General features: G+C 42.0%; 2 protein-coding genes and 4 non-coding genes across 6 annotated transcripts; 4 read left to right on the top strand and 2 right to left on the bottom strand.

The window, feature by feature from the left end:
* Positions 1-26,105: 26,105 nt before the first annotated feature.
* Positions 26,106-50,361, bottom strand: ralba (v-ral simian leukemia viral oncogene homolog Ba (ras related)). The gene is made up of 5 exons (XM_030081030.1): positions 50,207-50,361; positions 32,713-32,953; positions 30,100-30,308; positions 28,839-29,016; positions 26,106-28,033 (listed from the first exon to the last, which is right to left on the bottom strand). The coding sequence occupies exons 2-5, from the start codon at positions 32,824-32,826 to the stop codon at positions 27,911-27,913; spliced, it is 624 nt and encodes a 207-aa protein (XP_029936890.1). The 5' UTR covers positions 32,827-32,953; positions 50,207-50,361; the 3' UTR covers positions 26,106-27,910.
* Positions 50,362-56,810: 6,449 nt separating this feature from the next.
* rmp64 (ribonuclease MRP subunit p64) lies at positions 56,811-64,303 on the bottom strand. The gene is made up of 9 exons (XM_030081666.1): positions 64,170-64,303; positions 63,762-63,916; positions 62,299-62,387; positions 61,808-61,936; positions 60,561-60,638; positions 59,116-59,411; positions 58,543-58,601; positions 58,220-58,443; positions 56,811-58,103 (listed from the first exon to the last, which is right to left on the bottom strand). Exons 1-9 carry the CDS (start codon positions 64,252-64,254, stop codon positions 57,776-57,778), a joined length of 1,443 nt encoding a protein of 480 aa, XP_029937526.1. The 5' UTR covers positions 64,255-64,303; the 3' UTR covers positions 56,811-57,775.
* A 476-nt stretch (positions 64,304-64,779) lies between these two features.
* Positions 64,780-64,898, top strand: LOC115380514 (5S ribosomal RNA). Its single transcript, XR_003930341.1, has one exon. It is a non-coding gene; the product is annotated as a 5S ribosomal RNA (ribosomal RNA).
* A 586-nt stretch (positions 64,899-65,484) lies between these two features.
* Positions 65,485-65,603, top strand: LOC115380517 (5S ribosomal RNA). Its single transcript, XR_003930344.1, has one exon. It is a non-coding gene; the product is annotated as a 5S ribosomal RNA (ribosomal RNA).
* Positions 65,604-66,128: 525 nt separating this feature from the next.
* Positions 66,129-66,247, top strand: LOC115380516 (5S ribosomal RNA). Its single transcript, XR_003930343.1, has one exon. It is a non-coding gene; the product is annotated as a 5S ribosomal RNA (ribosomal RNA).
* A 1,666-nt stretch (positions 66,248-67,913) lies between these two features.
* LOC115380515 (5S ribosomal RNA) lies at positions 67,914-68,032 on the top strand. Its single transcript, XR_003930342.1, has one exon. It is a non-coding gene; the product is annotated as a 5S ribosomal RNA (ribosomal RNA).
* The last annotated feature ends 4,057 nt before the right edge of the window (positions 68,033-72,089 follow it).

Here is a 72,089-nt window from a genome sequence, read left to right as displayed (position 1 = left end):
ATCCTTCTAACGATGTGTTGTCAGTAATGAATGTCAGTGGCCAGACGCCTGCACACAGCCTGGAAATGAAATTGGCACTTTTTCTAGCGGCATCCCTGCCAGTCCCGGGGACTCGCTGCCTGCTATTAAATCTGTCACACACCGCCATTATATGCAACAGTGACGATTATGAAAAAAGATCTGCATCCTTCCGAGGCACCCTGTGTACTCTGCTGTTGATTAAAAACAAATCCAACGAAGTCATTGGAATCCATTAGAATCACTTCTAGGCTGTCATCCGCCTGACATGTGGTAACCCCCATTGGCTTCAACCCCAGATTCACTGGCTTCTACTGTGGTGATAGAATCATCTCTTTAGGGTGAGAATATTGCTGATTTAAAAAAAAAAAAAGAAGAAGAAGAAGAAGAAGAAGAAGAAAAAAGACTAACGGGAGTCATTCTTGGTCCACCCTGTTATAAAGTGCCCATTATTCGGTCGGGGTATTAGAGATGACAGCAGCTAAATGATATTGCATTTTCCATCTAACCTTTACCTCTGACAAATGTGGCAAGAGGCTATATCCCCTAAGAGAAACTGCACTGACTGATTTGTTCTGTGGTTATAAAAAACCTTTGATGAGCGCGTACTATCAGAGTTAAATTTCAGCAGACTGAGCGATAATGAATGCAAATAATATAGCAGTCATGTAAGCATGAATTAAGCAAACAATACAGCAATTTGAGAATGTAAATGTAATGCCGCCGCAATACTAATTAGGACAGGGAAACTGTTCATGAAACCGTTCTCATTTAAGAGATTTATTAGCAAGGGTGGGCACTGTGAGTGACACAAAATATTGCTCAGCACCCATTAACAGTGACCTCTCATTTGGTGCCTGGCTTTTATGGTCGCCATTATTGCGATGTTGTGATGATCGGTGCTTTCACGGACGGAATTCGCTGCAGGTTATTTGAAGAGATGAATGTCATTTCGAAGACAAATCGTACACCATTCAGTTTCACCTGCTAATTTTTATGTGGGCCCATATAAAACAGAAGGCGATAAATCTTCAGCATAAGTAGCACTGTCACGGCGAGCGTGTAATTAAAGATTTTCTGACCTGTTGTGATTAACTTCTGCACCCGAGCTTACGCTGCACCTTTGGACTGTTGCGGAAACACTTGACGTTCCAGAGCAGTTTCGGCGTGCCTTCCTCTCTCGTTTCTCTGGACAAAAAGGTGCTGGAATCATGAATATGCAGGAGGAAGAGCAGGAGAGGAGCCCCTCCAGGCCTCATAAAAGGCAGCAATAAGCTCCTCTAATTAAACTGAACTCTCCCCTTTCAAACAGCGAGCGTGGCTTTGGGGATGTGATAGAGCCTCTTCAGGTCCTCCTCCAGTCTCAGGCCGGCCTCCTGCACCAACCACTCCAGGCTACAATAATCAATAAGCAGCATCATCACAAAGAGGGGATATCTTTGCCATATAAAGTCTTATTACTCACTGTTTTCAGCAGGCAGGCCGTGGTAGAATGACTTGATTTAAATGCATTGAATACTGAATGACACCACAGCTTCCAGTTGGTCATGGTAATCCTTAATCCTCAGTAATGGCCCCAGGAGACCGTGTCACACCGATTACCTGATAAATCACACAAATACCCCGGTGTATAAAATAATAGCCAGCATGTTGCACCTGAGAGGGAGGGGAGTGTGAGGCTGAAATGTGGCATTTTCATTAGTTTCGTTAAATTGAAGACAAACACTTCAGCAACAAGTAAACAAAGACTATTGCAAATAGTGTCGACATTTCTAAGCCATTTTGTTATTGTCATTTCTGAATAATGACATTTAGCTGCAGTCACACATTTAGCCTGAGGGGGGAAAAACACCACCAGAATTTTTAGGGATTTCTGAAACTAATTTAGCACCAAGTTACCTCCCGCACCAACTTTTCGGGACCGGTACAGATGTCAGAGATGGATGTCAGAACAGCTACGACATGTGTTTTTCACCCGATCTGCTGAAGTCAGGTGGGACCTCTTCACCGGGGGCAGATATTGGAAATAAGTGGGGGAAAAAAAAAAAAAAAAAAAGAGTCAAAGAATCCAGGGGAACTCCTGTATCAACATTTTTTTCTCAGTGACATCCTTGTCATATCATGATCTGGCAGTTTTGTAGCACAGACAGGAGGCTGCAAGAGATTGTTGGTTGTTGTTGTTGTTGTTGTTTTTCCTCTGGCGATAATGACCTAAGAAATGATCCCAATCCTTAATCATCCATTCACCAATAAATTAAATTCAAGACTTTGCTAGCATGGCAGATAAGACCGATTGTTCTGTGACGTTTGCAAAGTAATGCGATGGATGTAATGTTATGGATTATCCTGAACAGACTGAAGCGGCAGCCCGAGGAAATTCTTTCAGGCAGGATTCAAGCAGAAAAGTAGTACCATTGAACAGATTTTCAGTATCAGACTGTTGTTTGAGAAGCACCTCCATCACCAGCGTGTCCCGCACCACAACTTCACTGACTTCAGACAAGCCTTTGACCGGGTTCGCCATTACACTTCATGGCAGCTTTTCAGAAACTTTGACAATATCATTATACAAGATTCACAAGATTCAAGCTGTGCAGTCCTCATGAATAAACCACCTCGGCGATCTTTTCAGGACGACCACTGGAGTTCGCCCAGGGTGCCTCCTCTCCCCGGTTCTATTTAATGTCATCCTGGAATATATCATACAGGAGACACTGCAAGATTTCCATATCCAGCAGAGGAGCATCCATATGCAACCCTCGTTTTGCTGAGGACACTGACCTTACGGGAAACAGCGAAATACAACTCCAGGAACTTACCACCATGCTGGAGAAGGTACCTGGGGCGAATGGAATGGAAATCAGTGCTGGAAAAAAGCAAGATTCAGCCACAGTCAACAAACCCCAACCAACATCAGGATGAATTGTCCAAAACCTGGAAGAGGTGAAGGATTACAAATACCTCGGGTCTTTTGTGAGTAACAACGGGGGCTCTACAAAATAAGTTAGAGCAAGAATTTGCATTTCAGTCTCAGCTATGACAAGATGTACCAACATCTGGAGAAGCAACACCATCAGCTTCCCTGTGAGGATCAAGCTCTACAAGTCACTGGTGGTGTCTACTCTTGTTTATCGATGTGAGGCATTTGAGATCAAGTGCTACAGAAGGATGCCCTGCATTTTGCACATGGCACATAGGACAAAAGAGTATCTAAGACAGCTAATCACCACCAGGAACCGCTACTCATGACTGTTAAAATATCGCAAACTTATCTTCTTGTCAGAGACCGTCCTACAGGAGACAGTAGAAGGCAAATGAAGAAGAGGCAGACAGAGAAAATGCTGGCTAGTTAACATCAAAGAATGGACTGGCTGCTGATTCTCACCAGAAGGTCGAAGGCTGTGGAGATCCCTGACTGCCCAAGTATCCATCAGGACACCCTTACTGTTAAGCCGTAGCTTCGAACGAACTGAACCCACAATGCGGAACTGTCACTCATTTCTAGACATTTTCATTTTTCTCCTCCTTCAAGCCATCTGTGTCTTTTTCTTCCTGTTACACAAACAAAGTCTTTTATTAACACAGCAGGTGGGAAAAAACAACGGAGGGAAAAACGGAGAACCACCGGAGAGGCTGGATGTGGCAGGCAAGGTTCGGAGGGACAGGCAGGACCAGGAAAAAAGTCAGGAGTCAAAAACATGAATCTCAAGGCAATAGCAAAAACGCATGGAAAAACGTATGGAAACACGACAAACTGGCGAAGAGCAGAAGTCTGAATCAGGGTTATAAAGCGCTGTAGCAGAGTGGAAATGATCAGGTGGATGAGAACCAGGTGTGTGTCAGGAGACAGGTGAAGGAGATGAAGCCAGTGATCCAGCCACGCCCAGCCTACAGACAAGGAAGACAAACCAAACAAAAAGAACACAAGGGGAGGGGAAAACAAAGGAAAACATGGAACAGAGACAGGAGGGAGGCGGCACCAAACACTTACAGCCCCCAAAATCATGGAAGTATGAGTGAGTGAGTCTCTGGTAATGGTTTGAGGGGAGAAAAATAAACATCCATGGCAAGTGAAAAACTTCAAAAAGCCAACACTGGCATTCCTAGCAGAGGCGATTCAAGAGTCTGATGAAATCCCATCGGACCCTTCTGACCGACTTTTGCTGCGATTATGTAAATTTCAAATGATTTCGTATTAGTTATATGAATTCTTGAAATCAGTTTTTTGAATATTCCTTTAATTTTGTTTCAATGTTAAATTGATCACAGACTGGCTTCACACACTTAGCTCAAACTGTTTGCATTAGATTTTAATTAATCTCACAACAGCTCAAGGATCACATGTTTAGCTTTGGGGGTGAAGGCAGCTGACAGCCAACTGGCACTTTGTGAGGCTCAAGAAAACAAGAAAACCTCTCTATCCTCCAAGCCACAAGCCAGCTGGGATGACTGCTTCCAAAAAAACATATTTCACAAACAATTTTCACAAACAAAAGCAATACTTCATAAATTATATCATGGCGTCTAAAACTTCCATGAGGCTGATGTCAAGACAGAGACTGCAGAAAATTAAAAAGGTCTAAAAGGTGACATGACAAACCAGGCATCAAATTAAAATTAGGATATTTGTGCATATAGGTGCAATATGGCTTCTGGACGTTAGCAGCAGCAGTGCGTGTGAGGCTTCCCAGCAGCACTCTGTTTGCTAAGAGAAGGAGAACATGAACGCCACATTGGATTTTAAATCAGTGTATTGAGCTGGATGGAAATTGACTCGACTCCATCGGAATAAGTTGTGGCTTTTTATTTTTAATGTGCCTGATAATGATACACTCACCTGAAATACAGAGGACAAGAATGTCTAGTGAAGAGGTGATGTGTCATCATACAAACTGCATGATGATACATGATGATTTTTTTTTTTTTCCCAGCAAGATTTTGCAGGGAGTTTTTGTTCAAAAACAGGGTGCTGGCCCCAGAAAGATATGAATGCCAGCAATCTCACCGAGCCAAGTAATCTTTGACTCATTGGTACTGATCAATAACCCCTGCAACCCCATAAATCTGTGCTACAGGATAGTAAAAAAAAAAAAAAAAAAAGAACTATTGCCCCACACATTTCAATCCCATGGCCTTTGTCAAACTGATTCATCTCCCTTATCTTTGAGAAACCTGTTGCGCTGCTTGATTAATCTGGAAACCTGCCGCTTTCATGTTCGTTATGTTTTCAGACAATTAAGCAGATACATCATTGCTAAGGTTTCTAAGGTAAAGTAGTGAGATACAGTGTGTCCCAGGTAGGGAGCTCACTCCTATCTGACTGCTGTCTCCATGATGTCTCCATCTCTGCTGCTATCAGTTAATGAAGCCCAGTCTGGAGCGCACAGCAGCTCTGAACCAATCTGGAGGACACACATGAGAAGCAGAGGGGATTTGTGCACAGGAACACACTCAGCCAACCATCGTGGAGGCATCAAGCTTCTGTTTATGATCTGATAGTTCATCTGTGACTCTGCATGCCAAAATTGGAAAACCTAAATATGGTAGTAGCATACAACCCCTCAAGATTTACTGTATATGCGATAAGCACGGGTGCCGAGGGTGCATGTTGCTAGAGTGCAAAAGTCATCTCTAATCAACTCAGCGACAGGACTTCTAAATGAAAAAAGTGAAAAACGTCCGAGATGTTGGGGGAAATATTCCCCTAAGGTGCCTTAGTTGCACCAATAAGGACGAGGCCGAGCCCCGTGGGTTGAAGGTGCCGTCACGTTCATTGAATTTTACACACACAAGCCTGTCGGTCCGAATAAGATTTCTCCAGAGAGAGTGGATCCCCCACGTTCAGCTGTCTGCAGCGAGCTGTTTTTCTCTCTGGGGGTAATTTGTGGCACAGCATAGCAAGACATCAATTTTTACTGACGTGTGGAGAAAATGGGAACATTTAAAGGCCTTTGTTTGTCATCATTTTTCCTCAGACAAACATGTTACCATAGAGGTCACACGCCTTGAGACACCCACGGTGAAGTGGTTGTATATCTTTTTCATGCTGGATATGACTAGGCTCGGCTTTCTTTGGTGCTGATTGGACTTCGGACTCGTAAATACACATTGTGTTTGTGTGAACTGTGCAAAACTTATTAGAGAAACCAAGTTGATGCGCATTTATAAATGTTCAGCCTATTAAACTTGTTGACATCAATTCTGCACTCAATTCCAGATTTTATTGTTATGCAGATATGCTGATGACATGGATAATCGCAGCACTCAGCTCTCCTGATAATTATGTGAAAACACTTAGGAGCACAACAAATCTGTGTTTGCACATAAAGATGGGAAGAACTTTTAATACGCTAAATGGGCTGCATGACAAATATCATTAAGTGCAAATATCACTGAGTGCAAATCACTCAGTGATACTGCAGAAATGTAGTAAATGTATGATATCCAATTTATTCACAGTACCAGTTTGCTGCAGCTTCTGAACAGTTGGCAGCAAAGTTAAGATTGAATACATGGTGCAATCAGCTTCCATGTCAATTTGACTTGGTTTCTCAAACTTACCGCTTGAGTAAATACTCCATCTGTCTGATCTTATCGCATCAGCAACATCGCATAATCCTCCTTCTTACACATCAAACTATTCTTGCCGATGATAGTTCTCCAAGTGGAATGACATTCTGGCTCTCAGCGGGGGATTCAAACCTCGCCCAGCTTTGAACAGCTTCCAAGGTGACATTTTCAACCGGAACCTCACCTCACAGTTGATTTCTCTTTCCCCCATTCTGCTCCCTACTTTTGTTAAAAGCATCGGTGCACAAATCCAGCCTCCTGAGATGTAATCTATTCTTGAAACGTGCGCATGCGAGAGAGGCATGTACACAAAGCTCTGCGCATGTGCATACACAATATACATGCACGCAAGACACATAACACAGACTAGCACGGCCACACGTGCGTACCTGCAGGCACGAACGGAGACACATACACCGACATACACGCACACACACCTGAAGTTTCAGGCTCACAGAGGAACACAAACACACACAGACATTTTCCATAGCCTCCATAGAGAGCCAATAACTGTAAGGGGTGGAGGATGCTCACAAGGGGAGTAATCTAACACCAGGGAAAATGCCAAGTGTCTTATTAGTGGCTCAGTTGAGATGGCTGGGAATCGATGAGTGACCCCCCTGGTCACAACATAGCACTCCCAGAGACACATATCATGGCGCTCGGTCTGCACTATCCATCATAACAAAAACACACTCCTCCACAGCTAAAGCAAAATGCCTCCTCTGCCTCTTATCCCCCCTTCTGTTCTGTGCTTTGGGAGAGACGTGAGAGCGCTGCCAAGTAAAGGGACGTGCACACAAGGAAGCCCCTTATTCTCCACTTTGGTCCTTGGAGATGGCACGGCTCTACCCCGCCTCAGTACTGCAGACAAGTTTTCTCAACTCAAGTTTTTTTTTTTTTTATGTTGCTCTACAAACATTTTTGATCAAGTAAAACTTTATTTATGCCTTCAGTAACAGCAGATCAAAGAGCAACTTGTGTACGTTTTAACCATGTATGAAGTGATGCACGTCCACGTCCCTATGGGATGCAGTTCACAAGCCAGTGATGCAAGCAGTGCAAAGTCTCCTAGTGTTGCCAACTGAGAGATTCCTGTGAAAGTCAGTTTTATATTTTGCATGTTACAGTAGTAACAACAAAACAATCTCATCAATCAATCAGTTTGTCAATCAATCATCAAGGAAATTATAGCCAGGTTTCGCGAAGCTTGTGAGCTCAAGGTCATTAGTTTGGGAACCCAGACCAACTGGGAAATGTGGTTGCAGAAAATGAATGAGTAACTGTCTCCCCTTCCTTAACAACTTATGCCAAAGCACCACAGAACAGCACATATATGTATTGCTTTCCATAATAATGTAATAGGAACATGTACTGAATGACTCCTTAGCATTATTCAACAGAAAAATAAGATATGTAGGGCCCTATGATTTCCACGATTCAGAAAACACAAAAGGAATCACGGAATTTGATCATGAACATGGAATTAAAAGTAAAACATGGAATATCACGGAATTGGCCAAAATGCCAATACAACATTATAGGCATTTCTATTTATATTTGTGTCTGTGTTTCACCGAGGGCAGGGCTCCACACACACACACACACACACACACACACAGAGGGAGAGAGAGAGAGAGAGAGGCACCGAGCTAGAAAGAAGAGTTCATCACTTCAACAAACAACAACAACATGGGCAGTTTTATAACTATTGAAGCTCTTTCTTTGATTAAAAAAAAAATAGTGCAATGTTGTGTTACAAATTCATTGATACTCATTAAATATGGGGAGGCATGGCTCTGTTTTGGTGCCGCTGCAGATGAAGCACGCTGACCTCACACCAGCCGAGCGCTAATCTCATTGGGAGCCATTGGATTTGTTTCCCACCTGCACCTGCTCAGTAATTATGTGGCTCATTGTGAAATTGCTCGTGCCTGCACCTTGATTCTGAATATTGCTATTAACATAAAGTTGTTCTTCAAATGAACACCAGTGGATATGGTGAAAACGATGCCATCTGTTTAAGGAGGAATACTCATTTATGTTCGTTAACGCCGATCTTCAGCCAGTCAGAAGCGCCACAATACTGACAGAGCTGATCCCCTGCAACACAACACAATACAATCCTGTAATTACTGCGATTATAATATCATATATACAATATCACAGCTAAATTGTACTTCCAAAGACAATTATCATAAGGTCATCTGTCAAATTTACTTTGAGCTTTTAGAACTGATTGTAGGCCTTAAGATGGAGACCACACAGAAGTGTACAGTTTTTGTTTTGTTTTGTTTTTTTGTTTGTTTGTTTGTTTGTTTTTTATACTTGAGTCTTCATATGCTCATGTATATCTCATATTTACCTTCTAAATGATTAAGGTCTGAAAGAACTTTTGAGTTTAAGTGCAGAGGTGCAGCATGAATTTCAATTTTTTTTTCTTTCAGAGTGATATGTGAAATTTCCACCCAGAAGTAAAAGTTTGTTTGAAAAATTAGCAACCAAAAAAAAAAAAGAGCGATCTCAAAGCGAATCCGTTTTATTTCCCCATCCCTATCCCAAATCATCCTGTTCCAGAGAAGAGTAAGCTAGCTGAGGAAAGGGCTGCACTGAGCCAGGTGAATCTGAATTCAGCCTATTTGTGCCCCTGAACCGTGACCTACATGACATTTTTGACATTTACAGAGGAGTTGTCATGACTGCATGAAGAGCCAGGAGGGTTTAAAAAAAAAAAAAAAAAAATCAAGACACAAACAAAAGCAAGCCGGTCTTTATTGTCCAGACAGATGGCAAAGCTGAACGTGAGGATTTTAAAAGTAACAAGCACAAGTCAGTTAACATCTTCGTGTGATCACATGACATTCATACATAAGCGATCTTGAAATTCTTCATATTTGCCGTCCACAACACATGAACTGCACAGGGCTGGATGATATGGCCACAAATGTTATTGTGATATGTTTTTATGTGGATCGATTTCATGCACTTCCATACAAAGACATAACCAGTGCAATTAAAGCACCTAAGTACACAGGTTATGCATTTATTGCTATGATTTCTTTTCATATGGGGAAATGGATGAAAAAGGAGACATACAGTAAAGGCCAAAAGTTTGGACACACCTTCTCATTCAATGCGTTTTCTTTATTTTCATGACTATTTACATTGTAGATTCTAACTGAAGGAATCAAAACTATGAATGAACACATGTGGAGTTATGTACTTAACAAAAAAAGGTGAAATAACTGAAAACATGTTTTATATTCTAGTTTCTTCAAAATAGCCACCCTTTGCTCTGATTACTGCTTTGCACACTCTTGGCATTCTCTCCATGAGCTTCAAGAGGTAGTCACCTGAAATGGTTTTCACTTCACAGGCGTGCCTTATCAGGGTTTAACTCCTTAGCAGTGCTTTCCTAGCAGCTATTTGACCATGAAGGCCTGATTGGCGCAGTCTCCTCTTAACAGTTGTTCTAGAGATGGGTCTGCTGCTAGAACTCTGTGTGGCATTTATCTGGTCTCTGATCTGAGCTGCTGTTAACTTGCGATTTCTGAGGCTGGTGACTCGGATGAACTTGTCCTCAGAAGCAGAGGTGACTCTTGGTCCTCCTTTCCTGGGTCGGTCCTCATGTGTGCCAGTTTCATTGTAGCGCTTGATGGTTTTTGCGACTCCACTTGGGGACACATTGAAAGTTTTTGCAATTTTCCGGACTGACTGACCTTCATTTCTTAAAGTAATGATGGCCACTGGTTTTTCTTTAGTTAGCTGATTGGTTCTTGCCATAATATGAATTTTAACAGTTGTCCAATAGGGCTGTCGGCTGTGTAGTAACCTGACTTCTGCACAACACAACTGATGGTCCCAACCCCATTGATAAAGCAAGAAATTCCACTAATTAACCCTGATAAGGCACACCTGTGAAGTGAAAACCATTTCAGGTGACGACCTCTTGAAGCTCATGGAGAGAATGCCAAGAGTGTGCAAAGCAGTAAACAGAGCAAAGGGTGGCTATTTTGAAGAAACTAGAATATAAACCATGTTTTCAGTTATTTCACCTTTTTTTGTTAAGTACATAACTCCACATGTGTTCATTCATAGTTTTGATGCCTTCAGTGAGAATCTACAATGTAAATAGTCATGAAAATAAAGAAAACGCATTGAATGAGAAGGTGTGTCCAAACTTTTGGCCTGTACTGTAAATGTTGGTTGTCAGACTTGGGAAGTTTGACCGGTGGTATCATTTGCACCTAATGCTGCTCTGTGATTGGTCAGACTCCAGGTAGCCGAATCATTTCCAAATAATCAAAGTGTTATGTCCTGTCTTTGGTACAATTTCCTCATCTTTGGCGACAGTTTCTCTGGACTCGCTTTTGCTCATTTTTTTTTTTTTTATACAGTTCTCGTCCCGCGTTGTTGTGAGTCGGGGACGGGCTGGAAACCTGCCTCGACCGCTCGTATCACATGTTGGTTTCTCTGCCGTGCGATTGGCTGGGGGAAACGGGCTCAAAAATAGCTATCTCGGAAATAAATCTCATAAGCATATCATCGTTATCGCGGAAGATTTTATCATGAAAATTATCAAAATCGTTTTATCTCTCAGCCAGCATATTAACATCTATTCGCTTCATTCTCCAATTTACCGCGCTCAGTGTTCACATCGCCTAATTAGATCATAAATCAACCAAAATGTCCAGGTTTTTGCCAGCTGCTCGTTCGTTCGTGGCGCCGGCCTCCGTCGGTAAACAGCTGCAAATGCAAGAAGGCGGGGAGGAAACGGAGTGTCGTGAAACTCCGACGGGATGGGAGTTTTAGTTTCAGAACAGACTACAGGATGGAAAATGAGTTTTGAAAGGCAGGAATCTCAACATCTGGTCCTGTAATTGCTGAGTCACTGGTCTTGATCAACAACTCTGTATATTGATTCAGATATAGGCCTAGATATAGATATAGTTATTCAGTGCGACAGGTGCAGTAAATGTGGTGGCATAGGTGTGGATTCCTGCCCTAATCCTCAGCCATACCAGACTATTGACCCATTTTTAGTTATGAAGAATGTTGCTTTATGAATCGATGAAAAAAAACATAGGATGAATAAGGTTATTCTACATGATATGTGTGCAGAGTGCGTGGCGATGGTGTAACAGACAGGGAAACAGTTGGAGGCTAATGAGGTTTCCAAAGGAGAGCTGCTGTGATGCTGACCATCACACACACACACACACACACTCACACACACACTGCTCATCACACACACACTCTGTTTTTCGCTAATGCTTTGACAAGGCTTGGCCTCATCATGACTTCCTGATTTACCTCTGTCCATACCTGCACTCAGCCAGAAAATGAGCTCTAAAATGCCGAGGTGGCTCTGGAGGCCAATTTTAAGTGTTGCCTAGTAAAGCACAGCCTGTGAAATAGCTGCTTGTCAAAAAAAAAAAAAAAAAAAAAAAAACACTAGCAGGCGCTCCTCTGGCTGCTCTTAAGGCCCTATTCACAAGGGAGCTTCATTACCTGGGAGCGTGAAGTGATTTGTAATAATTGCAGAGATTGCTGGTGATTTCAGTACCATGTGGATTTGCCATGTCTGTGATTTGTGAAAAAAAAAAATCTGCCACAAATTACCACCTGGATTGTGGTGAAGACTGATACTACTAATCACACCGAAAAAAAAAAATCAAACCTTCAAATCAGTATGAAATTTCAAATGGAATCTGTTTTTACCAAGCAATTTGTTTTTCTCCCTCTTTGATTTTCACGCCCATCCTGTCACGACAAAGGGACGCTTTCGAGCACATTTGCAATCTTCGGCTTTTGCTTCGCTAGATTACAAAGAGGCAAACTGTAAAATCTTGAATGTATAATTTAATTTATCTGGGGCGGCGGTGATTTCGGCGGTTTTCATTATCCCGCGTGGATGCATTTTTAGAAAACAGAGGTTGGGGTTGGGGGTAATTCATTAATTACATGCGCTCCCCACATAATACTAGCCCTGCGCGGAAAGGGCTGGAGAAAACCTGCAGGGCAGCATTGCGGCGCTCTATCTCCTCCTCCATCAATTAATGATCCTGGCTCAGGAGCCACCTGAGGAAATGATTAACAAAGAGCCATCAATTTCATTCTTGGTGCCGTGCATTTTGTTCGACTGTAAGCGATATGTCCCGTAATGAGAATATGTGTCACCGCTCTCTCCCTGCCAAGCTGACAATGCTCTATTCTTTATTCCTCACCTCTTGCTTATCAGAAATCCATCTGTCACGGTTAATGGTGGGACAAGATGGGGAGAGCGCTGCAAGATCAACAGGAGAATACGAGCTTCCCACCGAGCCTGCAGGGTTCCTGTGTCGCTGTATTCAGCTTCTGGAGTTTCTTTGTTTTCTGCTGCCAGCGATGGACGTCACCCACCGGTCACTTGTTGGTTTTGAACTGATCTCCTCCCCTATCCTCTCACGGATGTGTGTTTTCCAGCAGTTAAAGCCACTTCCCATGTCCAAAGGGCCAGCAAGTGTGCGCGCACAAAGGACGGACTCTGAGTTAAATCCGGCCATAAATCCAACTTAATTCCACTGTTTAATCAATATTCTGCAAAGAGCCTCTTTTGCACAGATTCACTCCTCTGTTCTGGTAATCTCTCAGTGTGTATGAACGCATCTCAAAGAGAAACGCCTGTGTTCTCTCCCGTGTTGATGAAAGGGAAATCGTAGTCCACGTTACGAGGCCATGAAAAAACCGACCTTGTGCTAATTAATGCGTTTTCCAGTGAAAACAGCTCTTCATGAGTAGATAATGGACTTGTGATAAAGGAATGCCGTAGGAATTACATAACCAGCACCCCAGTGGAAGGGTGTACCAGGGGTCATACTTACATACATACACCATTCAAGTCTTATAAGTGAGCAAAAAAAAACAACAACAACAACAACAACAGCAACAAAAACACATCTAGTGGCAGTGACCACAGAAATCCCTCTTCATCTAAATTAAATCAAGACAGTTTTACAGTGCATTTTACACAGAAATGTCACGATCCACTTTACACAGACCTTGGGAGCAATAAAGAAAGCAAGCAAACAGGTGAAAGTAAGAGGTTAAAGTGTGCATTAACGAAAGAAAAAGTAAACTAACAACAACAACGACAACAACAACAAAAATCCCATAATAGAGCTGGCACAGTGTAGTTTTTGCAGTTTTTGTCCTGCCTTGCCGTGCGCTGCTGTTATGATGATTTACCTTCCTCCCGCCTGTGCCTGTCATCTCCATCCTGATCGGACGAGACGTAACCTATCTGCCGGCGCCATTATCCTGCATATTATGTTTCAGATTTTGCAAACTTTCATTCATGAGCTTTCAGTTTGCATTAGTCATTGTTGGAGCGGTGCTTTTGTCATGGGACTCACATTTGTCAAGCAGATACATTAGCTGAGAGACAAGTGACACTTTCCGTTTTATTTATTTATTTTTTTTTTAATTTCCATTTTGTTTTGGCCGAGTAAATTGGAACCAAACATCGCAATAGTGACACATGTCCCCGAATGCAGCGCAAGCTATATAATAACAGTAATCATGAAACCCAATAGCAGACTTATGCTTTTCTAACTCCACAGCGTTTGTGAAATGAATTGAGACATTCTGATATTCCTGAAGGAGTCAAGAGCCTCCGGAGCTCCGGGAAGCCGCAGGTTTGCTCCGGTAAACCTCGAGCCTGATGGAGCAGCTTCGCCCTCATTCACAATATAATCCAAGGCTAATCCACGAGATTGAACCTTTTACGTGATCTTGAAGTGGATCATAGGGTTGAAAAATTATCCAAATACATATGAGCGTGTGTGTGTGTGTGTGTGTGTGGCGGCTGCATCTCAAGACCCCACAATAAGTTGCATCACACTACATTCATTCAATTTTTTCATATCATTTAGTAGATTCACATACAAATAACAAGACATAGGTTTGGTTTTTACAACATTTTTTTTTTTAATTTGTAGAGCTTTACTTGTATAACGTTCTATGGTAAATTCTCTTTACTTGCATTTATTTTGATTAATTTCTCTGTTTTTTGTGCTACTTTCTGCCTTCCATTGCCACTTGAGCAACACCTGGGACAGCTGGTGGCACATCCAGAGGGATGCGTCCGTTACCTGTTGATTTAAATTACCGTTTAACTTGGTATAAGCACCCACTCCGCCACAGGAAACATAATTTACCGACTGCATTGTCAGATATGGCAGTATGGACGGGATTCAGCAGGTTTTACGTTGTTTTGTTTGTTGTCTTTTATTGTTTGTTGTATTGTTTGTTGCATATGTGAGTTCACTTTTCTTCTGTTCAGTCAATCCTAAAACTAAATCAAACTCTGAACCACTGATCAAGAGAAAATGCTGATTATGCTTCTGTCTTGCATGTGTCTGCTATGAATTGTATGTATAGTACATGCGTGTCTGCTTTATGTGCTGCATGTGCTTGGCACTTTTTGTGCTCTATGTTGCTTTCTGCTGCTTTATGTGGTTATGTCTGCATACAGGTGCTGTGTCGTACAACCAATTTCAGTACCACTGACAATAAAGTTATATTGTATCATATCGTATCGCATCGTATCGTATCGTATCGTATCGTATGTTGAGTTGTCTCTTCTGCTGGCCTCATTTATTTATTGTAAATATGGTCTCGTTACTGGTTTTGTTCAGCTACCTTTGAACCTTTTTTTTTGAGGGGGTGAATAAAACCCTTAATTTTCTCACTCTACCTGTGACTTCCTGTGTAACAGTGTACAGCACTTTTTGTTTCATCTTTTCAAACCAAACAAAATCAAGAACAACTGGTCACCATCATGCAGCCACTCCACGCTGCCGGTCTGATCGTCTCCCAAGGCCAGACCCCGAGGTGAGATGTGCTCGAGGTGGCAGCATTTTGATTGGCTGGACTGGCCGTCAATCACTGGCACTCTCAAATCTTGAGTTAAACATGCTTACTGGAATGAGGCGGGTATTAAATCCCTAAATCAGTGAAAAGACAGAGGAGAGGTGCATGCTGCATTTCACCCCGGAGGCGCATAACAAACACATCCGTGGTGCGCTCACGTGATGAAAGCGAGCCGCTCCTCGCTCGGCAAAAAAAGCAGCCTTGACGAGCAGAAGAGGAAAGGAGCGACTTGAAAAGCCTTCGCCTATCAGAAAGTGAAGTTTTCTCCAACTCATGCAATTTGTATCAAAAGTCACACACCATGTTTTAAGTCTAACAGATCAGTGGCAGACATGCACACACACAGCCATGACGAGATCTCAGCGAACCTGATCAAATGATGTCACAGGGTGAGGAGGCAGAGGCAGCAGAAGGGATGAGGAGAAATTGAGTGTATTGCTTTCTCTGACAAATCATAAATGACGAAACTTGCAAATAAAAGAGAGGCAATCAGGCAGAACATATTTATCATCATGTGAAGAAAAATACAAAAAATATAGATGGCATGCCTGGCTACAAAACTAGAATTATCCAATAAACAACTGATGGTTTTGTGAGCCATTTTACCCCTACTTGTTGTAGATTCCTCATCCATTTTCATTAATTCACGTCGATTTTCCTCAGTAAGATGAACATCCTGTCTATCAGCGAAGTCCTTGTTCGTGTAACCTGTTCGAACTTAGAGACTGAAAGCTGAAGGCTGCCTTGGACTTCGCACATCACTCGTTGGTTGCTTTTACAGTATCTGGCTGGAAAATACAGTCAGCCTGCGACAATATCCTCACAAGTGCCTCAAGTTTCGCTCTTGACGCCGTGCGAGCGATGAATAGTGCCGGTGCCAGGACCCACAGAGGTCTGATTGGTGGGTATTAGATTTTCTTCACCTCAGAGGGTTGGAAAAATGAATAGCATTTTACAGGCAACCTTCATCCTCCTATCTCCCACTCTCCCCTGTTTGTTATTGTGGGAATTAAATTCTCACACTTCATAATGACTTTTTTTTTTTTTTTTTTTTTTTTCTTAACCAAATGAGGCACAAAGTAAGTGTAATTGAAAACATGCCGCGTGAAAGGCTACACTGACGAGCTAATGATGGTGTGAGTGTGTGTGAGGCTGCCAAAGTGTGTTTAAGGCACACGTTAGCATTTTCACAAAGAGCAGATATAGATGTGATGTATGCATAATTGTCATCACCCACGCTGGCAGGTTGGAGGCCAGACTTTGAGAAGCTTCGTCTTTTATTTTATTTTATTTATTTTTTTTTTTTCCCTCCATGAAGGACACCATTGCCCATGGCTGGGTTTGATTGGCAGTGACCAGGATGCCAGTGAGGCTGAGCATCAAGCTTCCCTCTGCAGTCTGCTATCGCCGCCGCATCTCGGAGTTCATCTGAATCCTTGAATCTTTCATACAGTACAGCCGTGCAGGCGATGCACTATGCGACGGAAAAGATAAATCACTTTGGACATTACAATACAAACCGGAGCAGAAGGTTCTTTGATCGCAGTCCTGCGAGACCCGGCCGAGCCGCGTTTTGCCCGGGAAGGAGTTCATCTTATCTGAATAACTATTGGATATCTTCGTTATGTATGGTCCATTGTTAAATAATTGCCGCCTAATTTTCCAGTCTGAATGCACGCTGTATGGAAATGTCGTGCCTCTTTCCGTCCACCTTTATACCTGAGGGAGATTGCTGTATAAGTGTGCAAAAGGCCACCCGGCGGCAAAGCAAATGGAAAACGGAAAGTCTGCTGATTAGCATGGAGATCGAAAGTGCCGCTGTGGAGGCCGAAGCCGGGCGATTCCCAGGGGCGCCGCCGGCTCGGTCAGCACCTCCCAAACAAACACAGCAGACGGTCACATGGCGAGAATCAGAACAACACCCATTTACGCATTTCATAAATATAAGCGCATAAAATATGTATTATAAGCCTACTCTACATAACATGTCTCCTCCAAGGTCATGCCTGGCGGTGGAAGATCTCTGTCTGCAAAAAATAACCACCAGCACATCAGGTGAAGACATAATCAACCGTTCACAGCACGCAATTCAGGTTGAGCGTCGACCAAAGTGAGCAAAAAACATCCTGATGGCTAAATCATATTCACATCACTTCTGAAAAGTTATCACAAAGATATTCAGGTCAAATTTCCCAAAAAAAAAACGGTGCAGGTAAAAGCAATCAACAACCACAGATGTCATCTCAGCCTTCATCTCCGAGCTGTATTTACACAGGTTCTCGGCGCCGATGCAGCCTGTTTTATCACCATTTATTCAGCGTCGAACGCGTCTGTTTGCTGGATTTCCTTCGCCACATCATTCACATCTCATCACACCTATCAGCCAAATGCGGCGGCATCACGCCCGCAGCATGAGAGGGGCCCGCTGCGTGGGGCTTTCCGACGACTCCGGCGCTCCTGCGGCCACGTTCACGCTAACTGAATTCATTCCTCTTAACGCCGCGCACAAAGCCGGGGGGCCTGATGCAATCGTTGCACTCACATCTCATGCAGATCAGTGTGGATGGTATTTCTGTATCCCGCTGCCAATGTTCTCAATTTCTCATCCCGCTGCAATCGACCAGCAGATATGAAGCTCCCCCAACACACACACACACACACACACACAGCAGCATCACCACATGCTGTGTCCTGTCACCGGCGTCTTATAAATAGCCACTAATGAGTCGTAACTTCCAGGCCCACACATCCACCTTTGACATGAGTTATGTGTTATGTTGGTTATGAGGGTACGCTGCCAAGTATCATTAGACGGTGTAATTATTGCTTTCTCTCAGGGATCATCTCTCAGTTCAATCTGGCTTGGGCACGGCCCTAAGCATTGCATCCAGATTACGCAGAGGCTGTTTGCAGAGCTGGACAGATCTTTGCCTCTCGCTCTGCCGCTCACTCTGCCGGCGTTTTGAGCGGGGAGGCCGTCACTGAAAACACTGAGGGGTCAACCTGATTCTTTTTTTTTTTTTTTTTTTATGTTTGTACCTTTTTTGGGGGGGAGTGACACAAAACACAGGTGATTCAGGCAAGACATGTTTTGATGCATTAGGAGACATGACATGGAAGAGCATTGTGCAGGTGGACAGTAGGATAGGTAAAATATTTTAAGGATTTGGAGAAGATTGGGGCAGTCTGTTTTTTTTTTTTTTTTTTTTTTTTTTCCCGGAAGTGAACTTGATTCTTTGAAGATTTTGCTTTGAACCTCAAAATGGCTTCAAATAGAGCAATTAGTCCATTAATGGATTAGTCGACCAATGCAAAATTAATCCACGAAGTCAGTTATCAAGTTGTGAAGCGAATGCCTCTCACTCTCATGATTACAACATACAAACAAACAGCTGCCTGTCTCCCTGCAGGTGTGTAGGAACAAAAATAGGCCAAATGTGGAACAGAGTTAGTTCTGCACATGAACTCGCAAAACTTCCCGGTTTTCTCCACAAAAGCAGTGTGACATTTAATGAAAAGCTGCTTTAACATCAGGTGTCTGCCCTCAACTGCACGCTGTCATGTGACGGTTCAGATGGATATACCGTATTTTCCGGACTATAAGTCGCTCCGGAGTACAAGTCGCACCAGCCATAAAATGCATAATAAAGAAGGAAAAAACATATATAAGTCGCACTGGAGTATAAGTCGCATTTTTGGGGGGAAATTTATTTGATAAAATCCAACACCAAGAACAGACATGTCATTTAAAATTTAAAATAAAAATAGAATACAGGCAACAACAGGCTGAACGGTATGCTTACGTTACATGACACAACTGAGAACGTGCCTGGTATGTTAACATAACATATTAAGAGTTATTCCGATAACTATAGCATAAATAACATGCTAAGAAGTTTACCAAAACCATCCGTGTCACTCCAAATACCCGCCGCTTTTCGCCAGTCCCTTACAAGTTTCTCGCTAACTGCAAACTTTCTTTCTGCTGCTCGATTACCGTTTTCGGCTGCATATTTTACTACTTGCAGCTTGTAATCTGCAGAATATGATTTTCTTTTCGGTGCCACTTTTGTTAAGCCCTTCTCAGTTGTTTTTAAAAGTTACCGCCAATGTTGAAATTATCAACACAGGCCTAGAGCGCCCTCTTGCGGTTTAGTGTGAAAATAACATGTGAAATGATATACCGGTAATAATGTGTTAATAATTTCACACATAAGTCGCTCCAGAGTATAAGGCGCACCCCCGGCCAAACTATGAAAAAAAACGCGACTTATAGTCCGGAAAATACGGTATATCATAACATGTCATTATCACTGCAGCAGTGGAGCTGTGGACCTCCATTACAAAGATGTTGTTGCCTGCTGGTCAGACAAAGGAAGCAATCTGAAGACATCAGTTTGAGTGCGACAGCTATTTGTCATGCATTTTAACATTTAATTGGTAAATGATTATTGATTAATAGGACAAAAAATCAACAGACTAATCAGATTAATCAACAAAATATTCATTAGCTGCAGCTCTACTTTCAAACATTGATACATAGTGTTTTTAAAAATCTATCACTTCTATTTTTAATCCATCTTCCATCCATCCTCAATGTGTGATGCGTCCTTTACGGCTGAAGTGTATCCCAGGATGCACTTGGTCATTACACTGAACGTGCAACAACCGGCCCACTATGAGGGAGACACACTGCAATTAATGGCTATGCTCGTTGTCAATTAATCTTCTGATCATCTGTTCGATTAATCAGGTAATGAACCCTGCATGCAGCTTTATGGTGAAGTGCAGGTAGTGGAAATGCAGAGGTGACCCATACACACACACACACACACACACACACACACACACACACACACATTGCAGGCCTTAGTTTCTTTCCCCCTCAGTGGTTTTCAGTTTGTTTACGTCGATGGTTTAAGGCTGCAAACACCGACTGTTTTCTTTGTTGATGAATCTATCCCTTCTTTCTTTTGATTAATCATTTAGTTTATGGTGTCAGATATGATGACAAAAGATACGGGGAGGATATCACAGCCCACAGCGATGTCGTTTAAATTGCTTCCTTATTTTGACCAGCAGCCAAAAAAATCCAAACTATTAATTTTATTATTAAGATATGAACAGAGAGAAGTAAATAAGTCTCAGTGATCGGAGTGAATCAGCAAATGCCTGGCAGTTTTTTTTTTTGTCTTGATAAATGACGAAAACAATTATTAAAATATGATCCATTAATTTTCACACTACAAGGGATATCCATAAATTCTGTGACTGTGTAAGGCCTCAAAGCCTCCTGCAATGCTAATTTGTTTGAATTATAAATTCTTACCATCCAGTTGCATTATTTATCTCATTATTTATCCTCAACAGCTACTTTGGCCCATTAAAAATTTGGATTCGGATTTTGTGCACAATGCAAAGACCACAACAACAACAGAGGCATTGGCAAAGCAGTGGAGTCACATTTTACGTAGTTGGTGTTTCTTTGTCATGTTAACTGTTAAAAGAGTCATAATTTATGGGTAAATTGGAGTATAACATATCAAAAACATTGTTCGGTGGAAAAAAAGCTCATTCTGCAGCAGCCTTCAAGGTGTGTGTGGTAGTGGGCGACTATAGACCTGAAACTCGAGATGAAACACAGAAATGTAATGTAAATTGTAATGTGGTGGTCATTTGCATGCAAGGATTGGTGGCTGTAAAACTACAGGGCGCCGCCTGTGTTTACTGCTTTTCTGCGTCTCGGGGGCAACCGTAAAAAAAAAATGAAAATCATATATAAGCTTAAATATCAGTCGAGGAAATAGGTTTTCTTTTCTTTTCTTTTTTTTTTTTTTGGATTTGCTTGCTTGCTCTTTATCAGACTTGAAGTTGCAAGGCGGCAGAGGACATCTACATGCAGGTCACATGACACTAAAACCTAACAGTATGGAGATTAGTACCCAGTGTGGACCGTTTAGCATTAGTATGTGGTTTACGTTTTGCACACGGCTCGTGTTCGGCCATGTTGCTCATGCTAATCACTCAGTTCTTCCTCTGCTGCTTTATTCTTAACCCACTGGAGACGCAGAGCTCCTCACTTCCTGTGCAAGAGGATTACGGTCATGGATTGGAAATAGGCTAAAATATGATTGTCTGACATTTGTCTCATTTATTTATACAGATACATAAATATAGAAATAGTTACTTCAACTCTGCAATCAATATTTGTCATCTTCTCCAAATTAAACGCATCGTAGCTCAATTTGTATATTAGAGTTGGTAAATGTATTTTGAATTATGTGTACACTGCCATAATGTGTAACTTATGAAAAATTCATTAAAACTGAATACCAGAAATTTTCCATTTTGCCCTTTAATTGTGTGTGTAATGTGTTTTTTTCATGTCATGGTGAGCGGGCTATTTTTTTTTCCTTTTTTCCCCCCATAAGCTTTAGCCTCCCATTGTTGTCAATGTGTGGTGTGTTGCTGCTTTAAGCGCAGGTCTGATCAGGTCTGCTGGAGATGCTGTGGGCATAATTCAGCAAATCACCTGTAATGAGACGTGTTCATGTAATAAATTGAATGACATACTCCAATTCACACACTTGCCTTTAACTCCAAGCTGTTAGTGCACATGTGCTTTCCTTCATTTAACCCACGATGGATTGTCACATCACATCCTGCTAATTGTCTCTCTCTGTCTGTTTACCGTTTAAAAAAGGAAGCCACTCACTTAAGGAATGTGTTGTTTGCTGCTGATTTAAGAATGTATATGTATTATTCTTATGATCTAACATGGTCCAATATTTGCCAGCATATCAAGTCCAGCCAATACCTGCAAACCTGAAACTCAGTCCAGATGTGAAAGTGTTAAAGAGTTGAAGCTGTGATGTCATCAAGGTGTGAAGTCTCTGTAGAGCCAGAGCCGGGAAAGACAGCAAGGTGACTTTAAGCGCATCCAAGGCAATTATGTGGGAATATGAATCTACTTTCTGCTTCATAATTGATAATAACACATTCAGAGCAAAGTTTATTTGGTGTAAACACCCAGACAAACAATCTGTGGGCCTGTAAATATCCCCAATTGCTTTTTTTTTTTTTTTTTTTTTTTTTTTTTAAATGGAGCAGCTCCAGATTTTACATCTGCATGACATCATCGGTTCTAGTCTCCATTTGCTGTTTCCCGGCTTTGACAGAGACCTGTTCATATTCACAAATATTGATTTAACTGTCACTAGCCCACGGCAGCAAGGTATACGAAATCTTATATTAAGTGTTGTTTCCATTTACGTTCAGTCCGAGGAAACAAATAGGCCTGCAACCTGTAGCATATTGGTGACAATTTCACAAGTAAGCTATTCCTGCTCTCCCATCTCATTCAATGGACTGAATCATTCAATAGTAGTAGAAAACATACACCCAGAGCACTGCTGAACCAGAAAACTGCAAATTTGGAGGGGGGGAGGGGAAAAGGAGAGGGTGGGGTGGTGGATTGGTGATGGTGGGGGTGGTGGGGAGGGGCAGGCCTGCGGAAGACCGTGACTGCCATCCAGTGGCTGAAACGTGAACATGCCCCCCACCCCCTCCCCTTCTGAGACAGGCCATGCAGACAGCAGGATGAGGCTCAGTCGCTAAAATAGGAGTTATTCTCTGTCCATTGCATTTATCTTATAGGTCGGGAGCAATTCCGCCGAGTATGTTTCTCTTTCTGTATAATGAAGGACTGTGATGGTGCTTTATCACTTGAACATCCTCATCCCCAACATTAGCTCAGATATAATGAGGGTTACTCAGAGGACGGGGGCCCTCTCTGCAGAATGATAAAAGACCCGGGAGTGCGCCGGTGACACCGCATCGGTCATTAGCCCGGCTCACTTTGCCCTTTCATATATTTCTAAATAAGTGCCTTGCTGCGGGCTTAACGGACCACCTAATCTGCCTACTTAGAGGTGCAGAGGAAGTGAGGCAACCCAAAGCCGAGTGTCATCCAGGTAAAAGCATCCTTGGTAATCAGCGCTCAGACAGGTGGAGCTTCTCCGGTGCGTAATGCTGCCACAGGCTGTAATATTAGACCTGACTCTTTTTTCCAATGGCGGCGTAAAATGGAGGGGAATTAAACTATTTACCAAAATGTGCATGCAGTAAATGAGGCGTAGTGGTTTCCTCTTGAATGTTGCAGGTCACACCGCGTCTGCTCTTGGAGATCTGCAGCCTCTCACCTCGCCTCGCCTCCTTTATGGCTTTAAAAAAGGAGCGCCGCTGAATCTAAGCGCACAGCACACAGTCTAATCAATATGTGCAAATGTTCAAAATCGCTGCAAAAGAGCTGGGAAACGTCTCTATCTGTGGTGTCGTCAGAGTGCACAGCCCGGGGCGACGAGGCAAACACGGTGTAGCTGCTCCGTGTGGATGTGACAAGCTCTCCACCCCGAGCAGCCTTTGTTTTGCAGCCACACGAGCCTGACTCAGTGTTAAAGGGCTGCTCATGTGTGGACTGTGGCACAGTGGTTAGGTGCGATTTAAAGTGTATACTTGACTGGTGCACAGACTTTGTTTCCGGTTGTTTTTAGACAAGATGAATGAGGATTTACTCTAATATGTGTGTAACTGTTGTTTTACAGGGTGGCAGGAGGGAATGCCCTCCTAAAACTTCAAAGTAACAAATCATGGAGAGATTATTTAAAGGGGCATGTTGATTAGGACACTGGCAGTGAATGTGTCTATAGCTAACAGTATACAATCTTCATCTGCAGACAAGTAAATGTTTAGAAAACTAAATTTAAAAAAATCTGTAAAAATGAAAATAATTTTACTGCACAGCATCCATTTCACCATGTGCACTATGAATGAAGGTCCCAGTGATTAAACAGTTTTCAATGCAGTGTTTCCAAAAGGTTTGATAATATTACACCCATGTTGCAATATGGCATGTGCATGGCAACTGCTCAAGATGTCTGCTTCGTCAGCATATATTGAACTGAGCGATATATTGTTATTATATCATTTTCTAGATATGAACATGCATGATATTAATACCTCAAAAGGAAGTGAGATCAAATTTACACTGATTGGTCTGTTCTGATCAATAAATTTCTTTGTCGAAGTAAGTGCATTTTCTATGCCGTTTTAGTATTATTATGCTGTTTTCAAAAGAATAAAGATTCATTTTCACTGTTGCTATACTTCAATTCACATTACTAAGGATTAATAAAAATATCTTTTGTGTATATATTTATTAAAGCATCAATACTCCTCCATACAGTAATAATAGAGGTATTCAGTCACAGATATTTCTAAATATCACCCAATCATAATACTAGCATTACTGTAATTATCATGGTATCTTCTTAATGCGCTGCAAATGACAAAATACACAAATTATTTATGATACAGGATTTAATGGGGATTAAATAATATTAATATATGTATATGTGTATGTATTGTATATGTATAATATATTAATATGAACAGAATAGGGTCACTTAAACTCACTATAGAGAGCCCCACACATACATGTCCATATAGGAACAGCAGATTAAGGTCAATATAAACTTACATGTGTGCCACATACTACAAGCCCTCATTGTAAAATCAAATGAGTATTTTTTTTTTTTTTTTTTTTTAAAGTTGGCTGCCACTGTTACCAGTTCCATCTCAAAGGAGCTGTTTGGTGCCGGTGGCAAACAAACTAATTTGTTGCTGCAGAGGACAAACAGTCACTGGCATGTCCAGCAATACAAACTGTGTTATCAAAAGGGCGTGGGAGCAGCACACAAGCTGAGAGTTGGTGGTGTTTTTATTTTATTTCATTATGTAACACCAAGAGAAGACATATGGGTGAAGTCCTCATCCCAGGAAAATTATTTCCAAGTGTAATATGCTCTGCCTTTTCCTGGAGATGCAGCCAAGCCTGTTTTCAGGATGTGAAATGAGTTTCACCCGGCCGGCCAGCCCCAGGGGGTTCAGTGATGAGAACCCACAACTGGCTCATCTCGAGGGTGATGTTACACCTTTCCTGCCACATAAGATAAGCTTGCAAGGCTAATAAAAAAAAAATACTGGAAGTGTGTTTCTGTGAAATGTAAGAAAAAGGCCCGTTGGCACTTGTTTGAAAATCAACCTGGATAGCTGGTAGGTTATTTCACTAGAGGTGAACCTCAAAACAAGCCAGTGATCAGACAATATGACAGCTACGTGGTTCAAATTACTGTGGGCCAAGCCAGTGTGACTACAGCATCAGTGTAAATTAAGTGGGGTGATGTTCATTACCATCATCAGCCAGCAGAGGGCGAAGTGCAGCATCACTTCCACTGATTGGAACCAGTTTACTTTTCACATCGATATAAGCCTAATGTCTTTTCCAATGTATTGAAAATGTTTAATAGTAAATGTTCTATCATTAGGCAGCAAGTTGCTATTTCAATTTACACTGTGATTTGACTGAATCTTAAGAATCAAGTTAATTAACACCAACCTGTTTCTCATTTACGCATCATTCCTAATGCAAAACTCGATATTCAAAGTTTAAAATTGGGGCTGTCGAGTGGAATGCATAATTAGGTTTTATCCACGTTCAGTATCACCTGCTATGCAAACAGAAATAAACACCATCAAGTCCAGTATTTAACAAAGAAAAGAGCATTTATTTGGCAACATATTTTGAATTCTTCTTTCAAATTAATGTTTTTTTCCCTCTCACTACAGGGAGAGGGGGGAAGAAAAGAAATCCTACTCACAGCAGACTATAAAGAAAAGAAAAAAACTGAAGACATGTTAGAAAGAGGAGGATTTGGGCAGTGGTGGAAACATCGTGTTCACTGTAGCACTCGATTAAACAACAGTTAAGAACCTGGCGTCCTTGTCAAAGCTTCACTCACACAGACACACACAAAAAGAAGTAGTAGACATTTTCTGGTCGACGCACATACGCTCGGTTAATTAACACACACATATAACCATACAGATAAAACTACTTTGACGTGTTATTTGTGATTTTTGTTGGCACAGGATGCTTAAAAAAGTCTCCAGCTTGACTTCTCTGACAAGTCCGTCTTTAAGGTATTGGCAATGTAGTGCACATTCTACAAAAGTTATAACAAAAGTGTAAAGGTTAAGAATACGCTGTTAGATGTGTGGCTGCTTATGGCAACATCATGGACCGAAAGCATGACGGCCTCCTGGATTGTCATTACCGGTCTCTCAGTGCAGTGCAGAGCTGGCAAGCTCAACATCAGAAGGCATCTGCACTGCGAGATGGGCGGGGAGGATTGAATAACATCAACGCAGCAGACAACCATGCAAATCAACCTGGTCTATTCTCTCTATTCTCTCCCTTAGTCACTGCTAAATTACCTTCATCAAAGTACTAGCCCCCACTTAACCCCTACAGCCTCAGTAAATGCTAAAAAATATCTACAAGGAGCTCATTTGTTTAAGAGATAAATGTCTTCTCCACAATTTTGCAGTTTTTTCTATGATTACTGTCACTGAAAAGGCTTCACTTTGCAGTGGTCAGGCTGAAAAACTGGAAGGCAACTTATGATGATGTTTTGGTCTGTGGTAAACACGCCTGGGCTGACGCAAACTAAATAAAAACCATGTCTGGTGGAAAGTCCTCTGACCTCTGCAATAAGAAAATAATAATAAAAAAATTCTGAAAGGACTGTGTTTTATTTTGTCCTCTGTGCAGCAGCAGCAGAGGGCGCTGCTTCGAAGTCTGCAAGGGCTCAAAAACAATAAAAACGTCTGCAACCTCGGCTTCAGTCGCGTGTGCTTTGCAGTCATGAGGTCGTGAGTTTCGACGCAGAGCACGGCCAACATCTCTGATGAACGCGTTAAGTGTCGTCATAAATGATCACGAGTATTTAAGACAGCAGCATCAGGAGTCCCTGTAAACTGGCAGGGCTGAACCTAGGCTCACTGGCTCTATGCTAAAACAAACCAAGAATTATGCTAAGAGCAGGTCAAGAGGTAAATTAAACAAAAAGGACTGTGTGATGAACAAAGACTCGGCCTAATTCTTGACTAAAACACACACAATTAACTGTAGTCGAAGGCAGTATAATCTCGATCTGGGAGAAACAGAGGACGCCTTAAGCAAATCTGGAAGTAGGTAGTGTCTGTGGCAGTTTGGTCATCGGCTTATTATGAGCCATCAAGCACTGCAGTCGAAGTCACAGTCACAGAATAGTGGTAACACACCATTAAAAACAACAAGAGCTCAGAGTTACACCTTTCATTTCGTATGGAAAAGGTGGCTGAGATTGATCTAGACACTAAATCATGGAAAGCTATTAAAAAAAAAAAAAAAAAAAGAAAGAAATTGAGACAAATTTGATTTGACATGACGGCGGGGAAGATGCTCTGCTTGTGAACATGTTCCCGGGTGTAGCGACTGTGTTGTGGGTTGTTGAGGTCCATAAAGAGTTCAAAGTAAACAGCATCGCTCTCTGAAGCTCTTCTTGCTCTTCTTGTTCTTTCCTTTTCCATTTTTGTCTTTGTTTTCTGACATTTTCTTGCCTCGCACTTCACGCATCAGATCAAAAAATACCTTGAGAGGGAACAAGAGAAATCGTTTCAGCTCATTGCAGGAAGACATGCAGCCCGCCTGCCTCTCAGACTTTGGCAGACAATCTCTGGCACCGCAGTTTTACAACTTTAATTTTCATTTCATTACGCAAATAGCATTCATATTGCTATAAATGTAATTTTAAGGGGCCCTATTATGGGAATTGAGTTTTTCCTTTTTCATATACATATGTAGTCAAAGATGTTTTCTGTGGATGCTGCTAAAATTAGATTTAATTTGAATGATTACATTTTCAAAACTCCAGTTTATTTACTGGCAGGTTCAAATGAAGTCCAGTAAAGACATTGCAACTGGATCTCCTCAATGAACTGAATGCAATCCTTCTAATCAGGCCAGATTGCAGAATTTGAATTGGAAAGAGTCAGCAGGTTTATCTCGTTTGAATTAGAGGAGCTGCTGTTGTCAGGCAGGTTTTTGATAGGATTTATTCTTTAAGTTCAAGTTCAGATTTTTTAGAGCCCAAAATCTCTGTTTACAGTCTCAAAGGGTTTACAGGCCCACCAGTTTACAACAAATGAAACAGGGAGATGCCCCCTGACTTAACCCTTATAGCAGGCAACAACAACAACAAAAAAGCTTTCAAATCCATTCAATTAATATTACTTTAACTAAAATACATGAAACTGCAAACATGATTCTTATGCTGAGCCAGAGTTTGTTTGAAAACAAAATCAGGGAAACTGAACATGAGATTTTTAAATTCAACAAATGCTCAGTACAGGTCAAATGCGAGTGGAGTGTATGTGGAGTGTGTGTGTGGATGTACCTTGTCGACGTTGGCTCTGGTTTTGGCTGATGTCTCTACATACTGGACGCCCCACTCCTCAGCTTTGCCCCGAGCTTCGTCTACAGAAACCTGCCGGCGCTCCTCCAGGTCCGACTTGTTCCCCACCAGCAGCAGAGGGATCTTGTCCTCCTCCGCCTTCACCCGCAAAATCTGCTCCCTGCCACACACACACACACACACACACACACACACACACACACACACACACACACACACACACACACACACACACACACACACACACACACACACACACACACACACACACACACAGAGTTGGGTTTGAGGGCTATGGCAAGGCCAATACAGATCTCTAAATTTGAAGCTTCTGACAGCTGACTTTTTAAAAAAAAAAAAAAAAAAACAATTCTCAAGATGTCAAGCCATTTTCAACCCATAAAACTTACAAAAAAAAAAAGGGTGGAAAAGCATTTCAACAAAAGCGCATCACCATCATGCTGCATTGAAACACAGAAATATAATAAAATATTACCTGGGCTTCCTAAATTATAGTTACAGTACTAACACAATATGTAATCTATTCAATTGTGAATTAAATTGGGACAGGTTTTACAAATGCAAATGGCCCAGACATTCTCAGCAGCCTGTTAATGACCAGCTTTAAACAAATGTAAATGAGTGTAGTTTAAAAAAAAATGTAAATATGTATTATTTCAATTTTGAAATATTTTTTTTTGGTCACATATCTGACCCAGGCACATCACAAAGTGCAAAAACAGGATAATAAGTAGCATTTAATAAACCGAGCCATAACAAGTGGAAATAACGGTAACCAATAACACACTCTCTCTACAGCGTCTCTCTGTGCCACATGAGAAAACCTTGAATTTTCAAAGGCATCCTGGTGTTTCTTGCGCTGGTTTTGCTTCCTGACTGCTTATGGATTTGATATCACACTTGCAGCGCTGTAACTATTTGGGCTACACCATAACATTGCTACAAACAAAAAAATTGTAAAATATTACCATTTAAATATTAAAACTGCTATTAAAATAGTCTACTTAATTCAAGCTCAATGGGCCACCTGGAGGCTGCGTCTGGGCTGGATGTGGTCCACAGCCTGCCAACTGAATGTACCTGGTATAATCCATGATTCTGCCTCCATCCAGTGGAGGATGACACTGACTGGCTGATGCCTAAATGTCCAGTAGGTGTCCCATTAACACATGCACGCCCACATGCACACCCACATACAACACATGCACACGAGATCTGGTACCTGAACTCGGCGGTGGCGGTGAAGGACTCGTGCTCTGTGATGGAGAAGACGAGCAAGAAGCCCTCTCCGCTGCGGAAGTAGTTGTCCCTGATGGCGGCGTAGTCCTCCTGTCCCGCCGTGTCCAGGATGTCGATCTGCACCTCCTCCCCGTCCAGCACCACCTTCTTCCTGTAGCTGTCCGCCTTGGTGGGCTCGTAGTCTTCCACGAACTGTGAACAAGAGGGCAGGTTCCTGTTTGCTTGAACTTGGCTTTGATTGTGTTCAGGATATTTGCTGCAAATAGGAGCTGTGCAAGCCTGACGATGTTGAGCTGGGTAGAGGCTGTCAGGTTCAGGTAAGTCACAGCAATGTCGAAATAATGATGAAAAACACAAAACAAAAGACCTAAAGAAGCAAAAGCACGCTGATCAAAGTTGCTTTATTTAATGCAGACTGTCTGCGTTCCCTGTCTGCTTCTTTAACACCTGTGGAAGCTCTGGGCTCCTCGGGCCTCAGGCTAGACGCCATTTCAAGGCAGACAGCTCATTCAGATGACTGACACTGTGTTGGGGTGCGACTCCCTACAGGGAGCATTTAAGTTTTCACCCTCATCTGATTTCATTATTCAGTCAAGAAATCCTGCTGTGGTATCATCCTGTGGCGTAGTGGGGAGTTTTCCAGTCAAGTTAAATCTTGTCCTGCAGGAAACATCTTTATTTTGTTAGTAGGTTAGCTGATAAATCCCGTTTATGTTGGTCGGAGCCAGAAAAAGGCAGCAAATTTTACTTTCAACAACCAACAGGAAACCAAGACTTGCTCTCATCCTGCTGATTCTTGTGAACTGTTTTTCTTTTCTGTTTCTTGCTCCAGTTGCTGTTCAATTCCAGTACATGACTAACAAAACACTCCAGCACTTCCTCTTCTTACACTGTGTGACTGGGCTGTCTTTGGACAGCCATTTGTAGCCTCATGCCTCTATGCTATTTTAGGTAATTACTGGTTGATTATACTATTCCAACCTTGGTGACACACACACGCACACAAGCTCATTACACAGCCTTATCGAAGATGGTTTTGTTATAGAGAGCTACGGCTTGCTACTGGAATAAAGAGCAAGTTTTAGACCCATTGTACAAAAAGTTCACTTGGAGCTCTCTTCTTAAATCTCTGAACATAAGAGGAGGATGTGCTAATGAGACACAAGCCTCTTTTCTCTTGTATTTTTCTCGGGTAGAATGTAGTCTGGACTGAAATGCCATGTTTTTAAAGTCGAATTATTAAAGCTTAAACACTTTTTTCACCCCTTTGGCACCTCACACAATGAAAATTTGCTGTATGTAATGTCTGAATGGCATGTATGGATATTAGTTATAATATATAATAAAATAATATAGACATGTTTTCACAGAGAATAAAGGTGCACTGAATAATTAGTACTGGATGTAAGTCTATTTTATGCTTAAATAGAATTTCAGCATTAGACTTTCCTCTAAATGTGACATCAGAAGTCTAATCTGAAATAAATATTGTTTCATGTATTTAAAAAAAAAAAAAAAAATGGTACATGAGGGATGTCAAGATGTCTCCGGTGATGAATGAGAAATGTGTGCTCAAACTAATGAAGTACAGCTGTATTGTTTGATAAAAGTGACTGAATAGGTGCTCAGTGTCAAACAACATTCAGGATCAGTATAAAAGAGTGATGTCAGTGTCTCCCTTGACATGAATATAAAGCCTGAGATTCATTTTTATGTGCAGGTTCATTTTTTTTCTACAGAAGGAGCAATACAATGCTCACGAAATTCACTGCAATCACAGCAACCTCAGGACATAAAGATTTGAAATTTTGCAGAAAGTGGCATCACATAACATTACAGTACTTTTTGTTTTGTGATACATCCACACAAAACAAAACATCCACATTTGTAGCGAGCAACCATCACGCAATTTTCAATGTCAGACACAAGGCACATTAAAAGCTCATTTTCAAGCCACATCTGAGAGCCGCATCTTGCCTGATAACCCAATAAATATGATTTAGTCATGTTTCATTATGCAAAAAAGTCTAAAAAATTGCAAATATGGTGTATGGCGGAGACTGAGCATCATTTGGACTTTAAGGAGTCTTTTTTTTTTATTCTTTTAGAAGACTACGTTCAGCTCTAGTGGCATTAACTTTAGCGCTCAACATTGCAAGTAATTCCACAAGTTGCTTTGGTGGAATTACTTTTCAAAATAGAGAGCACATCTGGCATGATGCCTTACTTGAGAGAATACAAGAACTGACACAAAATTCAACGAATTGGATTCCCATTTGAATTTATCACTTAACTGAGTCGCTCATGCACATTCTCGTTGTATAATTGCAATACCTCCAACCAAATCTGAAGGCATCACCTGCTGGTTATGATTCGGACTGCAGGTGAGGTCGTGTTTTCCCTGAATGTCTGGCTCAAGGCAGAGGGAGTGTCAACATCCCCCATCATTTGCCCTGACGTTCCCAGCTGCACTGGGCGATCAAATCATGAGACCGCCTAGTTAGAAGCCCTGCCTCTCTGCTGTTAGATTACCCTGAATGAAAGCAATTTTCTAAATTGTCTCGGAGTGTGAGAGTGTGAGTGTGTGTGGACTTACCTCATCATACATGAACTGCAGGGTGAGGGCCGACTTGCCCACGCCTCCACTGCCCACCATGATCACCTTGTGCAGGGCCAGAGAGCTCTGGTTTTTATTCTTACTGGTAGCCATTGCTGGATTCCTCTTTCTTGCTCTCTCTTCGCGCACTCTCTCTCTCTCTCTCTCACACACACACACACTCACATACACTCACTCACACACACACACACACTTCCCTACACCACAGCACTGACACGACCTGTGAATGACAAAAGAGAAAACATATTAAATGGCGGTTGCCAAGAGGAAACATAGATCACAAGTGACGAATAAAGCGCCGCTGACTCTGCACAGTAAATAACCTCCTGAGTCCTGACACTCAGTGGATGCAGCAACAAGCTGGATCAGATGGTGATTGTTACTTTATTCGAGTTTCAAGATGGCAGTAACTTACTGTGCCAAGGCGCTAGGCTTCAGTCCAACAAGTCCCAAATCCCCCCCACCCCACCCCCCCACGCCTGCCATTAAAGTGCCAAATTGCCTACTCATGAATCTAAGAACTTTATAAAGTTCGCCATCAAAAGGTCATTGCCGTTGATCAGAAGTAATGAAGCTATCATACCTCACTGCAAGGCGGCATTTAGGAATGCATTAAGTCAGGGCACCAAGTGCTAACCTCGTTAAAATGGAGGGAGACGTCATTGGCCATCTATCTGCACTCTATGGGCCTTATCCTTCAGAGGGTGAAAGCTCAGAGTCGATTGCTTTCAGCTGACTTCTACGTCTTTTATCTCCGTCACACCAACTTCCAGCTCAGTTCAAACTGACTGCGCTGTAAATGCCTGCCTGCCGACTTGACTCGCGTGGCCTTTAGACCAGGAAGAAAAGTCTCTGTCAAGAGCAACAAATGTGCTCAGAGACCATTAAAAAGGCTGGATAGTGACACCACAGCAGTGATTTAAAAACTATGTGCGGCTGAGAGCTGTATACGCACAGGCTATCATTCTAGTTCAAGCTACAATTATTTTGTCATTCAATAGCTTATTCATTTTGTCTGCCAAATGTCAAAAATAATGATAGATTCCCATCAAAAGTTATCTTATTATCAGTCAGATATTTCAAAAACAAGATAATCAGAATGGATTAAAATGTTTTTTATGATTATTTTCTGAACAAACAGCCAAACACTTAGGCGTTTTACATTTGTGGGGTGAGCACACTGGCTGGGCGATACAGACAAAATCAAATGTCATCCCTTGCAACCCTTAACTGTTAGGAAGCTTTTAAAGCTTTTACAGATACAACACCTATATGCCATATCATGAAATGACATTATCAAAAATCCAAGACGATATGTAGTCTCAACATATCACGATATTGATAAAGTATTGATATATTAATGTGCCCCAACTGGAACCTTCCCATTGCTTAAAAACTGGTCAGACCAGCAGCCAAAACTTGATGAATGACTGAAATGACTGATTATCAAAACTATAATTTATCAAATTTCTGTTGATTGGTGATTCAATTAACCAGCTGACAGGTTCAGCATTAATCCCAGCAGCAGCTGGTTCCACTGATCAACACACCTTTCAGCAGAGAGCAGAAACGATCAGTCAGCTCGGCTGCATAATTCAGAGCTGTCTGGCTCTGGAAGATAACAGTAATATCCTGTGAGGAAGAGGCCAAGCCCATCGCTTCCTGTGGACTGGAGTAGCCTACTGACACACTTCTGTCAACTCCTCCTCACATCCTTCAGTTCATCGTCCTTCAATAAACCCTTATGTGAATACTTAAACCTGACTCTTGGGGATTTGTAGTCACCATGGTAACGGGATCCTCCCTTAGCAATCTTCCTGTGTAGTGTAGGTAACCGCTGTAACCCAACACCTGGCAGTTTACCCACCTCACTACCACCTGTTGGCAGATGACTAAAAAAACAGAAAGAGTCAAACCTCTTCTAAATAAAGCACAAATGCAAACTAATGTTGGGTATCTACAAAAGTGCACAAAATAAATTCTCCACAACAAAACCCTGTCTCAGCAGTCTAAACCCTGTCTATCAGACAACTGTGGCCTGCTGTTGTAATATCACAGACATGAGACTCTCCTCGGCCCGTCCTGTCTCTTTCCCTCTCTCCTCACATCTCTGGAGGTCTCATCCCTCCTCTTGGGATTTCAGACTAATGGAAACACTGAGCTGATTCACAGGCATTATTCATAATCTGCTCCTCCCAAACAGTAAACATGTCACTTCAGCAAATACAGCGAGACATGACTGCACTGGGTGTACAGCAGACAAGGCTGAGGAAGGCAAATTTATTGCTCTCTATGTCAAAAAAAACTTCCTGACTCCAAACTTTGGCGATTTCCATGCTGTTACCTGAACTGAAGGTTTTCAGCCTTTAAAAAAAGGCAGAGCAAGTTTCACGACCTCACCGGGGCCGATAACATTTCCATAACGCACGGCTGTCATCTCAGAATGAGGCAAGGGTTCTTTCTAACTTCTCTAACTGAAAAGCTGACTCTTTGGAGATACAAGGATTTCACTGCAGAATCCATAAATTATGTCAAGGATGACTTGCTCAAGTTTACAGCATACTTGGTCATATTTTGACTCTACCTATGTCTTGAGAGAGCAAAACAATTTTAAAGAAATTAATGCAAAAGCCATGACTTAATCCTGGCTGTGAGCAAACAGCAACACCCAGTCGATCCTGCAAATGGGAATGTGCTTTCAAATCAAACTTCCCCAAACTAATTTCCAGGATCCTGGCACAGCAACTGGACCGAAAGTTTGCCTCAAACATCAGGGACGTTTGAATGGTTTGTCCAATTGTTACACTGTAAACACTAAAATAAATTACACTTTTGAATTGTTGTATTTAAAGTAAAACATTGTTTGCAGAGGTACAATGATAGGATTGGTCAGGACCATCAAAGTTGGATCAACTATCTGGCCTGATTTCTATGTTTGTTAGATTCATTTTTCTGTCTCTGATCACAACTGTTGGCTTCCACCAATTCACCAGCTAGCTACCGTCTGAACCAATCAGAGAGCTTCCTGACAGTAAACACACACTGTTCCCACTCTAGAGGATGGAGAGCATCTGGAGAGACTCAGAAGCACACTTGGAGAGCGACGCTGGAAGCCGGGATGTGTGCACTGTCAGCATCAATGTGAAGACAAATTGTTACTACACTGAGTCACAAATGAAAAGATAAATGACTGTGAAGACGCCACAAAGGTACTCGAACAAATTACAGGAAAAAAAACACCCAGTGGCAAAATGGCCAGAAAACCTCAGATGAGCCGCCCCCAAAGCTGTAAACGATTTCCTCAAACGCTGGAGTGACTCCTAAATGAGCAGAAACATTTAGGATTGGATAATTAATGTGAGCTTTCCCTAAAAACAACAAAAAACAAAGCTCTTTTTTATGTGTTCATTTTAGGTTTCATGGAGCTGAATCGCAGTATATTTTAAGGTAACTCTCAGAGAACAGCTGTTCGCCTTGCCACAGCTCCCTGCTGAGGAAAGGCATCATGATGACTCCACTCGCCCTGACCAGGAAGTCATGTCTGACCGGTGTGCTTCCTCTCTTTGTTTTCAGGAACTTTGTCAGTGACGGGGCTCATAGGAAGAATATGTACACAAACCTACACACACACACACACACACACACACACACACACACACACACACACACACACACACACACACACACACACACACACACACACACACACACACACACACACACAGGATGCAAGAAAGTTAGCTAAGCTCAGCACTTTTGCTTCGTCCCCCTCTCCACACACACACACACACTAACTTGAATAATCAAATGTTTTTGTCATTTATCAAAAAAATACCTACAATTTGCTGATTCTAGCTTCACTAAAACAGATACGCTGATTTCTTAATGTTCACATCACTTCAGAATGAATACTACGGGGTATTTTTGACAGCCAGCCAGACTAAATAAGCGATTTGAACACATCAATTTGGGTGGTGCTAACTTGAGCATTGTAATTTTTTTTACATTTTTTTTTTACATTTTAATAAATAAATAAAATGAAAACAACATTTACTTGCAGCCCTATAGCCATTAGTGAAAATAACCTGAAAATCACAGAAGGAGAAAGTTACAATATTGCTTCGGCTTGCAAAGTACACAGAGTAGCCTTTTTAAAGGAAGTTTGACATCAGGGTCAGGGTGGAGGGTGATGACTGTGTGTGCGCGTGTGTGTGTTTGTGAGTGTACAGTATGTATGTGTTTCCTCCATCTGCAGATCACCCAAAGTCCCATGGAAAGTCAAAATGGAGGACGGTGGTGAGATAGGAATGAATGTATTTAATGTTTAGGCCTATAAAATGAGACTGGAGCTTGGTTATGGGCATTAGCAGCAGGTGTAGGGGTATCAGGGGGTGGAAGTGGAGGGGGGGGTATGGAGGGGATAGGAGGTGTAATCTACAATCAGGACACTCTGGTGGGCTTGGCTGCTGAAATATAATGACCCTAGTGCCAGCATGCAGGCTGCAGGAATTCATTAAGATTCCCTGGACGACTGGGCCTCAGTGATCCCTGCACATCCGACCACACTGGCAGTGACACACCAAGATGTGCAGGGACTCACCAGGATACTAATGCAAGACTACAGCAGAGAAACAGAGGGTAGGGATGCACGTTAATACTGCAATCTCTTGCATATGTGCTCAAAACGAATATCCAAACCCCAAAATTGAAACCTGAAAACCTGCCCAACGAATGAATATCCGAATAGCAAAATATTCCAGCTCTAGGCAGAACATGGGCCATCATTTGCTCATTACTGTTTCTGCAATACATCAATGAAGAAAATCCGCTGCTGCTGCTGTGAAACTTGACAACTTCACAGTGACAAGGCCAGTGTGTTAGTCTTCTAATGTCTTATTCTAATGTGCAGTACTCTGGTGGGGAGAGGGCAGAAGAGGGTGTGTTTGCGTATTCGAACCGAGAGCAGGCCTCTAAGGGATCATAGCCAGAGCCGTAGGGAAGCTCAGGACTCGCCCTCTCTCTTTCCAACCCAAAGGTCACTAAGGGAATTTCCTCTCCTCTTTCAGATGGGGAAAACAGGGGCTTTTCTGGCCCAGTAACAGCACCTACAAAGTCTCTTTTCCATGCACACAACCTGAGTTCCTCTGGCCGGCATCCTTCCTCTCTATGCATCTGTAGAAGAGTTTAGCTCAGTGTGGTTTACAACTCACACTGAGCTACAACTGGTCCTTCTCACCGGCCAAAACGTCTCAAAGTCAAACAAGTCAGGTGACTCAACCAAACCATTCAGAGGTGGTGTGTGTTTGGTTTTGCCTGAACCTTTGTGGTAGCTTTGAAAAATCCCAGAGTGAGCTGTCACATGCTGCCACACCTGTTTACAATAACCACAACAGGAGGTGATGTCATTTGAGGGGACTAACCTATCAATACATCGTCTTGTTAAAAAAACGGTATAAAAACAACCGTTTGCAGCAGGTGGAATTTCACTAATTTCCCCCAAAACTATTAGCGAAAGTACTATCTATTCTGTTATATTTAAACAAATCATCCCTGGATCATAATGCTGCAATCAACAATGTAATTCCTCACTGGTGTGCAGGCAACAAAGACCAAGCTGTTCCTGTTAATTTTTCCATTTCCACCACACCTTGACTGTAAATGTCTTACATGGAAAATGTCCCAGGGGAGCTGAGCTGGTGGCTTCTGGGCACCTAATTACCAAACGAGTCATGACACCAACTCGCTGTGGTCAAATCAGCACAGCCCAGATGAGTCACCTCAGTCATGAAGCAGGTGCCACTGAACACAGAGGGGTTTTCTTTGAGGCGGACAGCAGCTGGGATTCAAGGAGAAAACTCACAGCCTTGTTGATCACAGAAGATGCAACACTAAATAATTTAATAGTTAAACACAGTGACGACAGTGCAGAGGTGCTTTCAGTCAAGATATATATAAGTTAAAGTGTTCGCTGGAGGTAAAAAATGGTGTAGCTAAGTAAAAAATGAGGTATAGAGTGCCTTAGGGGGAAAAAAAAAAATCTTGAACAAGCACACCATGATGCATACTAACCAGCCTGAGCCAGGGAGATGCACAGAGGCGCCTTTGACAAAACTGGGCAGCGGGGTGGCTAAATCCTCTCTGCTCTACAATCCTGCCTGCTTCAGCAACGCTAAGTAGGCTGCTTTTTCTAATACACCCCACTATCAAACGTTACCCTTATTCAAACTGAGATCATCTCGGGAGTGTAAATGCAACCCGGGCTTCGCTGATCTTCTTGGATGTCTGTGAGGAGGAGGACGAGGAGGGCAAAGCAACACACCACGTCCTGGAATATGTAGAGCAAAGTCTTTGAGTTGGTCTAAGGCCAGTGAGAGCAAACAGAGCAGATATCCTCGTCTGTAGAGCCATCCATCTGGATATGATTGTTGGGGTTGGAATAACAAGGGGGGAAACTCCCTTCAGCTGACCCTGACGATCTTCTCCAAACACTCATCTCTCTCTCTCTTCGTCTCTCTCTCTCCCTCCCGTTACTTCAGCATTCCACACAGCTGATTCAGGGGAGAAAGCAAGGGGCATTTAGCACTTAACATGCATCACTGACAAATCTATTCCCATCTGCTGCTAACTCTTTACTGCCCGCTTCCCACTTCCATCTTTTACAGTCTTTCAGTTCACCTAATGGGAAGCAGCCCCGGTCACTTACCACCGGGCTCTCGGGCCCCATAGTGCTGCAGTGGATTACCATGCATGGGCTGGTAGCGCTAACCGGAGTCCCCTAGCGAGCTGGGATTAGGGGTGGGAGTGGTAAGAGTGCTGATAGAGTCAAGTTTGTGGGGAAGGGCTGCTCGATCCTTGGTGAGGTAAACCAGTCACTTACAAATGTCTGGAAGTAATAAATGACTCAAAATAGAAGTGGAAGGCCCAAGTGCCTCAAACAGAATGATGTGGAGTAGTGCTGAAATGATCTGTCAGTAAACCCATCAACAGAAAATTAGTCATGATTTTGATAAACACCTGTTTTACTCATTCACCCACTAAAAAAGTCCCTTTGCAGTCCCTTTTGGCAACACTTGTTTACTCCAGTGGTATTACCACACACCTACAGTGCTGCTCTGGCATTTTGCTTACACTATTCCATTACCGCGATAGAGTGGTATCTCAAAACACCTAATGACAAGTCACATATCTGCTGGGATGCTGCATGGTAAACCCAAAGAGGCCTCCATTCCCTCAGGGAAGAGATATTACACCCACCAATATAATGGAACCAGGGAGCATACAGTATAGCCGGGCTTTGTCACATAGGAAGGTATTATAAGACAGGAGCACAAGATTGTATGATTAGAAATCCTTCAGTGTGAAAAAAAAGCCAATAAAATAAAGGACAACTTTTAAAGGCAACTTTTACCTAGGCTTGGAAAAATACAGGCCACAGAACAGGTGAAGGGTTGTAATAACTATGCCTCTACGTCAGTTCCCTCTTTCGTCTTCACTACTGCTGTTGTCAACAACGTCATCACAGTACAAAAATGTCAAGCATACACAGAATGTGTATGAAGAGCATGTGAGTGGAGGGGAGCAGCATGGACCACATATGTAAAAAAAAACTATGTAGAGATTCAAAAAACTACATCCTGCTCTATTCTGCTCCACACTGCAATACACTTTTTTAAATGGAAATTGTTTGTCAACAAAAAACATGCTGCTAACAGACTGAAATGGGGTGAGAATTTTTATTTTAGATGAACTACTGCACCATGGAAGTTTGCCATCTTGTGCACCAGCATATGTGCACACAGTAAAAAGAGATTTGTTTAATTCTGGGGTAAGGTAATTCTTCTCGTTGATTCATACGGGTGGTTCCAGGCCTAAAATAATGGGTTCTTTTGGGACAGGACAAAGCAAACAGAGCACAGGTGTTTGTCAAAGAAGATGAGTGAGATAGCAGCAAAGCAAAGCGGAGGAAAGTGGAAGGAGCAGCTGAGCGGAGCGGGAGAACAATGCTCTCAGCGTTGGGGACCCATTTTCATCCCATTTAGTCCAGATTACATGAAACAGGGCATGTTTTTGTGGAGCAGCAAGCTTGACCTGCATCCATTTTATTACCGACGCAAACACAAAGCGATAGCGGAACAAAGTCTGCTAGAATGTAAACAACTGGTATATGGAAAAAACAATATTTATACCAAGGTACAGAGATTCCGTTCAAGTTTTCAGTGTAAAATAATCTAAACTACTGTACCTGGGAGCATGAAAAATTTCTCTCTCTCTCTCCAGTCAGGCTACTTATCCCGAATACTATTCCTTTCTCATTCATAATGTAAGCTCATCATACAAAATTTAATTTAAAAAGGTGGCACTGGCCAGTTGTTTTACGTTTCATGTTGGCACAGAGCACATATCTCGTAAAAATATGACAAACTTTTTGAACCACTCGAGGTTCACCTTTTTTTGTGCTATCCACTCAGGTTGTCACTAGGACACAAAAAGACAACACAGAATTTCACATAAAATATTACAGTAAACATAAAACCTTAAAAGCCACAAGTCACATTACGTCCTATTAAAAGCGCAAAAATGCAGGTATCAGTCTGTCATTTCTCGATGCACCTATTAGACTGGAAAACAGAATAAGGAACAAAACAGTTCCCTGACCTTTTTAGTTTCAGATTGCTTAGTTTCAGGTGATCTATACCGTCAGCCTGAGGGGGAAAACCTCAAACTCAACCAGGAGAGGAAGTCCTGATAGCTGAGGGTGGGGGCTTGTCTTCCACAATGCCTGTTTACTGAATGACTACAGCTTCTGAATCATGTTGAAAATGATGTAATTTCATTTTGAATTAACTTTCAGGTGAATATCCACAACGTTATAATTGTGGAAACCCCCCCTAGCAAATAAAAAGGCCTGACAAAAACTGATAGCTCAGTGTCAGATAAACACAGCTGCTGTTATCACTATATCACGTTACTTCATCATTTGCGACGCATGTACACAATGACCCAGCCCCTTTTGCCTTGCTTTTCGACGTACGTTTTCGATGACGTACGTTTAGAGAATTTCCCTGAGGGGATGAATAAAGTACCTATCTTATCTTATCTTATCTTATCTTACAGTACTGTCCCGGTCTAATCACTGAGGACCACCAGAGCTAATGATCACCAAAGATGAGTCTAACTCTTAATGTGAAAGCCACGTTTCAGTAAAACCCATTAAACAGGCTGATAAACACACCGATAAAGAAAATCAAAGGTAGGTATGTATCCAAATCTGAATACATTATTCAGGAAAGTGTGAATGATGCAATGTAAACAGATATTTCTTCAATCTGAATTTGCTCATTATTATTCAGATTCAGGAAAAAAAGTCAGCTCCTTGCTGACCTCTCATAATGTTACACAGAGAGACAGAGAGAGAGAGACAACATGGTTATTACTAATATCAGAGGACCCTGTATTTCACACAGCATCCAACCGCCTGTTACATTAGGCATAAATGATGAGAACTGAACACTCAGTTTTTTTGCACATACAACACACAATATTTCCAGCACCTAAACAGATAACATCTGCTGTTTTCCTTTAGTCGGAATAAGACATTACTGAAGTGGACAACAGAAAAATTATAATGTTTTGCATAACACTGGCTTAAAGTTTGTTGGTGTGTGTGTGTGTGTGTGTGTGGTTAGAGAGAGGGAGCCTGGCTATAACAGACTATACCTCTAAAAAATGACTACCACTGACTGGTGAGGTATCCCCTCCCTGCTGCAGGGGTGGTGGTGGGGCTCAGACAGTTCATAAAACTTAGTTTAGTTTGGAATAAAAAATAATGTGTGTGTGTGTGTGGGTGGGTGTGTGTGTGTGTGTGTGTGTGTGTGGGGGGGGGGGGGGGGGGGGGGGGGGGGGGTACAGTATGAGGATGTGGAAATACAGCCTATTTCATAATTAAATGCATGCCAATATTAAATCAAATTAATGCTTTGAAGGCATAACAATTGCATTGCCAATGAATATTAGATTAGAAAACACACTTGTTTTCCCGATTTAACATGGCTTCCAGTCCTCTATCCGAATACAAACACAGAGACGGATCAGTGTGTTGGTTGAACAGATACAGATACAGATAATGACACCCGTGCATACCCTGAATAGAAGGTAAGGGAATGCGATTGCCATGCTGTTGTCGTTTCAGCCGTAAACGCACACCTGATAACTCCCCCTTGAACCCACTCTTCCATATCCCTCAAGAGTTAAACTTCTGATTTCTGAATTGGCCATACATCGAGTATAATCCACCGAGCACGGAAGCACCGCTTACGGCAATAAATTTTTAACTTACGGAACTGGCTCCCCTGTTGCTCCCACAATCTTCTGTAAAATGCAAAAACGGAGGTGGGTAATCAAAATGCAAAAACGGAGGTGGGTAGAGAGCTGTGTGAAACGCTTCTAAAAGTTGAGATTTCACTGAAGCCAGAGCCGCTTGGAGAACTGGATGAATGCTGAATTGAGAGTTGCATCTGAAGGATCAGTAGAAGGCCTTCAGTCATGCGCTAGCAGGCATGTACTGTTGCAGATAAGCCGGGTGTTCAAACACTTGATTTTTTAAAATGAAGTTTGGCTTGATGTTTTCTGCATACAAGAGATAACGACACATACCTGCACTGCACTCAAAGCATGACCAATAAACAGTAGAGAAATCAAAGGAGTCACTATTTCAAGTTTTCAATATATCTCCGGGTTAAAAAAAAAAAAGGTTATTAATTTGTGGTCATAGGCATGTCAGCAACTAAACTGTCGCCTGATATTTACGGGAGTCTGCTGGGACGTTTAAGTGCAAGAGCACAGCAGACATGGATTATGCACATGCCACTCAGCGTGACAAAACACATAAAGCCGTGCCTCTGACAAAATGGTGTGAAAATAGGGAGTTCCATCAGCACCCACAATGCAATGCATGTGTGATGCAAGGACCCCCGTGCTTGTTTGAAACTTGTTCCTATAGTAGCAAAACTGTGGGCTAATTTCCTGTCATTTTGCTGGCTCAGAGGAGATGGTTTGCACCACAGTGGACATGCTGGGACATGTGGTGAAAATAACTCACATTGCACACACACAGCATGAGACAAAGAAAGTGAGATGGCAAAGAGAGAGCAGTTGGAAAGCAAGAAATGGGATGAACATTTAGTACAAAGAAATAACAGATGAGCTCCCCAAACCCTAACCCTAACAGGCAAATGAAGTAAAACAAACAACCGGGTTGTTTGTAATGTTACATTACAAACACACAACTACTCTGATCTAACTAATTCCTCACACTTTTTATAAAGATGACAGACATTAATGAATTTGTTTAGGCAGACATCAAACATTTACATTTCTTATGGTTACTGCAACTGTCAGTTTCAAAATCTGAGTTTTCCTCAAGTTTTCCTGGACTTCTGACTTTTAATGTTCCTTATAAAATGCTCTTTTACATTTTTGGGGCGTTGTTTATGGTGTTGTCTTGTACCCTGTTTTATTGATGGATTTTTTTTTTTTAATGTTTTTCTTTTCTTTTATGAGCACACTGCAGCAAATTCCTAGCAACTATCAAGCTGCGGTAGAAGTGAAGTGCTGAATCTTAAATCTTGAACTATGGCTCTGATTTGGACAAGCTTTGGCACAATTAACAATAAAGATACAGTTTCTGTTGTTGTTGTGGATTTTTTGTACTTGAGTCATTAATTGTGCTAAGATTTCTTCAAATTTAGGTCTTCTCTTTGTATTATTGATACCAAAAAGAACCATCGTAAATCAAACTGGCAAACTTTAGTTGAAGAAAAGTTCCAGATTGGTTTGTGACTGATTTGTTGTCAGCAAGATCTGAGCAGGTTGGTGTCGAAATCTATTTTCAGGTGAGGAGACACAGGAGCGCCCAAAGTCTTTCTCACATCGTGTTAAACTGCCGATCAGGGCTAGGCGTGAAGCTTCGTGTGGCTGGAGAGCTGCATGTCAGAAGTTAAAGGGATTCACGCCTCAAAACGACATGGTTCATTCGGAGCGGAAAGAGCTGCCGCTACTTCAAATCAATATGTTGTTTTCATGGTGCGCTGCACACCAACATTTCAGTAGCTTGTTCTGCTTCCTCGTGGTAAACACAGCATTTCTGCTTACTGACCTGCCACATCTCACACAGCCACCTACTATACACCAACATGTCAAGTCAACTGACTTCGGGGTGGGGGAGGTAGGGTGATTTTATTCTTTGAGTACAATAATGCAGCAACTGGACAAAAGTATAATTTCCTAATTGACAGATCTTGGAAAATAACTGTTTTCACCCCACAAAAAAAACTACTACAGTGCGGATGGTTTTGCCAGGAACTACAAATCTCATGGGTACAGCATGGCCTTCAGTGCTGCATGAAAAGAAGCACAGAGGGGGAAAGGGTAGTGTCTCTGTCAGTGGACATGGTGTTTTCACAGGACAGGCCCGGCCTGGTCGATGGTGCTGCCCTGCCCTCTCTCCAGTGGCCACAGGGGCAAAAAATATCCCATTCCTCTTCCATGGGTCCCAAGTCCTGCAAAATGTATAGTCCTCCCTTCCCTCGCTGCCGACACAAAGCAGACAATTGATGAGTGCTTGGTATGCACTTCTCCAGATCCCTATCTCCTGCCCTCAATCACTCTTAGAGAGAAACTCTTTCCAAGTCCCATAAAAAAAGCCGTATGTCAGTCTTGGTAGCTGCTACGCTGGTCCTCCGCTCTGACTGCCGATATCATTAGCAGATGGTTTTCTGACTCAAGAACCATTACATCCTGATCTTCAAATGACATGGCCAGAAAGTAGAGGCCGGGTCACTGGGGGAATCTCATTACACAATGAAAAACTGACTGGGAAAAGTGCGGGAGGTTCTTTGATATGAACCAGCAAGGATAAGTCAAACAATGAGAGAAATGAAGCCTTGTGGGAAAATGGGGAAATAGTTCTCATACTCTGACAAAGTGTGGTAACAGGAAGGAACCGGAGGGCTCAGTGTAAAGGGAAACATTTGAGAAGGGGCTTGGACGTGATCGGAGCCACTGGGATAAACATTGAGACGGTCTTGAAGGGGGGGGGGATCCACATTTCCACAATGAGATGTGGAAAATAACTAAATACATGTACTCAAATACTGCATTTGAGTATAATTTAGAGCTAAAGGCTTTGAATTTGAGTATCTCCGTTTAGCAAGAGTTCATGCTTTTCCTGCTTGACATTTCAGAGGGAAATCTGTACTGCATTTATCTGACAGCCAGATTTACTAGTCACTTCACAGAATAATCTTTTCAGTGCAAAACATCAAATACAACATGATATGGAGCAGTTAGAGCCACAACATTAACACACTTCTTACAGTATAATGCATCAATAATCTAACTCTCTGAAAGGAACCAGTCTTCACAATGATGACTTAGACTTTTCATACTTAACTACATTTTACTGGTAATACTTGTATAATTTTCCCACCGTGCAGCTGTAGGTCTAAAAATAAGCAGAAAAGTGTATTTTCCGCCAGCGTGGCTCAGTCCAGGCGTGTCTTTATTGGCACTAAGTAGCTACAACGTTGTAAACACCAACAGTCTTATCTCGCATAAGAAAGAGTGTGAATACAAACTGTGTACTTTAAGCTGTTTGTGTACACATACACACAAAAAACCCCACCTCAAAACAGCGTGAGAAAGCATGTCTTCAAAAAAAGGTCCCGCGCTGTCATATCAAAACCCGAGCCCAGTCCGAGCCGTTTTCACAACCTGAATGGCAGTCTTAGAACTGTAAGCCTCAGTCGACAAATTCCTGTTGAAAATCATGTTATTCCTATAAATAACTCTGCATGCGCTGAAAAGCTTTGAATGTGTTATAAGTGGGCAAAATGCAGATTAAAAACACGTGTTTTTCCCTGTGGGACATAGAGATTTTAACGCTCCATATCTCAAAAGACGCTGACAGATTTATAATTCCAAGCACATGAAATTAGTATGTAAGCATAAATTCTTAATGAGTAGGGTTTGCTGATCAACACCAACTTTCTCTCCTTTCTTGCACCACCACCACTCAAATTTATTTCAAAGTCCTCATCCCTAAATAGTACACGAGGGAAAAAAAAATAACTTATTTGCAAAGCCCCTGTTGGCTTTGCGAGTTTGATTAATCAATGAGAATTTAAAACCTACAAAACATGTTGTGTTTGATAAGTTTGGGCCTTTACAGTTCAGTGAATTACAAACAGCAGCTCTACCTTGTTACCAAGATGTGAAATGAGGATCTGAAAAGACGTGTCTTCCCTGGAGACGCATGAGCACCCAGAACAGCAATCTCACATCTGAAGTACAAACTCTGAAACTCAGCTAGGCTGATGGCTGGGCTAATGTGTGACTTTTATTATTAACAGGATAGTAGCCAGTCATACGGTTGTCTGCCAATATAATACTCTGTTCACAGCTACAGAGACAAAGTCTTTAAAGCATGCAATAAACATAAACTTTGTTCAAGTTAATATCTAATTTAAAGGTGGAGTTTTCACTACCACTGCACAGGTGTGCTGGGCCACCTGGTCTTAAAGAGCTGCTAAAGCCTAAAATAAATGAGTTAGCCCCATCTGGGTTTCAATGGAGAGTTCACTGTCCTGTAGTGGTTTTAAATACTTTTTCTTCAGGTTATTTCCCCACGCTGAACAGCTTTAGATTCTGGGAGAAACCCAGGATACTTGGATTTCTTTCTTGGTTTTTTTGGCTCAATTAGAAACATATTACACATCTGTGAAAAGTATCAGCTACCAGCAGCCCAAGAGTAAAAACACTGATATCTGCTCCATCTGACTTCTTAGTACAAGAGGGCCAAACAATCCTCCAGGCTCCCAAAACAAGTTCCTATTCTGCTGCAATCAGCAGTGTGCCCATGAGTCGCCTATTAGAGGAGGGTGACCACAGGCTGTTTCAGACATGTGTCAGCCATAACCACTGACAATGCACCGCTTGACTTGAAATTTACTCACAGGTTGAACAGCTTAGGTGGTTAAGCTCTGCGTGCTGACAGCTGATTTAATAATGCATCTTTTTCAGACGTTTAGCCTTTTCTAAAAAGAAAGCTGAAAAGACGCCCTGCTGCAAAGAAACAAAAGTCAGCCCCCTGTGCAGTAAGTATACAGGCAGAAGGCTTCAAAAGAAAAGCAGAAATTAATGTGGTGATTTCAGCATAAGCAATAACAATACATCTCTCCAACAGATAACACTAACAACAGATCTCTCCGATAGAGCCTAGACTGAAAAATGTGGCATGTCAAAGTCAACAAACACTGAACAATCAATTACTCTTTCACTTCAAGTATTGAGTAAGTGACTTGAAGAGTCTGAAGCGGTGCTCATCTCCACCACACCGGCTACACACGATGATGGTGGAGGAAAAATGAAAAATGGGAAAAGCATCGTTCAGTTTTTTTTTCTTTCTTTTTTTTTTTTTTTAGGTGGCGTGAAACTAGGCCTCCCTCACCCCTGAGGCACATTAATCTGGATGATGATAGCAAAAAAAAAAAAAAAAAAAAAAAAAATCACTGTGGAGATGGAACAAGTGTGTGTGCGTGTTGCCTACCCCCTTCTATCCTCCACCCCTCCATCTGTCCACCCACACACACACACACACTGACACACAACACAGGCTAGATAAGAGCATAAAAGTTGCATTCATCTCCAAAAGACCACGATCACTCACTATAAAATTGCCGTCACTCATCACACAACACGGGCTGCACTTATCTGCTGTTCAGCATCACAAGAACAAAAGATTTCCCTCCACTCCTATTAGACTAAACTGGCTCTGCTGTGAATTACACTGCCAGTGGGAGGATTTTTTTCCCTTCTTTCTTTGGCACAGTGACCCACTTTCTCGGGGACATTGCCCATGCCCGCCAAGGAGCAGTCAATGATTCCCAAAGCAAGGTCTGGGGACCTCCAGGGGTCTTGGAGAGGGGTCCAAAGGGGCCCCCAGGAAAACAGGGGCTAGTTTAACTCCTCTGTTATCACATTTTAGAGATGGTAACGGACACGATGAAAATGATACACGGGTGCCTTAATCCTCCCGACCTGTCATGTTTTGTACCGAGAACCTCTTGCTTTTCTCAATTTCATCATAACAAAACGCAAACAAACAACTTCTGCCCACCTGAGTCGTCTTTCCACAGGTGTGTGTGGGACCAAAGGCGGACTAAATGTAGAAGATGGCGGTTTGACACACTTGCTAAACAGTAAAAGACGTGTTTTCATGTGTATGAATTATTGCCTAGCTATGCCATGTTTTTTTTTTTTTTTTATATATATATATATATAATTGTATCAATCTTTTGTCATGCATGCCTGATGTGTCTGACAGAAAGGTTTCTCTCTCTCTCTTTTTAGTAAAATCAGGAAGTTCTGCAAGTTACAGCAGGGAGACTACCTCATTCCTGCATATCATTATAACATCTAAAAAAAAAAAACAGTGCCTTTTCGCCTGTTAGTCAGACTGAGGAAGCATTTTGAAGACACCCCACTTTGTTGTCTTTCATTTTGACTTTTAATTTCACCAAATGATAAATTGATTAATAGGAAAAACTAAACAACACTCTAAACGCCAGTGAAAACATGTTAGTTGCAGCACTCACTAACAACAACAATTAACAACAGTTTCAGGCGTAAACCTCGTAAAAAGATGGGAACAGACGTGAAAAGGAGGACACAAGCCCGATTTGAGCTCATGAAATTAGGAAAACAAAACAATGGTGCGTTCACGGGTCGATCCGCTGACAGGTACGCAGGACGCTGAAGGCACCACGGGCCGGCTTGGGTGTGTCATCCCGTCGGTGAAAACTTCTCTGCACGTACAAGTCGACTTAGTATGGGTGAACTACTGACATTATCTAAAAATGAGCGTTAACTAGCACCATTTAAACCCAAACAAAGGCTAAACATCTAAAACAAACAACGTTATTCAAATTAGCAGCGCTGTGGAGACGTCAGCTCTTGTTTCTACCTAACGGCAGCAGGAAAACCGCACAAAAGCAAACAAAACGCCTTTAAAACAACACAAAGTCAGATTTATACCAACTTTTATGATCTGTGTCACCGTTAAACTTCTGGAAAAACCGATGGACTGACTTAAAAACAGCCGCGTCCACATTGTCAGACAGTGACTGATGGGCTTTAAACGTCACATGGATCCACAGCGATACTCAACAGCTAACATGAGGCTAACTGAGCTGCTAAAACACTTAAACCCGGTGAGGTAAAATGTAAAAGTCATAGTTAACCTTCCTTAGAAGAAATATTAAATCAAACTTGGCTAAATGAGTGGAGTGTTTGACGTTATTGGCTCCAATGTGGGCAGACACACTCTCATGGATGTTCTGGTCGTTTCGCTGCCTGCTTCTCTACCACGGAGTTTTAAAATAATCAGACAGATGCTGAGGTGCTGGTCTGGCCTTACCGATGAAGCAGGACTGGCGTTTCTCCCCTGGCTTGCTGTTATCTGGCTGCCTGCATTAAAGGAGCAGAAGGTGGCATAGGCTCCGGCTCCGGCTCCGCTGCTGCAACAAAAAACGCCCCACCTTCCGGAAGAGGAAGACACGCAGGATGTGACGTCAGAGCGGAGTCCCCGGGCGGAAGTGGAGAAAGTCAGGGGTTTCTTCCTCTTGGTTTTTCAACGTAAAGCGCCCCACATTACCTCTCCATTGGGGGGAAAAAAAATGAGCACAGAGAGGGAGGTAGTACTCTCAGAAAGTTTTTATTTATGAGAAAAAAAAATGTTCTTTATGAGAAAAAAACTGGCAAATATATCTATCTATATCTATATCTATATCTATATCTATATATAGATAGATAGATATAGATATAGATCTCTCTCTCTCTCTCTCTCTCTCTCTCTCTCTCTCTCTCTATATATATATATATATATAGAGAGAGAGAGAGAGAGAGAGAGAGCTTCCATTTTGTTATAATAGAGCTGACAGTTGACTGTGGAATATTTAGGAGCGAGGAAATTTCACGACTCTGGATTTGTTGCACAGGTGGCATCCTATGACAGTTCCACGCTGGAATTCACTGAGCTCCTGAGAGCGGCCCATTCTTTCACAAATGTCTTGTTTCACAGTCTGCATGCCTGAGTGCTTGATTTTATACACCTGTGGCCAGGCCAAGTGATTAGGACACCTGATTCTGATCATTTGAATGGGTGAGCGAATACTTTTGGTAATATAGTGTATATATCTCTATCTCTCTCTCTCTCTCTCTCTCTCTCTCTCTCTATATATATATATATATATATAGAGAGAGAGAGAGAGAGAGAGAGAGAGAGAGAGAGAGAGAGAGATCTATCTATCTATCTATCGATAGATAGATAGATAGATAGATAGATAGATAGATAGATAGATTAATGATTTTAAGAACCACAGGGCTTCACTTTTCACTTTGCAATGAAAGTGTATATTAGTGTATATTAGTGGAAAAAAATATATGGAGCTGGGTGAGAGGGGTAATATTCCAGAAGAAAAAAACACTCAGAATTTATAATATTAAAGTTGAAAGTTGAAAAAAATATGGAACTGGGGAGGGGTGTAATATTCCGGGGGGGAAAAAACTCAGAATTTTTTAGATTAAAGTCATAAATCTCCAAGAAAAAAACTCACAAATTTATGAGAGAAAACGTCAAAAATTGTGGCATTCTAAAGTCACAAATGTGTGAGATTTTTTTTTTTCATTCAGTGTTTAACATCTCTAAATACATGATTAACACCTTTTTTTTGTTTGTTTGTTTTGTTTGTTTTTCCTTCATATTTAGTGACTTTTCCTGATTTAATGGGGACAAGTTGGTAAATACAAAATTAACATGATCATATGTTTTCAATATCCTGTACACATTTTGTTCACATCAGTGTTGTGATTTATGTGTTTTATGTGAAGGAATATTTCGGTCATCAGCAAGACACATACAGTACCTTACACATAAACTGGATTAACTATTTTTATTCTAATCATTTTCTGGAGGTTTTAATTGCCCAGACCACAGATGATAAAAAAAAAATGTTAGTAAATCTGAAGGCAACAGGAGAGTTAAGGCTTTTCACTGACTTTCATCTCCCTGTTTTTTCCAACAGCTGCAAGAAGAGAAAAAGTGAGTCGGGTTACAAAATGCCGGCACTTCAGGAATTCTGTCACATCTTTGTGGCACCTAAAACATCTGGCACATTTACTAGAAATATGAGGAAAACAAATTTCCTGCCTGGAGATTCAACATGAAGCCCTCTACAGTTACAGAGAGCTGTTTAGTGACCTGTCAACAAAAATCAAGCTGCATCAGTGATCAAACACACACCCATGCACCTTTAATTCAGGTTTGCAGCGAGCCAGAAAAATCTGTTTACGCAAATTTTGCAAAATTGTTGGATGCCAGTTTTTGTTTATTATATGTGTTTCAGCTCCCATCTTCCAACAAAGTAGCACATAAACGCAGCACTTCACAGCAGCTGAGCAGTGATCTGTGTTTACAGATCCGTGGGAAATCTCTGCTGCCAAACCCTCAGCACATGAATGCACAAATAAAATGATGGATATTAAGTAAAAATGAACACAATAAAATTATGCAAGTTCAAATTATAGTTGAAAAAAAAAAAGGAAAAACCAGTCCATGTGCACCATTCTGTTCAACAAACACATAAGGCTTAATTGCCATAAAAACCGGGGAAATTCATGCTTATGTCAGAGCAGGATATCAGTTTTCCTTTGTTATGCTGTAGCATGTCAATGGTTTAAGACAACAGTATTTCAACAGCCATCTATTTATTAAAAAATAATAGAAAAATATGTAGGAACAGAGAGGAAAGTGTTTGTAATGTAGCTTTAATGGAGTCACTGTATGTGGTGTCTGCCATCCTCTTCTCTTCTTGTCTGTTTTTCTTCTGTCTGACACTGACACTGAAAATGATCATTTTGACATAACATGTTAACATAATTCAGAATTTAATTTGTCTTTTTATTATTATTATTATTATTAGTATTAGTATTATTATTATTATCATCATCATCATTATTTGTACAGTTGAACTTAAAAAGAAATGTGAACATGATTCTGTTTTCATTTAGTGCAAGAGAAATGAAAAACCAAGCAAAACTGCATTCAGCAATAGTAATAATAATAGTAATAATTTAATTTGAGCAGCACTTTCCAAGCGAGATGCTTCTTGTAGAAAACATAACAGCATAATCACATCAGGATACATAAAACAAAGACACAAGAATGGCAACGCGAAAGTGCACAATCTAAACCCAGTTTCAAAGAAATTAAAGAAAGGAAAAAGAAAGATAAAACAAATAATAATAAACTAAGTGAACATATTAAAACACACTTAAAAGCTGATGTTTGCACAACGGAGCTGTAATATGCAAACAGATAAAAAATTGTTATTAGACTAAAAGGCAAGAGTGTAAAAATGTGTTTTAAGGCTGGAGGTAAAAGCAGAGACAGTGCAGCAAACACTCAATCGCTGTTATTTTAATAACACCAATAATAATAATAACAATAATAATTATTAATAATGCCCTGCTTGGTTAATGGTTTTATTGCTGCTGTGTGGTATATAGTGCTATATAGGTGTTTTATTCAGGCTGCATTCTATGAGCTGTATGCATGAACACCACAAGGCCACATTTGCTGGACTCGCCGAATGCCTTGACAACCACACACACACACACACACACACACACACACACACACACACACACACACACACACAAACACACACACTGCAACAAAATACACATAATGCCAAAGCACCTATAACCATGCAATTATATCCTCTTTACACACTCCCTGGCTGACAGGCGCAGACACACACAGGCCCACTGGTCTGCGCTGAGGCACTAAACGTGGCCTGCAGGCTGTGCTGACCCAGCCACATAACGATGTCAGCGCTGAGGAAGAGGAGGATGGAGGAAGACATCAGTGTGACTGGAGCCGCAGGGGACGAGCGTAAATAACCACTGATGCAAACGAAGCTGATGCAAACTGCTAAACTTGTGGGATTTAAACTTTAACTTGTACTTTTTATTTGAGTTTCTGTTTGGACTTACACTGTACACTATATTTTACACATTTTATAGGCTCCACTGGTTCGTCAGTGGTTGTTTTTTGAGTGTGTCAGGTCAAAGAAAGTAAAGGCAAGTCAGTGCATGTAATCAAATACAGTCACATATGTATTTATGTATGTATTTATTTCTGAAAACGGACTATGTTGACAAAGTACTGACGGTTTATGCACACAGAAGCTGCCACTAGTGTGTGCCTGCTCTGTTTTTTGTTATTTATGCATTTTTTTTGAAAAAGAGTCTAGTCCAAACTGTGCTCCCTTTAATTGTGTTACATAAAAAAGATCAATTGTAATAACACGCTTTTTATTTTTTTACTCATTAACTTTGCATTTTAAATGAGCATATCCCGTTTTGACATTTTTCAGGTACAATTTCATGCCAGGAATTTCACCTCTACCCCAAAATGAGTTCAGCAAAGTAACAGCACCTTAACTGAAGAAGGACATTTTGGTGGCATTTGTTAATAACTAACTTCCTGCCGGAGGTAACAGCTGCCACATCCTGATGGTGCAATAAACCAAAAAGTAGACAGAAACGTCCATGCAGCAGCTGAGAAATAAATGTTCTTGAAGGAAGCACCTTGACACAGGGACCAGAGGGCTGTTACCTGCCACCGAGTGTAAAAATGCACAGGTATGAATTAAATCAGGTTAAACAGCAGGTACTAGGCTTCATTAGAATATTTTCACATATTTCATAACAGACCCAAAAAACTCACAGGAAAGTTAAGTCTTAGCTGTGATTCAGGAAAGTTCTCAAATAAAATCTGAAGAACGAATGGACTAGAACTGTGGTGCTCTTTGTAAGACGCTGTCATTGGTCAGTCAACACAACCAGGAATATTATTTATGTCCAAAATGAAAATCCCTGTGAAATAATGAGTAATGATTTGGGTGAAATGTTAGAGATAAAGTCTAAATTTATCACAGGCTGACATGGGATGCCTATATTTGTGTGGCTGTGGAAATCAAACGGCTCAATGCTCTTAACAGTTTCATGATGTTCTGGTCTATGTTGGCAAGTCTTTATAAATATAATTATTGTGCCGGAGCAGATTATGGATGAAATAGACGTGTGTCAGATAAATTACCCTCTACAACACGAGGAGCCCGCTGCATCCAGTAAATGCCAATTTGTGAATGAAACCAAATGCAGAGTTGCAACTGTTTGTATAATTACTGTTGCATTTTATCCATTGCCAACCATCTTGATGTTGTGATCACTTTCATTTTTGGCTATTGTAGTGTTACTTTGATGAAATAGCACCAGTATTATCCCGATCTGATCTGTTTCACCATATAAATTCACTTTGTATATCATTCCGTGTTTGCAGAATATCTCTCTCTTCCACTTCTTGCAGGGATATTATCCTCTGCTCGCTGAAAACCTCAGCTTTGCAAAAGTCCTCCTCACTTTTAACAGTCTTTTCACCCCTGGAGCCGTCCCAAGGCCAAACATGCCTTGATATAAAATTTATTTTCAGCAGGAAAGTCTCGGAAAACATCATATTTCCGATAACCTTCTTTCTCCACAGCTCTTGAAAATTGCTCTAACAATCTGCATAGGCTGTTATGTCACTCAGACAGAGTCATAGGGCCAAAGTCAGACTACAACAAGCCCAACTCAATCATGCTCAGTGGAGGGAAGTGGACAGAAGCTTTATATCCATCCAGATGGGAGGGTTGTGTCCCCTTTGGCATAAGAACAGAGGCCAGTGGGTTGCAGAAGTACTGGCCGCCACTCTGAATCGCTATTAAACTTCCTCCTCACCTTCTACCTGAGTGCAAAACCTCCATTTATCAGGGACGAGGGTCTCCACACTGCCTGACTCCTGCATGGTTAACTTGTGCTGAAATTTGAACCTCCATCAGAGACGGGAACCACAGCTGCACCCATGATCGTATCTCTTGTATGAGAAGGTCCACAGAGCTGAATCTGCCCCCCCGTCTAATGATACATGCCGCCAGCACCATGCTGTGCCCTCCCCACTCGCAGCTCCTTCAGGTGTGGAGTGCAGTGCCACAGGAGGAGACTCACAGCTTTTAGCTACCACACATAAACACTCCTGCTTTCATGCACTGACCTCCCATCATCCAGGGGACCTTTCCATCAATATCTGCTGACAGCCAACAGCAGCTTTCACCTGCAATTTTCCCTGTGTTTAGGGCTCTCTGCAGCTTGTACATGACTAACTGCCACCATGCCAGCACCGCCGCCACCATTAAGCCTGGACCGGAGCAGTTCTGTTACCCAATGTCATGAAAAAGTACTAGAGAGAGTGGGAGTACAGACTCAAGCCATTTATTTGATCCAGGAACACAAGCATCAGAGTGGCTCTGCCTTTACATTTTGAGTGCAAAGCAAACAAACTTACAGGCAGTTTAAAAGATGTTCAGCCTTCACCACACCAGAGGTGCCAGAGCTGCATGTATATCTACTGGAATCCAGGACATTTTTATTAGACATGCTGTCTAATAAAACATTAACCAGGTAAATTTGGGCCCAAATGAATAAATTACTCATAGTAAATCAATTATCTTTACAATGGAATTCTTAGGGATAATAAAGCAAAAAAACAAAAAAACAAAATAACAAAAAAAAAAAAAAAAAAAAAAAAAAACAGAAACAGAAAACAGAAAAAAGTCCTTATTTTAGGTCAAAGGCATGACAAAAAGTAAACTTCAGTGTACTTCATTAATAGGAGGTGGAAAAATGTTATTCAAAATCAAAATTATATTAAATTGTATGGCATTGTGTTAGAAATGACAGATCCTGCTATAATCTCCTCTAAGCAAACAGAAAAAAACATGGCAATGATATTAATACCTCAATGGGCAATGAAGCTCAATAAATGTTTGTATGTGTAGTTTACTGATATCTATCTGATGCAGTGCAAGTGGCTCTCTTGCTATGTAAACAACAAACAGCCGATTGAATAAACAAGTCCATTCAAGTCCATGCATGTTTTTATTTATCTTCTCCACCAGGGGGAGCCAGAGATGCAACTGGTGTGATAGATGGAACAAACTGCAGTCCACTTGTATGGGCAGTGGAACCATAGATATTCAATGGTATAATGAATGGTACAACTATAACCCATTCAGTTTCTATGGTTAAAACACCAGAAATGATAACTCTTGGTAACTCTTCAGTTTAGAGTCTCAAAAATATCTTTATATCTAATTGCATGGTGACTGATGTCTTTAACTTTGAAAAGTATCACAGGACTAAATTAAAAAAAAAAAATCAGGAGCTCTAATAAGCTTAATTACAAAATTGCACCTATAAATCTAGACATGGACTGGAACACTGCATACAAATGAGTGATACTAGAATAATCTGCTTCATCTCACAGCCCCTGCTGCATGTGACTGGTTATCTGTTAAAAAACCTGCCCCGCTCATGAACTCTGTCCCTGCTAGATAGGGGACAGGTCGACAAAGCAAGTCCATAACCAGTTTTTTAAGACCAGATCGCCAGGATTTCCACTGTGTTGTTTTATGAAGTCTTCTCTCTCAAAGATAAGTTGACTAGGTTTGTTTGTCATGGAACAAAACGTCTCTTTGAGCCTCATGTGTGGGTTTCACAGACCAGCTGGTCCAAGATGCATATAAGAGAGGCTTTTGAACAAGTGGACCCTGGGCTCTGCAAGCTGTTATGAGAAACATCAACATGCCCTGCGGAGTGTTTTCAGTTTTTCCTCCATAAAAAACTGATCACCTGCTGCTGTTGGGCACTTTGACAGATTTCACTAGCAGCTCTCATGATTCCCACTCATGTTTTCTTTTGAAAAATGGCATAATGTCTCCTCCATTAGCTCAGTTCACTGTGTCTTAAGTTACAGGTGCAGAAGTAGGATACAGGACAGTAGCAGTAATTTGTTGTTTTTTTTTTTAAACAAATTTAAAAAATGCTATAAACCTACAGAGGCAAAAATATCATCTATGTCATCTCTGCCCTCACATTCAGAGGTCTCATGTGAAGTCCTGCTTCCTTTGTCATATTCTGACAGTCGAGACACCGATGACTCTGTTGTTTTCCTTCGTCTCTTCTTCTCTTTTTTCTTGGCACAGTTTGTAGTTGTCGAACGCCTAAATCGCGTCCTGAGCGTCCGTAAACGAGTCCTCGGGTGAGTGTTTCTCCACAGGGCGGCGATGGGCAGGCAGGTCCTGGGCACTGAGCCGGCAGGAGACGAAGCCCAGCAAACCTCTCGCTGGAAGCTCCGCAGCTTCCTCTGGATGCTGAGGACAAATTAAAGACATGCAGCCGGAATTAGAGAGGAAACTAAATATATATGTTTATGAAATACTGAAATAACTACATGTAATTCAGCAATTCCCAACAGGTTTGCTCTTACGTGTAACCCGCAGACTCTAGGCCTTTCATCTTCTGGCATTTCAGGTACAGGAACGACAAGAGGCGCTTCTCCTTCACCAGGCTGTGAGATTTGCACCACTCAATCATTTCCTCCAGATGGGTTGCCATGTCTGTGAAAGTAGTGGCTGCTCTCACTTGTTTCTTGAACATTTGTTTCTTCTCAGCTTTACGTCTTTCCTGTGGGGAGGGCTTGTTCTTCAGTGCCTACGCGAAGATTAGGGAACCATTTAGACGGCATTGCTAACAGTAACTGTGAGTGGTTACTTAAACAATTAATGAACAATTTCAGTTAAACTTACATACCTCTTTAAAATCCCCAAGACCCTTGAACAAAGGCTTCACATCGATGTCAAAAAGTTGATCTGAGGACAAACACAGTTATTGCATGGATTCTACAAAGTGCACCCTAGATCCACAGATTCAGGATTCATAGCAATATGTGCTGAAACTTTGCTATGTTGTAGTTTTTCTTTTTTGTATAAACCATTTTCTACTTGCACCTCAATGCAATACATTCACTTAAAGAAGAAACCACCTGTCCATGCTTTTCAAAATAACTTTTTCATTCATTAGCTTATTTTCAAAGCATAAAGATTGCATAAAGATTTAGTATATTTTTGAATATCAAAATACTCCCGTGCATCTTCAAAAACTAGGAGTATGCATGAACCAATAACCAATAAAAACATCATCACATTTTTGAACAACCCCGCCCCTCCCAGTAAATAAAACTGCCTCTATCACACTGGTTTCAGTGTTAATGTTGGAGCATGGCTGGTTCATATGGCTTTACATTGTTTTCTAGTTCTTTTCCTCGATTTCCCACTCCGCTTTCCTGCCTCAAACACAACAAAGAACAAAGGAGAAGTTCAACACCTCTTTGGACAGCGACCCCCAGGTCTTCCTTCTTCTGCCTCTTTGCCTGGTTGGGGATTTTAGCAGGAGCTTTCCTCTTCCTCTCCTTGTTCCTCTGCTGCTGCTGCTCTTCCTGCTGTTGTGGCTTCTTGGTCAGTAAAGAGGCACTGGAGGGCCCCAGGAACTGAGCCATGTCGGCTGGCAGGGAGAAGTCTGTGAGGAAGGGCATGGGCTTAGCCTGGGCCACTTCTCTGAGGAGCTCCAGGAGCTGCTGGTACAGGGAGGCCAGGCAGACCAGGACGCCCCGGAAAAACACCCTGAGGGGCACAAAGTCAGCTGGGCTTAGACTGCGGAGGCTGGGCTGACAAATACACATCCAGCAATGCTCACTGAAAAGCCTTCAGCAATCAAACAATGTCATCGGAGAAATCAGAAAATCCCAGTGCAAGACTTCACTAAGCACCCACATGAACCGACGAATCAAAATTTCAAGAGACAGTTTGGGTTCTTGCTCATTTAGTACCTGCTGCTCTAAAACGTCTACCACGTTCGGTCGACTAAATCCTTCCCTGTTGTGAGAACGAGAGCTTCTCCGGGAGTGTGCTGCTCCAAAATAAATGAAGTAGATACAAAACGACACGATTTCGAGCAGCAAAACAAAGTTGAAAAATTGTTTGGAGGGAAGCACAATGGCACACGTTCATTTTGGTATCACTTTCAATGCTCTTTCCAGCCACATGATTTCCTAAATGGTGCAAATGTGTGCGGTGACACCGAAAGCAATTTTTCAGCTTTGTGTCTCTCAAGATCTACCTCATTCATTTCAGAGCGGTACAGGTCCCGGTGAAGCTCCCTTTTTTGCGACAGGGAAGGAGTTAATGGACCAAACTTTAGCGGATGTGTCGCACTTTCACAGAGCGGCAAATAGCACGGTGTGTGTAAAAATCCAAACTATCACTCTAACAAGTGAAATCTCCTAAACAGAAACAAGCAGCTCCTCTCGTCTCTTTGGTGTCGACTGCTCAAACTGTCAAAATGTATGTGTGAAAAACTAAACAGCAACAACTCTTTCCAAAAAACGACGACACAGATATCTGACATAATTCATATCCCTTGCTGGGGAAATGGTTTCATGGGAACTATTTCCTGCTGAAGAACACCAGCAAAGTGTATCTATCCGCCTCCAAGACGTTTCATTTCAGGATGAATATATACATTTCTGTATTTTGGGTGAACTGTTCCTTTAAAAGGAGGAGTTCAAAGCATACACAGGCTACTGAAGGGCTTGTTCAGTGAGCGTTGGATAGGAAAGTCATAATGGTAGGTGATTTACTTGTACAAGCACAAAGACTGCAGACTCATGTTTCTACGCTGAATATGATTTGCTCATTTAATGTTTATTCTCTCCGCCTATATGTGTTGAAAAAAAAAAAAACAAAAACAAAAACAAAAAACAAACCACTCACCACAGTCGGCTGAGCATGCTGGTTATCACCGTGTTTGAGATGATGAACTCGTCCCATTTCATCTGCTGCCTCGAAAGTCTACAGGAAATGTTAGTTAAGGAGAAACGCGTGGAGGGAGCACGAAGAAAGACAAGGTTGTTTTAGGGTGTTTTCACATTTAGTCCATTTCAGCTCCTCAGGTTTTGGACATTATGTGAACACAGAACAAACTCAAAAAGTGAACCCACACAAGAAATATAAGCAAAAATGAAAATGAACGAGATGTGGAGAGCGGGGGGTTTTTGTGTTTTTATCATTATGCAGCACGGGGTCACGTGATCTCCCTCTATGATTCTGTCAGAGACAGTAGGACTGGAAGTTTTATTGTGTAAAATGTGAACAGTGGTAAACTACTTTCCCCTCTTTGGATTAATAAAGCGTACCAAATCATGTCATGTCTGCATTCAGCTCTTTCCTCCTTGTTATCCTTATTTATTTCTCATAAACTTTTTCAAAATGTAACACAATGATCCAGAAATCTGAGATGGACATTTTGAAGAACAGTGACGAGGTCTGCGTTTTAATTTGTTACGTCTGCTTGTTTGTTTGCCCTCGTGCTAATAAAGGTATGACGGGAACAAAACGTGGTCTGACATTTCATCTACACTTGTGGGGCAGAAAATGGAAATGAATCTCTGTGCACACAAGAATGTGAAATGCAAATATATGAGGAGTGACTGCAGCAGTTTGTTGACATCCCAGAGGTTTGTACAAATATGGTTAAAAAAGTCTGAACAATATCCAAAACTGTGGGGAAAATGAGGTAGAATGATAAAAAAAGGTTAAGTGGTTTATATGGACAGAGGAGGAAGGTGAGCTCCTTCTAAAAGCCACAAATTAATAAAAGTTGTTGAAAATAACTGCCTTAACAAAGAAGAAGCAAAGTCTCACCGGTAATATCAGTGTTATCAAATTGTTTCATTTTTACAAAAGGAAAGAAAAGAGCTGTTTTCACAAATTCCTCTCTGGTGAGCAATTTCCAAAAGTTGGGTTTTTTGGTGACCAAAAATGCTGTGTGGTGTGGGGAGAAGCTTGAAACAGAAAGAAAAAAAAAGGCAGCTGGTTCACTTTTTGGTTGATTTAAAAAGGACTAGGCGATATGTGAAGATACTCTCTGCCAACTTTAGACAAAAACAGAAGTTTGTGTCACATTTTTGCGGTCAGGGATCAGACACTGATCTGTCCGGGTGTCTCTCGGGACAGGATACATGAAGGCTCTGCTGCAGCGGCTCAGCGTGCAGCTCATCAGCTCTGCGGCTCCCAGCACTTTGAGGCAGAGCCACTCCAACATGGGCTGACTGGGAACGGCGCCCTCCCCGGCCTGAAGGCTCACACCCCTGAAAACACAACGCAAACGTGCAGATCGAGAGCAGGGATGCAGATAAACACCTCATCACAGTAAGCTGGACCGCTGGGAGCTCTTACTTGACATGTCCTTTTTTTTAAATAAGAAAAAATACTGTACATTCGGCTTATTTTTGTTGTTTGAGTCACATGAATGAGGTTTTTGTTTTCTAAATCACATATGACCTTCTAGAGTCTTTAAATGCTCCACATCTCTGCAGAAAAACCCACCCACCAGCTCATCTCAGTCCACAGGCCGCTCTACAAGCCAGGTCACGCTCTGCTGTCGACACATTTTCAACCCGCTGTCAAAAAAAATACCCAGGCATCATGCGTAGCCAGGTGACCCTCTTACCTTTGCATCCTCGTCGGACACAGATCTGTCAGGTCCTGCAGTGCACCGTCCAGCTTCATGTCCTTCAGCCTGTTTATGCATTGCTCCACCTACGAGACACGGACATGATGGGAACATGCAAATGAGCAGAGGCTGGCAGAGGAGGCAGCCGGTGTTACAGTACACTGCTGCACACGTAAGTTCATCCCACTTCTCTGATTTCTGCTCGATTTATGATGCAACGCTGAATCACAGAGTACAGATATCAACGAATGTGACTAGATGATTTACATTTCAATATCATATTGAAAATCTCCTCACCAAATTGCGGCACAAATTAGGATTTTTGCACAGAAACAGATCTGAATTGTAGAGTGAGTACAGTTAAGGCATTTTTTTTTTTTTTTAAAAATCAGTCCTAGATTTCGGTAATATAATCTACAGACATACTGATAATCCCACTCTTAAAAAACCCTGGATTAAGTTCATCATTCTGCTGTCAGATTCATAATCACTTGTATATTTGCATCCAAAAATCCCTGATTGGACATTCTCCACCTTGAGTAACACCGATGCTGGACTGGACCACAGGACCAGACTCTCTCTCTCTCCCTCCCTCTCTCTCTCTCTCTCTCTCTCTCTCTCTCTCTCTCTCTCTCTCTCTCTCTCCCTCCCTCTCTCTCTCTCGCAGGTTTATTCTGAACTTGGAAAATCTGCATTTAGTTTTTGTGCACCAAATACACTGAATTATGCACAAAACACAAACTGCAGATTTTGATCATCAAGACCCCGACTGTAACAGATGACTGTTCAAGGTCCAAATCAGTGACAACTGCATTTCTCAATTTAATGGGACAATTTAGCGAAGAGCTTGTTAAAGGCAGACTATGTTAGGTTCAAATGGGAGGGTGCACCACTTTATGTGTGATGCTATCATTCACCTTCTATTTAAACAAAGTTATAAAACATCCATTCTGTATAAATAACAGGAAGCTGAATAATCACTGATCATTAGTGGATGGGGAAGAGGTGGAGTTCAATAAGTTCACACTTCTCCCCACTCCTTTTCAAATATGTCTGCATTTTGATCATTTCTTTTGCACTGAGATATAGATGGAAACTATTTCATTTTCTTTGCCTTTTCTTTCATTGTCTCTGCTTGTTATTTATCTCTTCATTCCTTTTACATGCTCAAGATAAATAAGATAAATTAAATGAAACTTTATTTACTTATGTTAAAGATAAGGATGAGGCTGAGGAAGGATAAAACCCTTAATATCCCTGTGAGTTAATCCATTTTAAATGCCTGTTTTGATGTCAAATGTGCACAAAAACATAAAACAACGCAGAAAAATGCCCTTACATTTTGGGTTAAGATGAGGTAAAAGAGTTGTCCTGACACAGGCTATTCTTTCAATAATTATTTGGAATAAATCATTCACCACATCATAACAAGGTAAGAGAGCTAAGAGCCGAGTGCTCGCCTGTTTCAGAGCCCTGAAGGTCTTGTTTCCTCGCAGGGAGTTGTTCAGGACGTGCAGCAGGTCGTAGAGGAGCCGCACCTCCGTCTGCAGAGCCTCACTCCTCAGCAGCTGCAGGAGCGTGCAGCTCTCAGAGCACAGCTGCTTCACGTGAGCCGCTGCAACACAACAACAACAACAATAACAACAAACACTGCAGCGTCAACGGGACGTGAAGACCCACGCACTGTCATGTACACATCTGTTCTCTCAAAGCTTTTCCATCATGTTATGACTGTGGATGTGAGTTGTTTTCCCACGTGGGGTTGCGTGAGGATGACGCACCGGCTCCTCTCAGCACTTGTTTTGCGACCAACATCACACCACACGGCAGAGGTGTTTCATCGCCCTCGTCCCACCTGTGGCTCTCACCTGTTGTCCTGCTGAAGTGCACCTGCACACTGGACACCGCGCCGGGAAACGGGACGTTCACTCTGTTCCAGGGATCCGCTGCCATGCTGCTGCTGCCGCCTCTGTGCAGGAAGCATGCGGAAGTCCGACAGCCAATCACCGCCGAGGAAACACACACGTCACGGGCTGCGTTTAAAGGCACAGTGAAACATTAACAGATTGAGCCTGAGCGTGCACGTGTCTTATTTTGTGATTTTTAAAATTTGATTTTCACAAGGAGTATAAAAACAGTGGAGATTTAATAATAACAACATATCTATCTATCTATCTATCTATCTATCTATCTATCTGTCTGTCTCGAGTGTCTATAGGCCACATATGCCTTTATTTTGTGATTTTTAATATCATTTTCACATGGCAAACTCTTTCTCTAATATAAATGTATAAATGTAATATAAATGTATCCTTATATCCTTATGTATCCTTATAGTGGAACTGAATAGTGGAGAATTAATAAAAACACCATTTCTATCTATCTATCTATCTATCTATCTATGTAAATATATATTTAAAAAGAGGGAATAGATGGCATGAGCCAGGTATAAAAGCCCTGGCAGTGTAAGCGGCTGTCGCTTACGGCCATACCACTCTGAACACGCCCGATCTCGTCCGATCTCGGAAGCTAAGCAGGGCCGGGCCTGGTTAGTACTTGGATGGGAGACCGCCTGGGAATACCAGGTGCTGTAAGCTTTTGCCTAGGTAAAATTACCAACTTTATAAAATACGCAAAAAAGTAAAATTACACAAAGAACTACTCAGTTACAGTAAATGCAATTAGATACTTCCGCTTCTGCTTTATTCTGCTTTTTATGGCAGTTCAAACCTGCAGTGAAGATGTCCCCTTGTTTTTTTTTTTTTCAGCTCCTTTTCTTTGTGCTTTCAGGTCAACATGTGTCATATTTTCCCTTCAGCTCATCGGGGCGCCCCTGGCTTTGCGCAGAGAGAGAAATGCGGCAGTAAAAGGGTTTTGGATGGCTAAAAGTGTGTTTACCATAGACATATATACGTATACCTATATATACGTATATATGTCTATGGTGTTTACTCCCAGACATGCAGCGGCTCCTGATTTGAGACCGGCAGCAAAACTGACGTGGAGAGGAAAGAAAGGGAGCATGCAAAGCGTCGGAGGGACAGGCCGCAGACAGGCAGCGAGAAGAGTGGGGTTGTTTTGAAAAGCCAGAGAAGGGGGCTGATGAAATGCATCATTTTGATTGTGAAGCTGGAATTTGTCTGTGAGCCACGTATAAAAGGCCTGGCAGTGTAGTAAGCTGTCGCTTACGGCCATACCACCCTGAACACGCCCGATCTCGTCCGATCTCGGAAGCTAAGCAGGGTCGGGCCTGGTTAGTACTTGGATGGGAGACCGCCTGGGAATACCAGGTGCTGTAAGTGTTTTGCCTTTTGCGCACAGCAGAGGGCAGTGCTGGCTCTCTGGAGGAGGCCAGGCTTTCCACAGCAGGGCTGACAGGGCTGACTTTTTTCATATAATTTGATTTGATTTGATTGTTACTGTTTTATCTTTTTCCATTTCATCCACCGGCAGCGTGTTGCCAGATTTCCAGTCTTTGTGGCCTTTATGTTGCTTTTTATGGGAGTGCAAATCTGCAGTGAGGATAGTTTGGATGGCTAAAAGTGTGTCAACTTATTCGCAGACATGCAGCGGCACCTGGCTTGAGGACGGCAGCAACACTGAGGGGGGAAGGAAAGAAAGGGCCCGAGCCCCAAGAAAGTTGCGGCCCATGCAAAGCGGCGGAGGGACAGGTCGCAGGGAAAGGACGGCAGGAGAGCCGCAGCGAGAAGAGAGGGGTTGTTTTGAAAAGCCAGAAAAGGGGGCTGATGAAGTGCATTGTTTTGAATGTGAAGCTGGAATTTGTCTGTGAGCCACGTATAAAAGGCCTGGCAGTGTGCAAGGTTGTCGCTTACGGCCATACCACCCTGAACACGCCCGATCTCGTCCGATCTCGGAAGCTAAGCAGGGTCGGGCCTGGTTAGTACTTGGATGGGAGACCGCCTGGGAATACCAGGTGCTGTAAGTGTTTTGCCTTTTGCGCACAGCAGAGGGCAGTGCTGGCTCTCTGGAGGAGGCCAGGCTTTGCAGGCCGCACTGTTTCCCTGCATACACAACAGCTTGTCCCACCACTTCTTTCAGTCTGTCTACCTTTGCATCCACTCTGTTTTGTTTTTCTGTCATAGGATGTTTTATAAACTCACCCCAAAAAATCCCTGCTCTTGTCTTAGAGTTTTTTCATCTGTGATTCCGTTTTCATGGCTGCAAGATGAGCTTGATGACATATCAAAGGACACCTCTTTTATCCAATAATCTGCACTAGTGTGGCCTTTAAGTTACCATAAAGGTTACAGATTTTGATACCCAGCTGTTCTAATAACGTGTAAAAGTAGGAGTAAGATTTTCCTAAAAAAAAATCATATACTCTATCTATATAATAAAGAAATATGTAATTTTGTAATAATCTCTCTCTCTCTCTCTCCCTCTCTCTCTCTCTCTCTCTGTCTCTCTCTCTCTCCCTCTCTATTTTTAAAGCTAATTGGACTGCATTTGTATAGCGCTTTTCCAAGCTTTGTGAGCTTTTACCTGCAGTGTGCAGCAGAGGGCAGTGTTGCTGTGTTTTTCATTTCACCCACTGGCAGTGTGTTGCCAGATTTCCTGTCTTTGTGGCCTTTATTCCAGTGTAATGTACTACATATTGCTACTCAAATAGAAGTGCTGTTACTTTGCTGATATTTGACTTAAGTAGAAGTAGAAGAACTGCTGTAAAAATCTACTTTAGTGAAAGTAAAAAGTAGCTAATTCAAAATGAACTCAGAGTAAAAGAGCTGCTTCTTCAAAAGGCAAGGCAGCTTTATTTATATGGCACATTTCATACAGCATGGCAGCGCAACGTGCTTTACAAAGAGACAGAATACAGCGAAGGTGCAAAATGTACAAGTCAAAGTGCAAAAGTACAGGCAGGCAATACGAGAGATGAAGGATTTAAATATTAACTTGTGGAATTTAAATCAAGAGAAAAAAAAAGATAAAAGACTGTAACTGTGTTAGCTGGTTCAAACTAGATTCTTTTAAAGGGGAATTACACCAAACTGAAGTGAGGACCCTGTAGACTCAACTGACACATGTGGAATATAATATGCACATAATATGATGGTTGAGTCTACACGGTTTTCATCATCAGGCTGGCTCACTGATGTTATTCTCCTGTTTTCCACAGTGGAACCACATTTTTGCCCATTGAATTATAATGGTCCTTGCTTCCATCGACCATCTGCAGTTTATTTATAGTGCACTTTTCACTGGAAGTTGAAAACAACAAAAAGTAGAACCAGCAAAGTAGAAGCAGGTTCCTCTTCTCATCTCTGCTGACTGAACTTTTATTGTGAAGGGTTCCACAGTCTGTCACTGATCATCTGTGCTCCGTAATAGACCTGGTTTAAAATGTAGTGAGGGACAAAACTCCAGCAAAGATGGACTTAAAAATAAAATAATCAGAAAAGTGCAAGGACACAAAAAACTGCTTAGTTACAGTAAATGAGGAGTAAATGTAATCAGTTATTTCCATTTCTGCTTTATTCTGCTTTTTATGGCAGTTCAAACCTGCAGTGAAGATGAGCCCTCATTACTTTAATGTAAAGCTGGAATTTGTCTGTGAGCCACGTATAAAAGACCTGGCAGTGTAAAAGGTTGTCGCTTACGGCCATACCACCCTGAACACGCCCGATCTCGTCCGATCTCGGAAGCTAAGCAGGGTCGGGCCTGGTTAGTACTTGGATGGGAGACCGCCTGGGAATACCAGGTGCTGTAAGTGTTTTGCCTTTTGCGCGCAGCAGAGGGCAGTGCTGGCTCTCTGGAGGAGGTCAGGCTTTACAGGCCGCACTGTCTCCCTGCATACACAACAGCTTGTCCCACCACTTCTTTCAGTCTTTGTACCTTTGCATCCACTCTGTTTTGTTTTTCTGTCAACTCACCCAAAAATCCCTACTCTTGTTACTCTTCTGTTCTCACGACAGCAAGATGAGCTTCTTTCTTGGTGGATGACATATTGAAACAAACATTGTATTGAATGACACCTCTTTTATCCAATAATCTGTAGTAGTGTGGCCATTAAGGTACCATTAAGGTTACAGATTTTGATACCCAGCTGCTCTAATAACGTGTAAAAGTAGAATGAGTAGAATTTTCCTAAACAAACAAACAAACAAACAAACAAAAAAAAAAAAAAAAAAAAAAAAAAAAAAAAAAAAAAAAATCACAGACTTATGCAAAAATATGATTGTTTTTCTTACAATCAATGAAAATGCATGGGTGTGGTTAGAAGGAAGGGTAATGAGGAGAAAATGGTGGAAGCAGGGAGTACACTTGGTCTAAAACATTTATTGTCTGCTATTTTTATAAGTTATAATTTGCCATATTCCTGTCTGAGGGCTTGTCTTGGCAGCTTGTTGTCAGCTTTGACCTGACGGTCGAGGAAGCTGGGGTTGGAGGTTATTCTAATTAGGAAGAGCTGATCTCCAGTGGCTATGTGGTCCTATCAACCTAACCTCTAGGTGTGGATATCATGGCCTCCTTTTGGAGTGGGTGTGAAGGAATTGATGTTTTTGGCCACCCTGTCTAAATCTGTTATTGTCATTCCATGTCAGTGTGTTGACCCACATTGTAACACGTTCTCTTGGGTCATCATTGTCGCCTGGCAGTGGGGTGTTCCTTGTCTTTGGAATGAAAGATGTAGGCTCTTGGAATAGGCCTCAGTGGTTCTCTCTAGCTCTTGCCCATTCCTGAGCTGAGTTTGTCACAGAGGGGTGACTGTTCCCTTTTGCTGGACAGGGACTTTGAGCCTGGCAGGAAATCATGCATAATGTGTTGTCAGAAGCTTCAAATCCTTTCTGTTACTTATAGAATGTACACTTTTGCATTTCTGGCACTACCTAGCTCTTAAATCACCACTAGGGCACTCAAGGTGCTTAATTCTACAAGATTTCTACAAGATTTTGGAGTGTGTCTTTTTCCCTATGCAATAACTCATCGTTTGAATACCATGCAATCATGGTCACCGGTCCCACTAAATTAATTGTGGTCGTCATGTATTGCCTACCAGGGCTACTGGGGAACTTTGTAGTTGCACTAGACATGCTAATCTCAGCCATTCCTGAAGATGGCACCCTGCTCATTGTGATGGGGGACATGAATATCCATCTTGGCAAATCACAAGCAAGCTGACTTCCTCTCACTACTGTCCTCATTTTAACTCACACAGGTCTCTACGGCTTCTACACACAAAGTGGGCAATACACTCAATCTGACTTTGACTCGAAACTGCTCAACAGCATATCTGATTGTCACTCCCTTGCCTCTGTCAGACCACTTCTTTCTTCAGTTTATGGCTAACCTATCAGAACATCCTAATGCTCTGCCACAAATGTTTTCTTTCCTTCCGGTCCCTCACATTGACTCAGCTCTCCAGTGAGGTCTTGGCTACCATGCAACCTCAAAATGAATTCTCCTCATTCCATGTCAACAACAACACAGACATACCCTGTTGCTCTTTAACTGCCTCTCTACACAACCTCTACTCATTCTCATCCAAATCTGCCTGTTAAAACCCCCCCTTGCTCATGGCTAAGAGAGTATTAGGCAGAACTCAGGGCAGCTGAGAGAAAATGGCACAAATCCAGAGATCCCGCTGACCCCAATAATTGTCAGACTGTCCTATCTGCATTTTCCTCTGAGCTAAGTGCCAAAACCTCTTATCAGGAGAAAATCAAAATCAGCAACACCAAATACACTCAGAAATTATTTTCAGCTTTTAACTCATTCCTCAACCCCCACCACCATCAACTCTGCTCACTGCAGACTGCTCTTCATCTTTCTTTACTGATAAGGTTTCTGCCATCAGTAATCACTTTTCAGAGCCTGAACAACTCAGTATGTCCCTCTTTCACCCCATTTACCAGTGTGACTGAGAAGCAAGTCTTCAAACTTATGCTTGACTCTCACCCTATTACCTGTGAGTTGGACCCTGTACCCTCCAACCTGCTGCAGGATGTGTCACCCACACCTATTCCTGCAGTTATGCTCATCATCAACTCCTCACTCAAAACGGGTGTGTTGTGCACCGTTTTTAAGCAGACCCGAGTAATCCGCTAACTAAAAAAGTCTACATTCAACACATCTCCGGTTGAAAATTACAGGCCCTCGCTCCTGCCTCTAGTGAAAGCATTGTGGCCATCTAGAGCTGCCAGTCAGTCCTCTGGCCTACTTCTGCTTGACCAGTCCACGGCTTTTGACACAATTAACCACCAAATCCTCCTCTCTGCACTCACTGAGCTTGGCTTCTCAGGATCTGCCCTCCATTGGTTTGAGTCCTACCTTACAGGGAAATCCTTCAGAGTGTCATGGAGATTGGAAGTGTCTAAATCCTACTGCTTGTCCACAGGGGTACCTCAAGGGTCAGTGCTCGGTCCCCTTCTCTTCTCAATATGCACCTCATCCCTTGGTGCAGTTATCTGCTCAAATGGCAGATGACTCACATCTTATGCTGATGATACCCGACTCCTCCCATTGTTTCAGCCAGACGACCCCACAGTCTCGGCACAAATTTTGGCATGTCTCACTGACAGATTGAGCTGTAGGAATGCCATCTTCAGCTCAACCTGTCAAACACTGAGCTCCTCATCTTCTCAGCCAGTCCCTATGTACAACAACAGATCAGTATCCAACTGGATTCAACACAGCTTATTCCTACAAAATCTGCCAGAAACTTGGATGTCATGATCAACAACCAACTGACCTTTAAGGAACATGTGGCCTTTGTGGCCGATTTGCTGATCAAGAAAGTCAGACCATACCTGCCTGAACATGCAGCACAACTCCTGGTACAGGTGCTTATGATTTCACGCTTTGACTACTGCAACTCCTCAGTGGCAGGGCTCCTGGCAGGCATGCTCAAGCCTCTGCAGAAACAAAGCAGAAACCAAAACTGCTCCTACCTATCTGGACTCCCTCTTTCACGTTTATGCTCCCTCCCGCCCACTTAGCTCTGCCATGGAGCGGCGCCTGGTGCTGCCAGCACAAGAAAGCCCTATATCACTAGAAAGACTCTTCTCTTCTGTGGTTCCGCGGTGGTGGGACGAGCTACCAAACTCCATGTGATCTGCAGAGTTCCTCTCAATCTTCAAGAGAAGGCTAAAAACGTTGCTCTTTAGGTAAAACCTTCTCACCTAATGGATTGCGTAACAATCTCCGTTCTAGTTCATCCCAAAGGTGTTGTGTGGGGTTGAGGTCAAGGCTTTGTGCGGGCCAGTCAAGTTCTTCCACACCAAACTCATCCAACCATGCTTGCTTTGTGCACTGAGGCACAATAATGCTGCAACAGAAAAGGGCCTTCCCCAAACTGTTCCCACAAAGTTTGAAGCAGAGAATTGTCCAAAATGTCCTGATGAGCTGAAGCATTAAGATTTCTCTTCACTGGAACTGAGGGGCTGAGGCCGACCCCAGAAAAACAAGCCCATAGCGTTATCTCTCTCCACAGTTGGAACAATGCAGTCAGGCAGGAAACGTTCTCCTGGCATTCACCAAACCCAGACTTGACCATCAGACCTCCAGATAGAGAAGCATGACTGGTCGCTCCACAGAACACGTTTCCACCCCTCCAGAGTCCAGTGGAGGCGTGCTTTACACCACTCCATCCGATGCTTGGCATTGTGCTTGCTGATGTAAGGCTTGCATGCGGTTGCTTGGCCATGGAAATTTCATGAACTGACTTGTTGCAGTGGTGGCATCCTATTACAGTACTATTACAGCACTACTTTGGAATTCAGTGAGCTCTTGTTCAGTGCCACCAATATTAGGGGTTACTGCTGCCCAAT

Source organism: Myripristis murdjan, chromosome 21 (genome assembly GCF_902150065.1).
Source record: "Myripristis murdjan chromosome 21, fMyrMur1.1, whole genome shotgun sequence".
In the NCBI taxonomy this organism is placed as follows: Eukaryota; Metazoa; Chordata; class Actinopteri; order Holocentriformes; family Holocentridae; genus Myripristis; species Myripristis murdjan.
This window is presented reverse-complemented; position numbering and strand designations above follow the sequence as displayed.

Bases quoted from the DNA above. Each gene is read 5' to 3' on its own strand.
- ralba (XM_030081030.1), bottom strand. From the start codon at position 32,826: ATGGCTACCAGTAAGAATAAAAACCAGAGCTCTCTGGCCCTGCACAAG. The intron at 30,309-32,712 runs GTAAGTCCACAC...TCTTGTTCACAG, and splicing joins TGCAGTTCATGTATGATGAG to TTCGTGGAAGACTACGAGCC. The intron at 28,034-28,838 runs GTACATCCACAC...TTCCCTCTCAAG, and splicing joins CCAGAGCCAACGTCGACAAG to GTATTTTTTGATCTGATGCG.
- rmp64 (XM_030081666.1), bottom strand. From the start codon at position 64,254: ATGGCAGCGGATCCCTGGAACAGAGTGAACGTCCCGTTTCCCGGCGCG. The intron at 61,937-62,298 runs GTAAGAGGGTCA...TTGTGTTTTCAG, and splicing joins TGTCCGACGAGGATGCAAAG to GGGTGTGAGCCTTCAGGCCG. The intron at 59,412-60,560 runs GTGAGTGGTTTG...TGTGCCCCTCAG, and splicing joins AGCATGCTCAGCCGACTGTG to GGTGTTTTTCCGGGGCGTCC.